Source organism: Eptesicus fuscus, chromosome 15, assembly GCF_027574615.1.
Source record: "Eptesicus fuscus isolate TK198812 chromosome 15, DD_ASM_mEF_20220401, whole genome shotgun sequence".
NCBI classification, from domain to species: domain Eukaryota; kingdom Metazoa; phylum Chordata; class Mammalia; order Chiroptera; family Vespertilionidae; genus Eptesicus; species Eptesicus fuscus.
Window position 1 is genome coordinate 5723875 of NC_072487.1, and position 57040 is coordinate 5780914.

General features: G+C 46.3%; 2 protein-coding genes across 3 annotated transcripts; one reads left to right on the forward strand and one right to left on the reverse strand.

Moving 5' to 3' along the window:
* The first annotated feature begins 9569 nt into the window (after positions 1-9569).
* LOC103297882 (procathepsin L) lies at positions 9570-12858 on the forward strand. The gene is made up of 7 exons (XM_054727190.1): positions 9570-9700; positions 9996-10118; positions 10221-10367; positions 10557-10781; positions 11197-11359; positions 12011-12128; positions 12615-12858. Exons 1-7 carry the CDS (start codon positions 9575-9577, stop codon positions 12712-12714), a joined length of 1002 nt encoding a protein of 333 aa, XP_054583165.1. The 5' UTR covers positions 9570-9574; the 3' UTR covers positions 12715-12858.
* An 8995-nt stretch (positions 12859-21853) lies between these two features.
* On the reverse strand, positions 21854-45652 carry FBP2 (fructose-bisphosphatase 2). Of its 2 annotated transcripts, none has more exons than XM_008154618.3 (7): positions 45407-45652; positions 40656-40818; positions 36655-36747; positions 33564-33704; positions 27704-27841; positions 25429-25548; positions 21854-22249 (listed from the first exon to the last, which is right to left on the reverse strand). In XM_008154618.3, the coding sequence occupies exons 1-7, from the start codon at positions 45574-45576 to the stop codon at positions 22055-22057; spliced, it is 1020 nt and encodes a 339-aa protein (XP_008152840.1). In that variant the 5' UTR covers positions 45577-45652; the 3' UTR covers positions 21854-22054. The 2 variants fall into 2 exon arrangements, with proteins under 2 accessions (XP_008152840.1, XP_054583123.1); XM_054727148.1 differs by having other exon boundaries at positions 22067-22249; positions 25523-25548.
* Positions 45653-57040: the final 11388 nt, after the last annotated feature.

Here is a 57040-nt window from a genome sequence, read left to right on the forward strand (position 1 = left end):
CATTGATGTTTCTATCTCACTCTCACTCTCCCTTCCTGTCTGAAATCAATAAAAATATATTTTAAAAAAGAGCGTAGGCCAGAAAATTATCAGCCTCTATCAGATATCTGATTTTATAAGATCTCATTAACAACTAAAAACTGCTTTTTAAAACTCCAAAAGTAGAAATGACCTCTCTTTTCATGCTGTCTCCCTTGTTTTCAGAGGCTCCAATAGGCAGAATTATAGCAAAAATCATCAACTATGAAAATTTTTATTGTTTTTCGTACTCAAGTCAATTGTAAACATTGCAGTGGTGAGAAGGCTAACCCCTATTTTGTAAAACTACTGTTTGAAATTCTCTGCTATTTAGACAGCCCCTTATTCTGAAAAATAACTTTGCTTTCTAGCCTGCTTGAATAATAAGGAAGATAAACTTAGCTGTCTGACCTTGTAGGCCAGGGACTGGACACTCCCATGCTCTCATGCCAGATGTATTTTTCAACTGAATAGAACTGTGTTGTTCTCAAGGCAACAAGCTTCCAGCAAGATAACTACTAAGCACACGTAGGGCTGGCTCTTTAATAAAAAGAAAACCTCTGCTTGTTGCTTTGCTCAGAATTTGAAAGACATTTTTTTCTCTGAGCCCGCTGGCATAATAATAATAAAGTGTAACTCCATTTCTCTAAGTGTTGCTTGGTTTTTCTTCGGTCTTTTGTAACAATGGACTTACCAGCAACAAAAAGCAAAGAGGTGTGCAACATTTGAGAGGTTTTGGGTTTTTATTTTTTAGCTTTACTGACCAGGAAATCATTTATGAAATTACAAGCATAAAATATTTTTTAAATATATTTTATTGATTTTTTTTTTTTTTACAGAAAGGAAGGGAGAGGGATAGAGAGTTAGAAACATCGATGAGAGAGAAACATCAATCAGCTGCCTCCTGCACACTCCCCACTGGGGATGTGCCCGAAACCAAGGTACATGCCCTTGACCAGAATCAAACCTGGGACCCTTCAGTCCGCAGGCCGATGCTCTATCCACTGAGCCAAACTGGTTAGGGCAGCATAAAATATTTTATATTAGTTTTTATTGTATATCCAGATGCAATAGCCATAAAATACAAAACACAAAGCCATTTTAAAAAAATCTCCTTTTATCCTCATTGTAAATTTACTTAAATCTCCAGAGGCAAATTTAGCATTTACAGGGTTAACAATTTCAGTTGCTGGGTAATGCCTAGGAATTGGGGGTGGGGTGGGGAGGTATTGAAGCAGGATCTGAAGTGGGATTTCTCCCTGCCCCCTTTTGGATTTCTCCCTTCCCCCCCTTTTTTTCCCCCCTGGTTTACCTGAGCTTTGTTTCAGCCCTGGAACCTGATTTAATTTTGAACCCTGTCCAGCACCACCAGGGGTATACCCGAGGGAGGAAGGATTAAAGAAAACAGACTAAGAGAATACAGTTGGGGCCAGGTGGATCACTGCCTGGATGAGGAAACAGTGACCCTTGTCTATAAGCAGGATCTTTATTTTATAGTCAGATCACAGAAAGCAAAACAAGGGGAGTGGTCAACATGTTTACAATGAGTTTCAAATCTATTTCGTTACTCAAGCCTTGTTTTGGCAGCACTTGTTGCACCTCCCACAGCCCATTAGCTACCTAGGAACAAGGGAGGACTATAAGGTCAAGCTTAATTTTGCTAGGAGGGCTCTGCCCTCCAAGCTGGGACTTGTATGTGGCTCTGCCACAGGTCAGTCCGAGGCTTGACCCTATAGCTGCTCCCTACAATTTTTTTTATAGGAGAAAGCAACACAAACTTCTAACAGTTTTGGCCCACTCAGAGCTCAACTTTGGGAATGTTTGGGCCCATCTCCTCCCACCTGGAGGAGAGAATAAAAAAACAAAGACAACACCAGGGCTATGTTTTTTATTTGTTTTGTTTTGTTCTTTAGGCCTGCTGAAAGTTTTACCAGTGTATCCTTGTACCAGCAGTACTTGAGAGAAATCAACCTTTTAGGCAAGCATTCCTTAAGAGGTTGTAGACAATACTGTGTGGACAGGAGCTTTTGACTCTACCCTGTGTAGTATTTTATATATTTTTAAACTATGGTAAAATATATATAACATAAAATTTGCCATTTAAAACATTTATAAGTGCATATAATTTAGTGTCATTAATTACATTCACAAGGTTGGGCAGACATCACCACTATTTTCAAAACTTTTTCATCATCCCAAATAGAAACTCTGTATCCAATAGGCAATAAGTCCCTGTTCTTTCTCGCCCTCAGTCCCTGGTAACCTCTGTTCTACTACTTTCTATCTCTGTGATGTATCCATTCTAGATATTTCATAGAAATAGGATTGTTGGCAGTGAGAATGACACCAGGTGTTAGACAGGTGGAGTCAGACCAGACTTTGGTTCAGCAACCTTGGTACTTGAGTTCTGGCTAAGAACAGTTCAGAGCCAAGACTCAAACCATAAGAGAAAGTTTATTTAGAAAGTCACAGAGGTAGAAGAAGTGAGCTGTAGAAGAAATGGGCTCAGGAAACAAGTTACAGAGACAAGAGAAGGGCCCTTGGACCTTAATGAAGAGAGAGCAAGGAAAATGCTCCCGGGGGAAGGAGGTTGGGAAAGTCGCAGGCATACTCCCTGAAGAGCCAACTGGGTCCTCTGTGTTGAGGGTATTTATCTGGGGGTCTCAGGAGAGGATCCCAATAGACTATTCATCAGCTTTCCAGATGTGTCTCCACAGCATCCTGGTCTCTACTGATTGGTTGGCACCAGGGCAGGACGTCATTTGTTAACGAGGCTGGTCCTGCTGTCAGTCATGGCATCACTTGTTGCTTTTTGCTGCTTTTGCTGCTTTTCCAGGCCTGGAGTTGAAACACAACTGAGACCTAGATGTTATCCCTAGGGGTTAATGCTTAAGGGAGTGGTCCTGCAAGCCACGAGGCCACTCTTTGGCCCCTTGTTCCTCCTCCAAGGGAGTCTATCACAGTACTAGTGACATGCCAGGGAAGGAAAAGTTTGAACCACATCACAAGCAATATGCACCGTCAAGAGGTCTAAGTCGCACGACCAGGGATGCTCGGGGAGGAAAGGTTACCCTGGGGGTGAGGTCCTTGTTTTCCCAGCTTTGGCCATTCCTAGGCACCCGGGGCTTTCCACCCTGGTGACCTTCTGTACCTGGCCCGTCGTTTGTCTAACTGCCTACCACAGAAACATAAAGCATGTGACCTTTTGTGTCTGGTTTAGCATAATGTTTTCAGGTTCACCCATGTTATAGGCCTTTTTAAGTGTGAAAAATAGTCCATTGTCTATATATATCACACATTTTGTTCGTCCATTCCTCTGTTGCTGGACACTCAGGTTGTTTCCACATTTTGTCTGTTGTGAATAATGGTACAATGAGCATTTCTATATAAATATTTGAGTTACTGTTTTCCCTTCTTTGGGGTATATAACTAAGAGTGTAATTCCTGGGTCTCCAACACTGTTCTCAGGTGCAAATGATTCCCTAGAAAGACTCCCAGGACCCAGAAGTTATTATATCCATGTTTATTCTTTATTAAAGCAAAATAATACAGATGAAAATTAGTAAAGGGGAAAGGCACATGGCAGGGATGGGGGTGTGGGGAGAGGGTGGGGAGGAAGAATCCAGCCACAAGCTTCCAAAAGTTGTCTAAGTGGAATTGCACAGGACATGCTCAATTCCTCCTGCACTGATGTGTGACAACACTGATACGTTGCCAACCAGGGAAGCTCATTAAGATTCAGTGTGTGCTATGGACTGAAAGTGTGTGTTCTCCCCACCCCCAAATCCATATGTAGGAACTCTAATCCCCAACATGATGGTTTTTGGAGATGGGGCCTTTGTGAGGTAAATAGATCTAGATGGGATTAGTGCCCATATAAGAAGAGACTTGAAAGAACTTGCTTCCACTCTCTGCTCTCTCCCATATTGGGATACAATGGGCAGACGGCCACCTCCACACAAGAGGCAGGAGCACACCAGACCCCACATCAGCTGGCTCCCTGATCTTGGCCTCCCCAGCCTCCAGAACTGTGAGAAATAGTGCTTGCTGTTAAAGCGACCCAATCTTTGTGGCTTTAGTTTGTGATAGCAATCCAAAATCACTAAGACGGTGCCCAAGATTTTTACTGGGGGCTGGTCACATAGGCACCCTCTGCCTAACATGTACCCAAATTCCAGACTCCCAAAAGGAAAGCAGGTAGGTGTTGAACATAGATCATAGATTGCACAAACAGCTTAGGCACACTAAACCACCCTTATTAATTAGGGAAATGGTGGGAACCCTTAACAGTCTCTTTGTAGATGGTAGCCATCGGACAATCTTGCAAGCAGACCTTTCTCAATATGGCTAGCTCAGGCTTGCTATGTTAACTCTTTTTTACACTGTCATCCTCCTAATAACATCCCGTGAATACTTATAGTAGAACTAAATAGCTTTTGATGGAACACATAGGTACAGGAGAACTCTGTCAAGAAAAATACTTGGGGATATTATACACACACACACACACACACACACACACACACACACACACACACAGTGAGGGAAATAAGCATAAAAATATTTTAGAAATTCATTCAGGTAATTTTGAGAGTACATTTATTAAAGCTGGGGTCAGTGAAACAAGGAAGGGCTTAGAACAAAAGAAACAACAGGAGAGAGCCTGGGTGGGGCAGCTTTGGCTCACAGGAAAGTCAGAGGAAAGGGGGCCTTGGAGACAGGTTCAGGGGGTTCGCCCAGATGAGCTGCTTCTGCCCGTTGCTCTTGTGGTTGTAAGTCTCATGGGGGTCCCTTAGAAGTCAGGAGATGCACATCTGAGATGGAAGAAGAAGGGAAAGGAAAGGGCATGCTCCCAGGAAGCTCATTATTTTGAGGGGTTTTAAAGGATGGAAATAAAGGGGAGGTCTTAGAGAAGGATCGCAATAGAATGCTCATCAGCTTTTTCAGGTGTCTCCTTTCAGGGTAGTGATCCTCACTGATTGGTCGGTGCCAGGGAGGGGATCATTAGTCACCAAAGTTGGTCCTGGCATTGCCCACCTAGTTTTGCTGCATTTCTGGGCCTGAAGCTGAAATACAATTGAGTCCTAGATGTTCTCTCTAGGGAGGAAAGGTCAGGGGGTCTAAGTTACCTGACCAATGACATGAAAGGTCAGAGATCTAAACTGCATGATCCCCGATATGCTAGGGGAGGAAAGGCCACCCGGGGGTGAGGTCTGGCACCAGTTTTACTCCTTGCTAGGCATCTGGGGCTTTCCACCAGTTTGCTCTGCCAGCTGGAAATACAACTAAATTGGAGAACATTCTTCTGGAATTTCCAACTACGGTCTAGTTGAGGAGGTGACTTATAACTAGGAAGAATAGAAGGCACCTGGAGACGGGTAGGAAGGGCGAGATCGTGAGGGAGGATTGCCCAGAGCATACACACCCACCTGGGGTCCGCAGTGACTGACCTTCGGTGCTTCCGGACCTGCGGCAGCCTGACCCACAGTGCCCATATCATCCAAGCAGCTATAAAAGGTCGCAAGACTGTCTAGACCCAGCAGACCAGAGCCAGTGGGGAAGAAAGTTGCATTTTTAAATTCTCTTTTTAAAATTTTTTATCTCTAAACCCAAAGCACAGGAGTTTTCATTTGCAACTATACACCCAAGGCATTGGTGCAGGAGGGAGGTGCGGACTTGAGGTGCCTGAGGTCAGGTGGGGGAGAGGAAGCAGTAGCCAGAAGTCCTGCATTGGATCCCTCAAATGCTTCCAAACCAAATGGCCATTTTCCCTGAGAGGAACTACCTCCTCCAAACACCCAGAGGGCAGCTGAAGGAAAAACCCTGCCCTAGGTGATACAGCCTGTCACACCCTGCATTTTGAGCTTTCTGAGGGAACGAAGGCAGAGGCAAAGCTTACAGTCTGAACAGTTTCAAGGAGCCCTCAATGACCGGAGTGGAGGTGTGGCCATCCGCTCTACTATTCTAGGAATCAGACTGATAGAAACTCCAGGGCTCCAGCTGACAAATGATGCTGGGAGAATGGGATATCCACATGCGAAAGAATGACATTGAACTTTTACCTTACACCATATGCAAATATTAACACAAAATGGACCAAAGACCAAACATAACAGCTAAAACTATAAAACTTTAGATGAAAACAAAAGAATAGTCTCATGATATTGATGTTAGTAACAAGTTTTTGGTTACTAACTTCAATAATAACCAAAGAAAAAAAAATAAATCAAACTTCATCAAAATTAAAAACTTTTGTGTATCAAAGGATGCTGTCAATTTAATGAAATACAATTCACAGGATTTGAAAAAATGTTTGCAAATCATATCAGGTTAGCACCCTCCATGTATAATTCTGGAAAATGTAAAATGTTGCAGCTACGGTGGAAAACAGAAAAAAATAAGCATAGAATTACCATACCCAGTAAATCCACTTTGGCTATATTCCCTAAGAAATGAAACCAGGAACTGAAATACTTATACAACTATGTGGACAGCTGCATTATTTAAAATAGGTAAATGAGTGAATAACCCAATTTGTCCATCTAGGGATGGCTGAAGAAACAAAAGGTGGTACAATCACACAGTGGAATATTACTCACCTTTCAAAAAGGGAAATTCTGACACATGCTACAACATGGATGAACCTTGAAGATATTGTTACGTGAAACTAGAGGCCCAGTGCACGAAATTCATGCATGAGGAGGTGTGTCCCTCAGCCCAGCCTGCACCCTCTCCAATCTGGGACCCCTAGAGGAATGTCCACACAACTGCCCATCGGACATCCCTCTCACAATCCAGGACTGCTGGCTCCCAACCGCTAGCCTGCCTGCCTTCCTGATTGCCCCTAACCGCTTCTGCCTGCCAGCCTGATCATCCCCTAACCACTCCCCTGCCAGCCTGATTGATGCCTAACTGCTCCCCTGCCAGCCTGATTGCCCCTAACTGCCCTCCCCTGTAGGCCTAGTCCCCCCCAATTGCTCTCCCCTGCAGGCCTGGGTTCCCCCCACCCCCCAAAATGCCCTTCCCTGCAGGCCCGGTCGCCCCCTACTTCCCTCCTCTGCTGGCCTGTTCACCCCTAACTGCCCTCCCCTGCTGGCCTGATCGCCCACAACTGCCCTCCCTTGCAGGCCTGCTCCCTCCCAACTGCCCTCCCATGCTGGACATCTTGTGGCGGCCATCTTGTATCCACATGGGGGCAGCCATCTTTGACCACATGGGGGAAGCCATTTGTGTGTTGGAGTGATGGTCAATTTGCATATTACTCTTTTATTAGATGGGATAACCAGGCACAAAAGGACAGACATCATGTGATTCCATTTATGTGAGTTTGCTAGTCAAATTCACAGATAGAGAAGATAGAATAGCCATTGCCAGGGACTTGAGGGAGGGAGAAATGCAGAGTTATTGTGTACTAGGTACCAAGTGTCAGTCTGGGAAGAATGAAAAATTTCAGAACATGGATGGTGGTGATGGTTACACAACAATGTGAATGGACTTAATGCCACTAACTGTACACTTAAAAATTGTTAAAAAGACTCGTTTTTGTTATATACGTATCACCACAGTAAAAATAAAAAGCACACAAAAAATACTATTCATCTGATAGTGCTTCTGGAAGGTTTATTAATTAGTCCTAAATAAGAATTAGTTTACAAGTCCACATAAACCTGGCACCATTTTTATCAAAAGATTTCAAAATATGCGTAGAAAATGGTGAAGTGGGAAGGGAAATGAGGTACTGATAATATTTTTTCTAGAAAATATATTCAGCAATGAATATTTTTTGTAATAAAATGAACAAACATATATTTCTGGTTTGTGTTCCTTAAAGTCTTAATGATATACATTAATATTTAACATGTAAATATATTTTCCCAAACTGTCATTTAAATCCTGACATTAAATGCGAATTAAAAATCATTGTCTGGCAGTGGGACTCAGTGGTTGAGCTTCGACTTATGAACCAGGAGGTCACGTTTCTATTCCAGGTCAGGGCACATGCCAGGGTTGCAGGCTCATCCCCAGAAGGGGTCATACAGGAGGCAGCCAATCAATGATTCTCTCTCATCATTGATGTTTCTATCTCTCTCTCTCGCTCTCCAAGATCAATAAAAAAATATATTTAAAAAAAATAATTGAAGTAAATGTCACTAAAGTAAATTTCTTAAATTAAACCTCAAGAAAAGCTCGTTGAGGAAGACATAACAATCCATAATGCAGAGAGTGGGGAGGTAAAAGCAGTTTCTATTTTCCTCCTTTATTAAACCACATTTTTCGGTAAACAACTCCTTTCTGTGGATTTTGAGAGAAGCCTGTGATGGAGAAAAGCCCTGCCCGGGGAAGACTGGACAGGAGCACTAGGAGACCCTGGAGACCCTCCCAGTCCGTCCCCTTTCCTCCCAAGGACATGGGCCTTGACCACCTGTCTGCGTTTTGGGCATTGTCATTCCGCTCCAGATTCTCCCCAAACCCAGCTGCGCCCATCGGTAACCAGTGAGCACACATCTGTCTGTGGGCTCCGCCTCCCAGCAGCCCGCCCCACGGTTTGCTGCGGGATAAGCAGGAACCACTGGGCTACATGTTACTGTTCCCAGCGCTCCCGAGAGTTTCACCAAGACTAGGACCAAAGGGCACTGGGGTTACACTGAAGTCCACTCGGGGCATCCCATATCTTTTTTTCGTAAACCACCCTCTGCGCACATAAATTCGGGGTATTTAGTTGATCCAGGTCCCCCGGGAGGCGCGGCACCCTCCTCATAGTTGTCCGGAGGCCCCCAGCTCGCCTCCCCCAGAGTCCACTGAGGCCTACGCTCGGTCCTGGGAAAAGCTGGGAGCCAGCGTCCTCCCGAGTGGAGACCCAGCACCCGAAGTCCCGCCCACAGCCGGTTCAGCCAATCCCGGTGCGAGCTGGCGGTGGGGGCGGGGGGGCGGGGAAGGGGCGGATCCCCGGGACCTTAAATGGGCGGCCCAGAGGCCCTAGCCTAGCCCCGCAGATTCCCGGACCTGCTCGTGCTGACTGCTGTTTGCACAGCTGCTCCCTCCACAGGTGAGCACATCCTCTCCCCCCACACCTACTCCCTTCAAGCTTGGACGTGGAGCGGCAGGGCCACCCCGAGAACTAGGGCCGCCGCCAGCCAGCCTTGGGGGTCGAGGGTTTGGGGGTCCCAGGCGTCGAGGTCCCCAGGTCTGACCGAGCCGACCGCTGGGTTGTGGGGGCCGCTGCTCCCTGCACCAAGTCAGCATCCTCTGGCAGCGGTTGTTGTGTGCGGAGGGCTGGGAACGGGCAGCATGCCTCTTGCAGGGTTGGTCTGCAGCACCTGTGTACCTGACCCTGAGCTGGTTCCCTGACCCCTGGGAGCCTTACCCTCTCTAGGCTTGGGAATGGGGGTCTCCGGGCTGTTTTTCTCCACCCACATCCTTAGCCTTCCTCCACAGTCCTTGTGTACTTACTTGGGAGGGTCAATTAAATGTTTTACTCCCGGTGGCTGTAAGGTCTCAGGGGAAGGATTGGTCTAATCAGAGACTCATTTCTTTTCCCTTCCTAGGTTTTTGAAACATGAATCCTTCACTCCTCCTGACTGCCCTTTGCTTGGGAATAGCCTCAGCTGCTCCAGAACTTGATCCCAGAGTAGACGCACAGTGGAACCAGTGGAAGGCAACACACGGGAAACTCTATAATGAGGTTGCTAACATCTGAAACGGTCCAGAGGGACCACCCAGAACATGGTTCTTGCTGTTGGGAGTTTATAGCGGAGAGTAGCTTCTGAGACTGGCCCTTAGCAGGCCATAACTTCATGGCCCCCATTACTGACACCAGGGGACACGCATCCCTGCTGCCAGGGTGCTGGAGAACAGCTCCCAGGGGTGTAAAGCCTCCCCTGACAGTGGTTTGTGTTCTTCTGTCTGCAATCCACTTGGTGAAGGTGAGTTGGGTTTTCAGTAGAAACGAAGATGACGTGGTCCATGCTTGCCTCTAGAATGAAGAGGGATGGAGGAGAGCCGTGTGGGAGAAGAATGTGAAAATCATCGAACTGCACAACCAGGAACACAGCCAAGGGAGACGTAACTTCACCATGGCAATGAATGCCTTTGGCGACATGGTGAGTGTGGCACCAGAGGCTTCGCTTTTTGTGCTTCCTCTCCTCAGTACTTTACCAAAATAATCTCTTCCTTTATAACATTCCGTGTCTTTTTCCTTGAAGACCAGTGAGGAATTCAGGCAGGCGGTGAATGGTTTTCAAAACCAGAAGCACAAGAAGGGGGAAATGTTCCAAGAACCTGCCTTAGCTGAGATCCCCCCATCTGTGGATTGGAGAGAGAACGGCTGGGTAACTCCTGTGAAGGACCAGGTATGACCGTGCCCAGCAGATCATCTGCTCTCCAAGAGCACAGCCGTAAAGGCATTGCTCTCCATGACGTGGGAGACCGTGGAACAGTGTGCAGTTGGCTATTTTTAAAAACAATTTCCGCATAGGTCGTCTGTTGTCAAAGTCTTGCTATTTGTTTTGTAGCTGAGAGCTTTTGGATTTTGTTTTCAGGGCCACTGTGGTTCTTGTTGGGCTTTTAGCGCCACTGGTGCCCTCGAAGGACAGATGTTCCGGAAAACTGGCAAACTTGTCTCGCTGAGTGAGCAGAACCTGGTGGACTGCTCGCGCGCTCAGGGCAATGAGGGCTGCAATGGTGGCCTAATGGATAAAGCCTTCCAGTATGTCAAGGACAACCAAGGCCTGGACACAGAGGAATCCTATCCATATTATGGAACGGTAAAACACGTGCCTTATCGTTCTAGCTCTGCTTTTGCGTGTTGAGCGCTTCAGAGAAAACACCATATTTAGAATTCACATTTTAGGCTGGAGAATCTGCATCTACAAACTGTCGGAGCTGCACAGTTCTCTGTTTAGATGGTCACTGTATAGCTGTTCCTGCTTCTGTGTTATGTGAGGTTTACATACCATTCTGTATATAGGAAAAGTTTCTCATGGCCGGGGAGACCGAGAATATCTCATTGAATATACATACCAGCTAGTTCTTCAATTTCAAAGCAACCAATAGCACTTCACATCCTGGGATGCTTTATAACAAACTTGATTTAGAAATCATTAACCTGCACCTTGTCTTGAACTCATGTTCCATGGGAGGTATGATATAGTCACGTCTCTTCCCTTTTACCTTTAAAAGGATGACACTTGCAAATACAAGCCTGAGTTTTCTGCTGCCAATGACACTGGTTTCGTGGACATCCATAGAAACGAGCGGTCCCTTATGAAAGCAGTGGCAAGTGTGGGGCCCATTTCTGTGGCTATAGATGCAGGCCTTGCGTCCTTCCAGTTCTATGAAAAAGGTGAGGATTTGTCTTTACATAAATTCAGGCAGAAATGTTATAAAACCACCCTGACACACAGCAAGACCGACTCTTTGGCATGTAGAATTCAGTGTAGAATTCCTGGATGTGTGGATTTAACATAGTTGTGCATTCTATACATGAAATATTTGTGCCAGATGTTGTCCATCTGACATGACTTAAACCATATCCCCATGATTTTAAGTGCTTCATAAATAGATCAAGTGCCTACATAATTTGGCTGATATAGCTTCATTTACTTTACTTTTAAAAAATTGTTAGACCTTTAAAATATTCCAAGAATTTTACTACTGAAATGGAAACTGGAAAAAAAACCTTGGCTCAAGTAATTTTATGTTTTGTTTGTTTTCTTAGGTTGACATCCTAAAAGTAGATTATTTTCAACCAGTGGTCTTTTATGCCTCTTGACAAGTTGTTTCTAAAAGTGCTAGTGGCAATTTGTATTTCTCTTAGTATTACAGGAGGGCCTAACTCCCAGCCTAGATTTTTAAAATCTTGCTTTTAAATCTTACCTGGATTTGTGTAATCTAACTGAATTTTGAGACGCCTCTCTTACTGTGGTTGGTAGGCAAACTACTGTCAGTTCTTACCTGGAGATCTTCACCCCAGCACTGACTTCTATTTTCCTAGGCATTTATTATGATCCAGACTGCAGCAGCAAGGACCTGGATCATGGTGTTCTGGTGGTTGGCTATGGCTTTGAAGGAGTAGAATCGGATAACAATAAATATTGGATTGTCAAGAACAGGTATAAAATGCCAGAAATACTTATATTTTATTTTGGAAAGGGAATCCTTTTCGAAATCAGTATTTGGATACATGTCCTCAAAACTTGGAGCACAATTCTGAAACCCCAGAAGTCTTTCTCCTACTAAGGGTGAACCTAGACATGAATGTTTGATTATAACATTAAGATACTGTCCCAAGCTTGCTAGGGCATTGATACCGTTTTGGTACCAATGCATTTCTAAATTTGAAAATGTTCTTAATTCTGAAACACACCTGGCCCCAAGAGTTCTCTTTTTCAATCTCTAAGTTTGCAGTTCTGTGAAAGGTTTGGGGATAGAATCGTGTGCAGGTTTGGAACCCAGCCATGAGCAAGCGTAGTGGCTCTCCTGCTTCTTTCTGAATCTGTCTGGGCCTCAGGTGCACCGTTTAAGCATCTGGTGTTATTGTCGATAAACATAAATGTGTTTGGTTACTTGTATGAAATGGAAACCCTCTCTTCTTTCAGCTGGGGTACAAAGTGGGGCATGGATGGCTACATAAAGATGGCCAAGGACCTGGATAACCACTGTGGGATCGCCTCCATGGCCAGCTATCCTACTGTGTGAGATGGTGGTGATTTGAGATGTGATTAAGAACAGAATAACCAGAGGATGAATATTATCTTAAAACTCATCAGAACCCTGGCCGATGTGGGTCAGTGGTTAGAGTGTCAGCCCAAGCACGCAAGAGTCTCGGGTTCAATTTCCAGTCAAGGGCATATACTTGGATTGCAGGTTTGATCCAGACCCCAGTGAGGGCCTGTGTGGGAGGCAACCAATCGATGTGTCGCTCTCACATCAATGTTTCTTTCTCTATTCTCTCTCTCTCCTGTCCATTCTCTCTCTAAAAATAAATAAATAAATAAATAAATAAATAAATAAATAAATGGAAAAAATCCTCAGGTGGGAATTATTAACAACAACAACAAAACAAACAAACAAAAAACCAAAACCCTGCTCAGACCTGTGGGATAAAACAGTTGAGTCATTGAATATCTAAGCTGTCATTTGAATTCTGCAACATTTTACACTGGTAAAATGTTCCACTTCTTTAATTATTGTGTTAACAGTTTGTATGATTGACTTGCCTAATAACTTTTGCATTTTTATGTTTTAAAATGATGTACACATTTTTATCTTTTAAAATAAAACTTAATTTCAAAATAGAGGTGGAGCTTCTATTTGTTTTTAAATCATAAACGTTTTGTATAGTGAAAAATGTGATTGGGCTTTAGAGGCGTAACAATGTGCTGGTGGCCCATTCGGAGAAGGGCCGGGCCTTCTGGCTGTCCTACTTATAGCCAGGCAGATCTGATGTTCATTGTCCATTGGCTGTGTCTGACTCAACCCTTAAATGGAGCACAATTTAACAAACAATCCATAAAGGACAAAAGTAAGTTATTTTAATAAATAAAAAATTCACATATTAAATAAGAGATTACACAAACATAGGATTTCCAGACTGGAAAGGTGCTTGAGAGGTCATGGCCATTTGCTCAAGATGGTTACAGTCCAGCTGAGTGACAGGACCAATGTCACAGGGCCAGTTTCTGAAGCATCATCTCCAACTGTTCGTAAGCCCATGTGGCTACTTTGCATTTGAGAAAGGACACAACATAGAGGATTGCCAAGAATGTTTGTCTTTGGGGCCACCAGGGGTGAAGAGTGAGCTCCTGGATTTGAGGCTGGGCTTCAGAATTAGTGCTGTGGCCTCAGAGGTGGGCGATAGGTGAGAGGGTCAAAAGTGATAGGCCTAATTTATACCTAGCTACCTTATCTCTGAATTTATTTCAAAACAAAACAAAAACAGCAACCTAATTCTACATTCTGCAGGCTAAAGAAGCACATAGTTCCATTGGCTGTCTGTTTCCACTTACGGAAATATAAAGAGCAGGCGGAAGTATTTAGTTAATAGACCCCGCAATTACTTATGAAGACATGAAGTGTAGGACAACTGGGGACTCCGCCCCAGGCCTCCAGCAGCCTCTGTTCAAGTCCATCTGTCCTGGACCATGTGCCCTGCGGGACCCTCATTGTGGCCTTCCCTTGCAGTCTTTGAGTTTACAACTCTGTGACCTAAAATGACGAATGTGTTTAGAGTGAAACCCTGTGGGTTCTGTGATCAGACTAACAAGTGTGTTCACAGGAAGATTTGGGAGGCTCTCAAACTGAACCCCTTTTGCTGCTTGGTACCTATATTGAAACATCTGGAATCGATGTGCCCCCACTGTGCCCCAGTCATCACCTGTGGGAGTGCCAAGCGGGAGCTGGTGCTTTAGGGAGAGGCAGGCCTGGGAACACCAGGAGGAGGAGGAATCTGACAGGAACCCAGGGGAGCCAGGCAATGAGGCAGGATAAAGGTGGTGTCTGAGCAGAGACTGGTGGTCAGCATCCCTGAGAAAAGAGAAACCACGTTTAGGGAAAGTGGGGAGAGAGTGAGCTGAGGTGTGGGAGATGAGGCCGGGTCCACACGTGGGCTTTACAGACACAGGGACCACTGGGAGTGCGGTGAAAAGACTGTTCTGGTTATCTGTTTCTGTAAAAATCTACCCCAAACATCGCAGCTTAACAGTAACCATCTTTCCCATTTCCCGTCTGGCTTAGCTGGGGGTTACCACTGGAAGTCTCTCCTGCGCCTGAATTGTCTGTAGGTCTGGCGGGGCTCACAGCCAAGCAGACTCACGTGACTTGTCCCGGATGCTGCTGACCAGAGCACGTGCACCGGCCACTGCATGGCGTGGGCTCCCACAGCACAGAGACTGCCTCTGAGAGGGCTGTCCCTGGAGGCAGGTGCCAGGACGCCCAGGGAGGACCTGCCAGGCTACTTAGGACCTTGTCTAGTCCTCAGTGGGGTCTCTGCTGCTGTATTGTATTAGAGGATGTCACAGAGAGAGTCCGGGTTCCAGGGAGGGGCCTGGGGCGAGGCCACTAGCAGAAGAGCATGTGACATGGAAGCTATGGTGGTGGCCATCTTTGGAAAATGCTAACTTGCACATTTCATCTTGAAAATCCACTGGAAAGGATGTCTTTGGGAATGTAATCTTGCTTCACCATAACAGGCCAGCTCAGGCTGCTGTCCCTGGAATTCCGGAAGTTCAGACCAAGATTCTGAGAAATGGCCCAGGTGCTGAAAGGAATGAAAGAGTGGGATCTCTCAGATGTCCAAATGATTAAACACATATTATAAGATTTTGTCATTTTTAAAGACATACATATTTAAACTTGGGGAAAGTTTCAAACTGAATGATGTCTAAATGATTAAACAGATATCAGAAGTTTCTGAAACTTTCAAAGACATATTAACTTGCACATAGCTATCATATTTTTAAAATAGGTCAATGAACATAGATTAAATAAAGCGGAAAACAAATTTCAATTACACAAAAGTCTTGTCTGAAACAGAAACTTACTATCAGAAGCTGGAAGAGGCAACAGAACTTTCAGCTTCTGCAACCTCAGAGGGAGTATTGCCCCGCAGACACTCTCGGTTGGAATTCCAGCCTCAAGATGGTGAGCATCAAGCCTGCAAGTGTGTGATCAATGGAATGTCAGCTGGGCACTGATGCTCCTGTGCACAGCAGGACTCGTGTTCTCCTCAGCAGCCCAGGGACACAGTTGGCCTCAGCTGGTCAGGACAAGCAGGACAAGTTAGACTTGCTGACCATCCAGGCAGGACAAGTAAAAAATCTATCCACTCTACATGGTTCTTAGCCATGCATTACGTGTATTTAGACCGAGTTATATTTGCACAAGTTTTCATCTAGTGTCTTAGGATTCCGCTGAGCTCAAACAATCTTACCGTCCACAGGGGAATCAAGTAAGACAGGAGACATTTAAGAAACCCAACACGATGTAGCATGGGTATCACGGGTAGCAGTGAATTTTAGGATCTGCCACACAGAAAAAAAGGCACAAGAAGGTTTGGGAATCTTTTGCCTCCTCACATATCCTCTCTCATCTAAATCCTGCACAGGCTGGGTTCCATGCCGGAGACCATGCATACCTTATCAAACAGCATTCTCACTCATCAAAATGCACGTAAGACACATGTTGCCTCTTTACTCTCTGGTCCAGCTTTCACTGGATGACATAAAATGTTTCCTGCTTTTCTTGGTGAGAGAGAAAAGATCATGAGAAATATATGAAAGATACAGGGGCAATGATGGAAATAGGACTTAATATTAGATATGCTCCTCAAAAAAGTAGTGGTGACCCAAGGTGGCCTACCTCAGCATGGGGACTGTAGCTGGTCTTTTTGGCACTGAAGTCCTGACTTTGACAGGAAGACTTCTTCTGAGACCACGGCTTCCGGGTCTGCCCCTCGAGCAGCTCTGGGGTTTTGGGAGCTCAACGGCATGGAGGTAGGACTCCTGGTTGGCACATCTGAGCTTACCACCATCATTCTCCCTCAAGTCTTGGGAGCCTTTGTCACATGATTGCCATGCTGTCCTGGGTGTCAGTCTCCCTTCCAAGAAGAAGACAGGTTCCTGGGATGAGCTGCATTTCCCAATGGAAAGCCCAGAAAACACAGCCTCCAGTAGAGTTAACCATTTCCCTGCTGAGAACCTTCATTTGTCTTCTTCCCACGCATCTTCCCAGATGTCAGATGTGGTTCAGGCCATTCCGAGAGGTAGTGAGATACCAGCAGGGAAGAAGGATGCCTAAAAACTCGAATGCAGTATTCTGGAATGTTGTGAAATATTCTTTTACTTTAATTGTCTTTGTTTTCTGTGCCCGTCCCTATCGGCTTTCCCCCAGGTGTGTACCAGGCTCCTCCCTTCCATCTGAAAGTGGCCGAACTGTCACCCTCCTCATGAAGCCTGTCACTGCCCAGAACTAAAATTAGAATAACCTTCCCTAGCATTGCTCTTCTCTTCCCTGATTTATTTTCCCCACAGTATTCATACCACCTCACACACACTTTCATTTTATTGATTGCTTTTGTTTATTGTGTCTCTGCACACATTAGCATTGAGTCTATATGGAGATCAAGGAGTTTTGCTCACCTCTTTATTCTCAGCACTAAGGACAGGACCTGGCACACAGTAGGCATACAAGAAAATCTGCTGCCAGGAGGAAATGACCTGCCTGAGTTATGTACGAGCACATTGTCAGGGTTTTAAAAGCCAAGCAGTGAAGTAAAGCTAAGTCCCCTTTTGGTACTCTCTCCTCCAACACACATCCCTCTTCCTCAGGGAATAGCCACAATTATTAATTCACTGATAGTAAGAGTCCTTTTTTCTTGGTCTTTACCCAAAAATACATGCAGTTTTGTTGTGTGCTTTTTAAAATTTTTACAAAAATGGCATTCTGTCATATCTATTTGCAAAATGCCCTTTTCACCTACCATTTATAGCTTAGTCATATGCCCTTGTTTGTATTTCAGACTGAGATGGTTAATTTTTTAAAATCCTCACTCAAGGATATGTTTATTGATTTTTTTTAGGGAGAGAGGAAGGTAGAGGGGAAGAGAGAAACACCCACCAGTTGCCTCTTGTACACACCCTGACCGGGGATCAAACCCGCAGCCTAGGTATGCACTCTGACCTGGAATCAAACCCAAAATGTTTTGGTGTATGGGATGACCCTCCAACCACCTGAGCCACCAGGTCAGGACACTGAAATGGTTAATTTTAAGTGTCAACTTGGCTAGAAAATGGTGCCCAGTTCTTTGGTCAAACTGTGAAGTTACTGTGTAGAAGTGATTAATATTTACAATCAGTTGAATTTAAGTAAAGAAAGGAACTGGACACCCAATGCAAAAGAATGAAACTCCACCACTCTCTTACACCATACACAAAAAATTAACTCAAATGGATTAAAGAGGCCTTTTCAGATGTTTATTGACTATTTGTGTTTACTCTTCTGAAAATTGCAGTTCTATATCTTTAGTTTATTTATTTATAGTTTATATTTTTCCTCTTAATATATATTATTCTTGATACTCATTTCTGTTATATGTTACAAATATTTTCTCTTAAGCTATCAGTTGTCGTTTTTTTTTTAAAGAGAATTGTATTTATTTTATTTTGTTTTTTTTTTATTGTCGTTTTTTTTTATTTATTTATTTTATTTTTTATTATTTTATACTAGAGGCCCATAGCACAAAATTCGAGCATGGCGGCGGGGGAGGGGGGGTTGTCCCTCAGCCTGGCCTGCACCCTCTCCAATCTGGGACCCCTCAGGGGATGTCCAACTGCTGGTTTAGGCCAGAGGGATCTGGGACCACTGGCTCCTAACTGCTCACCTGCCTGCCTGCCTGCCTGATTGCCCCTAACCGCTTCTGCCTGCCAGCCTGATCACCTCCTAACTGCTCCCCTGCTGGCCTGATCGCCTCCCAACTGCCCTCCCCTGTCGGCCCGATCACCCACAACTGCCCTCCCCTGCTGCAACCAGCCTCCTCTGCTGGGACCTGCCTCCTCCACACAAGACGGTGGAGACGCCAGGATCAGCCTCCTCCGTGCCACACGGAGCTGCAGGACCCCCAGGCCTCACCGCGTGGAGTGGCTGCCTGCCCCACCTCTGCTGTGTGTAAGGCCATCTTGTGGTGGCTGTCTTGTGGTGGCCATCTTGTGACAACGTTGTGTGAAGGGCATGAGGACCACCTAGGCTTTTATTAGTATAGATATTTTTATTGATTTTAGAGAGAAAGGGTGAGGGAGGGAGAGATAGAAACATCAATGAGAGAGAATCATTGATCGGCTGCCTCCTTCACGCCCCCTACTGGGGATTGAGCCTGCAACCTGGGCATGTGCCCTTAATCAGAATTGAACCTGGGACCCTTCAATCTGCAGGTCGACGCTCTATCTACTGAGCCAAACCGGCCAGGGCTATCAGTTGTCTTTTAACTTTGCGGTGTGTTGATTTTATTTTGATGTAATCAAATCTCTCTTTCCTTTATATCTTTTGCTTTGTGTCTTTTGGTCCCATTTAAGGTCATAAATATAGCACCATTGTCTTTTTGCAATACCTTTATATTTTTATTTTTTATATTTAATTCTGGATTTCATCTGCAATATGTTTTGGGGATCTAGTTTTACATTTTTTTTTCAAATGACTACCTAATTATTCAAACACCAGTCATTTCCCCCCAACTAATTTGAAAAAGTATGTTTTCTTCTTATTTTTAAAAAGCATCTATTAAAATGATGATATGACTTTTCTCCTTTCAATGTGTTAATTGGTGTGCCTCCAGTTGCTGAAGCCTGTCTCCCCAAAGTATAATGGAAACCAGTGAATGATCCCACCTTTCCCAAGTGGGGAATGCACACCTGTACAGTCCACTTTTGAGAAATGCTTGAAAATGGAAAGAAAAATGGGTTTCTCCCTGAGACAGACACAAACATCTACAATGGGAAGCCAATCTAGAGGAAATGAGAAACCAAGGGGGAAAGGGTTCTCAGCTCACTTGGGCCAGAGAGCCCCATCAGTGGTCTTCCTGGACCTCGGCTATGGAAGCACCAGTCGCCCAGGCACCATTGCCCCATTGTCCTGGCATCTTGGATATGTAACCTCTAAGAATGGAATGAGAGTCCCATACTCTTCCCTCCCACCTTTCTTGGGCTTGATGGGAAGAAGAATGCATATGACTGGTGAATGGACCTTCCCCTGAGCCACCACTGCCATTCATCAAAGCAAAGTACACTATGATTGAAAATGCTATCTCTCAGCTTTGTTTCCAAGAAAACCTTCTCTTCTTGGCTCTGTAGTCTTTACACTACATGCTGTAAACTCAGTAAGTCAAGGTATCCATGAGATTTTGAAATGAAGATTTCAGTGAAAGTTTGAGTTGTACACCCAGCCTCCCCAAAGGTCTAGATCTCTCTCAACAGGTTAGAAAATTAACCATTTGAGATATACATTTCAAATAGAGTGTCTAATAAAGTATTCATAGCCCACTGATTAGAATCAGGATTTTTTTGAAGAAAAGAAATTCTTTGTTCCTTTATAGAAAGATGAACATTTTTAAAATTTATGTATTAAAATTTGGCTGCCTCTGTTACTGAAGCCAAGCCACAGTGGACTGAAGAACAAGGTTGAGTCCTGAATTAGAGTCAAATGGAAATCTTCCTTTGGATTGAATGAACCACCCTGACCCAAGGAGAGCCTTGCTTCTTCCCATGGCTTCTCCTGGCCCCCAACTCCCCACCGCCACCTTTTGCCTTAACCTAATGCATCCATCACTTCAGTGGATTTTCTAATGTGAATCGTTCTTGATTTTCTGAGTTAAGCCCACTGCATCCTGGTGCATCTTTGCTTTAAATACTTCTGGATTTGATTTGTCCACATTTCATTAAGGATTCTTGGCACCCAACTTCATACACATAAATAGCAGTTCTTGTTAAAACCAGCTCAAATTTCTGATGCACATGCCACCCATCCCAATGTTGACATAATTGGACAAATGGAGAGTCATTTAACCAGTGCACTCTGGGGAAGCCCTGGGATTGATTACAATATTTCCCCCAAAAAACAAAAATGCAAAGTCAAGGGGTTGAGAAAAGTAGGTGTTAATTTTTAAATATTAGCTCCATTTAGTATGTTGCTTTTGCAATAGGTGACCTTATTTTTCCATTCATATTGTTACTAGTCATCCAACTTATTGCTCCCCAAAAAGGATCAATCTGATATTTTAGAATTTAATAACCATGAGTTTTCTAACTCAAAACTTATCTAAATAAGACAAAAAGTAAGTCAGCCATTATATATATATATATATATATATATATATATATATATATATATATATAAAATAGGGGCCCAGTGCATGAATTCATGCACTTTGAAAGGAACTGTGGGCCACGAGGCTGCAGTAGGTACAGGGGTGGGTCTCTGTGCCACCGCCCAGCCCCTCCCACCACGGCCCCCTGTCCCCTGTCTGTGAGCAGCTGGTCCCCTGTCTGCCGGCAGCCCTGCCCTGGCGCAGCCGCTCCCATGCACTGACAGCCACTGGTCATGCTCGCACCCACTGAAGGCACAGAGTGATTGGGGCGGTTGCCAGCACCAGGCGGGACCGGGCGTGCAGGAGCAAAGAATTTTCAGTAACCACCAGAGGCTCGCCCCGATGACAGCGACTGGTGCCCCGCCTTGGTCTGGCGCCCCGGCTCACCTGCTCCACCATCCCGCCACGGCCAATGCCCGCCATGTTCTGCACACGCCCTCTGGTGGTCAGTGCATGTCATAGTGACCGGTTGTTCAGTTGTTCCAGTTGTTCTGCCATTCGGTCTATTTGCATATTAGCCTTTTATTTATATAGATATATAATATATATATTTTTAAATATATTTTATTGATTTTTACAGGGAGGAAGGGAGAGGGATAGAGAGCTAGAAACGTCAATGAGAGAGAAACATCGATGCCTCCTGCACACCCCCCACTGGGGATGTGCCCACAACCAAGGTATATGCCCTTGACCGGATCGAACCTGGGACCCTCCAGTCCGCAGGCCGACGCTATCCACTGAGCCAAACCGGTTTCGGCTCAATATATTTTTTTATTTCATGAGAAATAAAATGAATCACTACAGGATAAGACACTAGGTTCAAGTATTAAGCCAACCAAGGTAAATCTTAACTGATCTCTGTACTTTTTGCCCCAGGCAGAGAGCTACCGATTACTTGAGCTGACAGACTTAGAATTACAATCCGTTTTTGCCACCGTTCATGACAAAAGACAAATCAAAGTTGTTCTTTTCACATGTGGATCTTTATTCTTAGCCATGTGCACTGAGGACAGAGTCTCCTCTGGCCTCTAGACCTGTCCTGAGCAGTTTGATGCTGCTCTTCTGTTTGTGGTTGGGTGGACTGGCCTGTTGTGACTCATCACCACTGTTTCTGCCTATCAGTCGTTTAGGGTTCTTCATACAGAGGACAAGACTCAAAGAAGAGGGCTTGCAGGGTCAAACTCACTACTTGCCTGCCTGGTTTCTCTGTACACAGGTGAGATATTCCTGCACATCATCCGGGGACCCCAGAATAAGGGGGACTCGTTGGTGAATGGCCTCGGGCTTCACGTCCAATACCGGCTGGGTGCCTGTGGTCGCCAAGCCCCCCGCCTGCTCAATGATGAAGGCCACAGGATTGCACTCGTACAGGAGCCGGAGCTGCAGAGAAAGGGTCAGGCAAGTTGCAAGTTGCCCCAAATCTCAAGCCCTGCCCCTGAAGCTGGACGCAGAATTCCTACCGCTGGACTTCCGCCTGGTCAGTGCAGTGGGCTCAAGCCCCTCCGCAGAGCGGGCTGCCCGAGATCTAGCGCCTCGGGAAGGCAGCTGGGCACATCAGCTGCTGAGCAGGGCATGGGCCTTTGCAGGCACCTCTGCTCGGCAGCTACCTGACTTGTGACCTAGGAGAGACCTGCCTCTTCACTCGGGCAGAGGAGATCTCGGTGCCCCTTTCTTGCCAGGTTCCTAAGGAGGGAAACTGAAGCTGCGGCCTGGTTAGAGGCTCTGTCGGTGAGAAATGAGACTTGGATGGGGTTGGAAGGTCACCTCAGAGTGACCCATGGACCCATGGACCCAGGATAACCAGTGTCCCGGGGAGTGGCAAGGAACTCCACTTCTCAAGTGTCCACTTGGCTGAACAGTGTGCTGGTATTAAATTGCCTTTTCTGTCCCTTAAACTAAATTAACTCCCGTTGCTTACAGTACACAGCATCCTGCATGTCCCTCTCATAGTCTGGCAGTGAGGTTTGCTTGCCACCTGTCTCTCCTGTGTCACCGCCCTGAGGGCAGGCACAGCATCTATCTGGGTCACTGTGGCATCTCCAGGCCCTGTGCTGTCTGACACAAAGAAAGTGTCCAAACAAGGATACCGCAGACCTTGCCCAAGGGCTCCCAGCAGAAGGCAAAAAATGGGGGCGCGGGTAAAAGTGGCCCATGCCCTGTTTGCCAAGCTGTACCCATGGACCCAGGGCTGAGACTTTTCCGAACAAGGAATACCTTTTGTAAAAGGCTTGATGGAAATTAGCAGGTGACCTCCCGTGTCAATAATTCATGATGAGTTGAACTGAAATGGGCTGAAATGAATGTCCTTTTTGGGTCTATTTATGTAATTATATTGTGACTCCCTTCCCAGACTACCCCCCATCTCTCTCTCTCTCTCTCTCTCTCTCTCTCTCTCTCTCTCTCTCACACACACACACACACACACACACACACACACACACACACCATTAGATTCAAGGTGACATTCTAGCTAATTTTTCTGACTTGGTACCATTCTATCTTCTCCTTCCTTCCCCCATAGATGCAAAATCTATAACTTTTTAAGTCCCTTTTCTATAATCAGCTTAGGAAGTGGTTGACCCAGCACTATACAGCCTTTTCCTTTCTTTCCTTCACATCCATTTTGAAGACATGTTGAAACTACTTGGAGAAACAGCCATATATGGTGCTAATTTTTGTTTTGTTTTGTTATTGCATGGAGAGGAATAAAGTGTGTCTGGTCTGGGTTGGACAGTCAGGCACTCAGGAGAGAGTATGTTAAGACTCGGGGCATTTACTTGCCATCTTGGTAAAACAGAGTACGATGCCCTCACCTAGACCTCCTGCCCTTAGAGTCGTGGGCAGCCTGGCGGGGCACAGCAGAGCCCCAGAGCATGTGGACACCTTGAGTCGCTAGTTTTGTCCCTGATCATCCACAGGAGGACACTGGAGGTCATGCTGTCCTGGACAGGGCACCAGGGAGACTCTGGCTGGCAATTTGCAGAGCTTGGCTCTTTCCTCCCCTCTCCCTGGCCCTAGGGGTGAGGGCAGGGCTTTTGGGTGTCAGACACGAAAGTCCCAGGTTGTAACCAACTGACCTTTGTTTGTATCTTGTTGATTCAGACACTTCAAAATCAAACAAACAAAGCACAGCATTCTCACATAGTTTGTTCTGGAGCCAAGGTTTGCTCTGACCTTAAGATCCCAGGGGTGTCATAAACTCCTCTGAAACAGTGCCCAGGGCTTCATGGTGCCTTGGCCTGTGGACCTTACATCTACTTTTTTTTCTGCGGCTAAAATCTACACGGCTCTACAGAGGCAAGCAAACAGAGGAGAGTTATCATCCTCCCCCCACATACACACACACAGATGCGGCCACAGAGTCCATGAGAGCCAAAACATGGAGGTCAGGAGCCAATGGTACTCTAAACATGGGTGGTGGCTATGGTGCTGTGCACATCAGTCTATGTAGGGAATTATGGCAATGTTTATATAATTATATATGTGCATTTTTGACAAATTTGAAATCATTATAATAATTAGTCTTAATGTTCTCCCTATTGGAACTGAGTAGGTGGCAAGAATGGTTGTATTTAAGAGTTTCCTCATCTTTTTGCTTGATCTCCTTTAATTCTCCGTAACACTTCTTTGTGCCCGCACCTCTCACACAGACTTTTCTGTGATTCCTAGTACAACAGGTTCATATGCATGAGCTCAACACTCACATGAGGAGAAATGCCCGATACACCAATATGCATATTCAAAATCTCCTCCCTGGTCTCATGTGCTGTTAGATTTTGGTCATGGCTTTGAACCTGCCATTCCAATAACTCAAATCGCCCATCTGGGAGACGTGTGTACGTGTGGCCAGTTGTTAGTGTGTCTGAGAATACGGCAGTTCTTTGTTTTGACTTGCCTACTTAGCTATGATTTCTGAGACTGGCTAAACATCAGACACCTTTCCATGAAAGGGTTTATTCAGGATCGATGCCTTTGGATCATAGGATTCCTGCTCGATAATGCCAGCATTTTCAGTTTTGTGTCATAAACGTGCTTAAGATCTTCCATGTGCTACCTTTCCAGAAATACTGAATGAGGTCAGAGCAGAAATTCTTATTTTGGAGTTTGGAAACTTTCTGGGGATCGTGGATGAACTTCAGGTCACCTGTGAACCCCCTGACCATGTATGTAAAGTGCATGTTTACATGCATTTCTTTCTAGGAAGTGGGGTCATAAGTTTATTAGATTCTCAAAGGGGTCTATGATCCAAAATGAGTTGGTGGTGCAGCTGAAAGTCAGACAGAACATGTGTAAAGTGGGAGATAAACACACTGACTGGTGGTGAGTGAAGGGCGGGAGGCCAGAGGAAGGGAAGGCCAGAAAAATCACCACTCGCAGCTTCAGCCTTCTCCTCCAGACCCACAACAGCCCCAATTCACTCACACACCTCATTGATTTTCTACCTGCCCACTCACAGGCAGCATGCCCAGGTCAGGCAGCAGCCGAAAAGCAGGTGTGAAGAGAAAGGGAACTCCACTGGCTCCCTGATGGGGTCCAGCCCATGGACAAGGGAGAATTACCTTGCCCTTGGGATTTTTCTGGTTCGCTGGGTATAGGAAGATCCCTCCATAGACCAGGGTGCGGTGCACATCGGCCACCATGGAACCCACATACCTGGCCCCATAGGGAGGCCCGCTGTCCTAGAAAGCAGAGAGGGAAGAGACAAGATGCCATGAGTTCAGCAATTGGCTACACCCGCTCCCAGTCACACGTCCCGTTGGTGTGGCCTCTGCATTCCAGGTTCTTCATCCTGCACCCACGAGCGGAGGAATTGGAAAACATTATATAATTAAGCATTTCTTTCATTAGGAGCCCCCATAGCTTGACCAGTGATTGAACTCATTAAATGAGGACTACTTAAATTAAGACACTATACCCTGAGACAACCTTAAGAGAACAGCTATTTTTTAAAAAGGAAGTATATATTGCAGAAAAGCAGATATGCCACCCCAAAATATGTCACATGGGCATATGGACTATTTTCAATTAAAGTCCATTAAGGCATAGCCCTGACCTGCTTTGTCCCCCGAAAGCAGGAAATAACTCTCCCTGCGAAAGGTACCCTCCTTGTCCCATGAGGGAGCGCCATCCTTACAGAGGCAGGGAATACTCAGCAGAGTGTTTAGGGCTGAGAAGGCTGTATCGACAAGGCTGGTTACGTCCTCACTAATTTACTACCCTACACCCCCCTTCTCTGTCCTCTCAATTCTTCACCCATTTATTGTTTCCTTGTCTAAAAGAAGCTTTGGTCGTTTCACTCAAGTTTCACATTTCCATGGGGCTCCCATAAGAGCAAAAATTAAATTAGTTTTCTCCTGTTAATCTGTCTTATGTCAATTTAATTGTGAGACCAGCCGGAGAACCTAGAAGGGACGGAGAGAAAGGTTTTCCTCCCTTGTGACTCACACAGTTGCTTGGCAGCCCCTTGAAACTCCCTGGCGCGCCACGCCTCAGAGCTCTCTTTACTTCCTGAGAGCCAGGCCCCTTGAACAATGACAACGTTTGCACTTACTCCAAGCAAGCTTACCACTGGCAAACTTCTAAGCAGCTTTAGAAACCATTTCTCACTTAAAATAGTGCATCGAAATTGTTATCATGTCAATGTGTGACCCCCAGAGAACAGAACCCAATTGGTATTTACATTCCCCTCTTCCACTAAGCGTTCCAAGTCCGGCGTGTGTCTCACAGACATCTCCCATCAGGCTCGGCACCGGTCAAGTGTTCCATAGCCTCACGTGGCTGCTGTGCTGTTAGTGCAGATTTCTATCTCAAAAATGGTTAAAATGCAGAATATTCTGTATGTCCTTTTGGGAGGGGGAGGTATTTTTATTTTTTTAATTGAATTTATTGGGAAGCAACCAATCGATGCGTCTCTCTCACATCAATGTTTTCCTCTCCCCGCCCCCACCCTTCCTCTCTCTCTAAAAATCAACTGAAAAAATATCCTTGGGAGAAGATTAAAAAAAAAAAAAAAACAACAGGCACAAGAGAGAGAGAGAGAGAGAGAGAGAAACTCTTCAAAGCTTCAATTTAAGGTTGAGGCAGCAAAGTCAGGTCCCAGCATCCTGTTGACCCAGTGCCACCTGGTCCCATGGCATCCCACGAGGAGCTTCCAGGTCGGCTTCCCACACCAACGCTTTCCCACTGTGTGAAAAGGGCCCCCTCCCCCCCCCAGGATTTAGTGAGAAAGGGTCCCACTTGTAAACAAGCTTTTGTTTGACTCCCTATTTAGGCCAGACTTTACACTTGACCTGGAAATTCTTGAACTATGTGTCCATTTCTGCCTTAGAAGCTCTCCCCGGATGGCGGGCACGCTTAATGGATGGCTTGGGCTGTATGAACAGCCACATAAAGTCTGGAACCGGGTGATCACATTGAGAGTCAAAGGGCTCCCTAAAGCGCGGCATAAACACAAGGCCCAATATCAGAGCATATGAATGGGACTTTCAAATATAACCCTTCCATCCAAAAGCAAATATAACTGAGTGCCAGAATCTATGAAGCCCAGAAAACAAATGACTAGAGAGAGGTTCTGACCTGCAACGCTGAGTTTCAAAAATATGGGCTCATGAAAAACAATTGCTCCTGGAAAAACTCAACTGGGGAGTGGTGTCATCTTTAGTAAGCAAACTTTAGCTGTAGAAGGTACTGATTGCTTATGAAGGCAGTTTGCCACTCCATACTGATCAGAGCCATGAACAATGGCACCAAACCTACTCTGGCCAGGCCCTCAGAGCCACCATTGAAACAGGAACCCACTGAGATGGCATTCTGCCTTAGGCTTTCTTCACTCACCTCAGGAAATTTCTTTTTCTGCACATATTCCGTGGTGGCAGCGTCAAAATACTTGGCGTAGCCCTCATTGAGGCTGTAAATATTTCCTTTCTTTTTGATTTTGACCTCTTTTTCTACCAGAACAAATTCACCAAGAGCCTAGAAAGTTGAAGATAAATACCAGTCAGAAGAGAGATACAGGAAACAGAAGGCAGCAGCACACGCCCCGACAATCCCAGAACATGAGAAGATGGGGGCCTCCTGTAAGGGACCTGGGGGTTGCCACGTCCTTCAGCAGCCTGCCCAGTGATATTTGCATGAGACCTATAAAGAACAGTGACAATATTGAGTCTGCACAGGAAGTATAAGCAGCAATATAACAGGAGATAACATAATTCAAGAAAAGAGGGCAAGTTTCCTTTGTAACGTTCATGGTCAGCTAGATTACTCATTACAAGGACCCTAGCTGTGTTTATCCCCCAACTCACCACCCTCAGCTAATTCCTAATGTTTCAGGAAGGCTTGAGCCATTACCAGTGAGAGGAACAAGTTACACAAACGGGGATTTGTCATAAAGGTGGGGAAGGCAGTTCTAACACTAACTTGTGGTCCAGTTATTTTATTTTAATAATTCAGTCTTGGAAACCATTAAAAGCTCCTGGTATCCCAATTCTTGTATGGGGTAAAGGAGAAATCCCTTCAATCAGAAACTGTATGCACTTGGCATAAGGAATAGCTGATAAAAATTAAAGAAATCCTCAGAATTATTAATAACATTGTGCCCAGCCCCCCATGGTCACTATCTGTAGGACACCCTCAGGTACCCTGGTACTGAGTGCGGTGACATCAGTCCCTGTGGATATGATTAGCCAGCTGCACATTTCACCTTGAAAGGCTGGATGTCTCCCTAAGTCACGGGAAGGGAAGTCAGGTCCTGGAAATCCAATCAGTTCTGATAAACCCTAAGATGACAACTCACAATGGGCAGCTAGACTAGGAGGTTCCTGATGAACATAAACAACATTTCCAGAATATAAAGAGACACGGCCATGCCTACTATGTAAGAAATAAGACAGTGACAAGGATACTCAGCTCCTGTGGAATGTGAGTGATGACTGCTTCCCTACCAGTGAGTCCCTGCCCCCACTTTAATCTTCCCACCTCCTAGAGAAAAATTACTGAGATATATGATCATTAAGTGTACCCACTTCTTGACAACACACAATCTAGATTGGACTTTTTTCAAATCCTCCTTAGAATCATCAAGCAAAATACATGTTATCATAGCCAGTCCCATGGTTCCTCTATCGTGCATTCTCTGTTGCTCAGTAAACCTAACTTATTTTTACTATAGGTATGTTCTTGATGGTCTCTGGTTCATGAGCTTTTTTTAATTTATTTTTTAAAATATATTTTACAGAGAGGAAGGGAGAGGGATAGAGAGTTAGAAACATCAATGAGAGAGAAACATCGATCAGCTGCCTGGGGATGTGCCCGCAACCATGGTACATGCCCTTGACCGGAATCAAACCTGGGACCATTCGGTCCGCAGGCCGACACTCTATCCACTGAGCCAAACCGGTTAGGGCTGGTTCAGGAGCTTTATTTATTTATTTTTAAAATATATTTTATTGATTTTTTACAGAGAGAAAGGGAGAGGGATCGAGAGCTAGAAACATCGATGAGATAGGAATATCGACCAGCTGCCTCCTGCACACCCCCCACTGGGGATGTGCCCGCAACCAATGTATATGCCCTTGACCGGAATCGAACCTGGGACCTTTCAGTCCGCAGACCGACGCTCTATCCACTGAGCCAAACTGGTTAGGGCTGGTTCATGAGCTTTAATATCCTATGTGCACATTTGTTGCTTTGGAGCAGCCTAGCACAGAGTTCTACTTCCTAAAAGCACCTTAACTTCCTTTGGTGAGTGATTTCTTCCCATTGGATGCCAGTCTAGGAAGACACTAAGCTGGGCCTGCCCTAGCACAAGGTCAGGCACTTGACTTAGCGTGGCAAATTAGATACTCCCCCCTATCATCTGAATGAGAGACAGAATCCGCAGTGGTGTCCAAACCAGACTTGTGGTGCTGCCAGTCCATTCCTGTGCGTCTTATTGCCTGGTCCTCTAGACCCGCCCATTTCTAGCCTGAGTCTTCAGCTTTCCCTTGAATGCCGTAGCATCCTTTACTTAATTGCGCCAGAATCCCTTTCTCTCCTGCTTAGCAGTACGAGTGAGACATACACAACTGTTGTCTAACTAATGTCATTCACTTGTTTATCCATCCCTGGGCCTGGGGTGGGGGTACTCAGGCCCCTAGAGAGTTGTTCCCTATTGTGGGAAGGAGATAGTTGTGGAGCCTTACCCTAACCTGGAAAATATGTTCCTTTGTTTTGACTCTGTGATCACTAACAACCACTGATTATTAAAAAGCTTCCCATGCTTTGAGAAGGTACCTCATTATTAGGCACCATATCTTTGTCATTCAGAAACACCTCTGCCATTTGTAAATGGATGCCTTGACATTGTGGTTTATAGCACATTTGAGTTTGGTTAACACAAGGTGGTCCCTCTGTGACTGCACACGAAGTGTTCTCTAACAAAATCAAATGATCAGGCCTGCAAACTCAGAAGTCAGACAGGCTCTGGTTGACCATTTCACCTTGAAAGCCTCTGGCCTGTGAGTCCCTGCCTAAGTAATCTGCTGGCACCTCCATGATTTCTCTATCTGTGACTTGGACAATGGCCATAAGCTACTTCAACTTGAAGTCAACCTCCCAAACAAGCCCTAAACTTCCCACACTGGGTCTTTGCTGAAAGGCGATTTCAGGCTAGTGAAGAAGGATCAGCAGAGATTATACAGTGTGTCTCTTTTTTCTGATGTGCAATCAAGCTCTCAGCTACCTATGTCCAGACTGAGCCCTCTGTTGTGACTGAAGATGGGAAACATGGGTTGTGTCTCTAGAACCTTTAAGTTGGACCCCTAAACCAAATGCACCTACCTATTGCCTTTACAACCATTTCCGAATGTTCTTGGAAATATTTTGCTTGCAATCAAGAGCAGTTTACTCAAAATTGATATAATAGTTAAGCACAAGATTGCCTGTAAATAGGTGTCTGGGACCAATTCGTGTGTGTGTGTGTGTGTGTGTGTGTGTGTGTGTGTGTGTGTGTGTTTTGGGCACACCATCGGGGTGGCTGAGAATTCGAGTTCATTCAACTGAACTCTGACACTATCTCCCTGGAGATAGCCTGAGATTCCAAGGCCCTCCAGTTCAGATACCAACTGGCTATAAACCAGAGGGTTGTTTTTTTAAAAAATATATTTTTATTGATTTCAGAGAGGAAGGAAGAGATAGAGAGAGAGAGAGAGAGAGAGAGAGATATCAATGATGAGAGAGAATCATTGATTGGCTGCCTCCTGCATGCCCCCCACTGGGGATCCAGCCCGAAACCCAGGCATGTGCCCTTGACTGGAATGGAACCCGGGACCCTTCCGTCTGCAGGCCGACACTCTATCCACTGAGCCAAATCAGCTATGGCTAAACCAGAGTTTTATAGAAGACTCATTACCTCCTCCTCAGATTAATTTGCTAGAGTGGCTCAGAACTCAGACAAATATTTTATTTATAGATTACCAATTTATTAGAAAAGAATATAACTCAGGAATAGCCAGATGGAAGAGACATGTAGGGTAAGGTATGGGCAAACAGCTCAGAGCTCCCATGCCTTCTGTAGGCATGCTACTCGCCCCAATCTCCATGGGTTCACCAACCAGAAAGGTTGGGGGCGTTTACGGAGGCTTCATTACATAGGCCTGATTGATTAAACCACTGGCATTTGTTGACTGAGTCAACCGCCAGCCCCTCTCCTCTCCGTGGAGATCAGAGGGTGGGATTGAAGGCTCTGACCCTTTGGTCGTATAGTTGCTCCATTGGTAACAAGCCCCCATCCTCAGGTGCTTTCTGAAAGTCACCTTAATAACATAAGGTACCTTTATCATTGCCAACACCTAGGAAATTTCAAGAGTTTTGGGAACTGTGAGCCAGGAACTGTGCATGAAGATCAAATGTATATGAGAAATACATTTTGGTCCTCTGAATGACCTAATATATATTTTTCTTATAAATCACAATATTGAAGCCTGAGTGTGACGCCTGGCTCCAGGTCACTAGCATGACCTTGAGCAAGTTACTTACCTTCTCTGTGCCTCACTTTCCTCATTTGAAAATGGGAATAATAGTAGGACCTACCTCAGAGGACTGCTATGAGGTTTTAACGCATTCATACATGTAAATTGCTTGGAACAGAGACCTATCCCCACTTAACAGGCGCTGTATAACTGTTAGCTATTATTCCAGAACAATTTTAGAAAGGTCGTTTTATGGTCTGAGAGTAATATTTGTGAACTACAGAATTTCTCCAGTTTTGCCTGCTTCTTTGAACATAAGGAGAATTTACAGTATCAGCAAACTGAGACATCAGTGGGTTTTTATCTAATGAGTTTATATGTGAAAAGTCTATATTTAAAGAGATACTGGGTTTCCCTACGATAAAGGATGTTTTAACTGTTTTGAAAATTTGTAGCCTCCTCCCCTCCACACACGCACCAACATGTGAACTCCACCAGGGCTGGATTGTCTGTCTGCTTGATCAGTACTATGTCTCCACCTAGAACGCTGCTTTGGGACATACTAGATGCCCAATAAACATTTGTAAAGTCAAATGCAATTGGAACTACTGAACAAGTGCTTTCGACTTACTGAATACTAGAAACTTTGAAATGACCTTCGGTCTAAATTCTTTTAATGGTCACAGGACCTGACTATATTTGGCAAAGTAGTTCACAAATGATAGGCAACGCATCCAGATTTTAAAGAAAAATTCTGTAAGTTACAAATATTTCCCAAAATTTCTGCTGAACATTTTCAATGTACACTTGCCATGAAAGCCCAGCCTTCCTTTTTGAACTCTTGCGTCTTTATCTAATTATTTCTTCCTTTAGTCAGCATCAGGCTATCAGGTTTTCAGCTACCCTGAGGCTGTGCATGTTCTCAGTGGGAGAAGTGGGAGCATAACACAGAACCTGATAAAGCAGTTTCCACCATCGCGCCTCCTATGGGGAAGGACATGTAGATTAGGGGAAGTCCTCCAAACCCAGGCTGTCCAATCGGGTAGCCAGCAGCCACAGGTGGCTGTTTAAGTTAATGAAAATGAAGTAACGTTTTCAAACCCGGCTCCTCGGTCACACTGGCCTCATTGCAGGTGTTCACCAGGCACATGAGGCTAGTGGCTCCCGTGTTAGACAGCACGCATCACAAAGCATACCAACACCAAGGACGTGCTAGTGCGTGGTGCTGCTCCAAAGAACTCATGTTTCTGTCTGGAACTCGGCAGCCCTGGGATTCTTAAACCACTGTATTCCCGTAAACCAAAGAGGAATACACTCTTTAAGGGACTGGCCTGAGTTGAGAGGACTGAACCTGCAGAACCCCTCACATTCCCTCACTTGGACAGAGGTCCTTAAAGTTTTTTGATGACACTGTTGGTGCCCCAAACTAGACTCTGGCTCCAGAAGCAAGTATTAATAATGACCAGGGCCCTGACTGGGTGGCTCGGTTGATTAGAGAGTCATCCCAATACCCTGAAGTTGTGGGTTCCATCCCCAGTCAGGGCACATACCAATGAATGCATAAATAAGTGGAACAACAAATCTCCTTCTCTCTCAAATAAATAAATAAATACATTAATTAATTAAATAAGTAAAATAAAATAAAAGAAATTATTTCAGAATGACCAGGAAATTATACCAGGCGACTAGAATGGAAGTACAGAGCCCCATGGAGTCCCAAGTGCTGATGCTGCCATATTGGTACTTACTGGGTCAAGCATGAAGAGGTCCACTCCTTGCCCGGTGGAAAGAGCCACCAGGGTGGCACTGCCGTAGAGGGCATAGCCCGCGGCCACGATATTGCGGCCTGGCTGCAGGGCATCCTTCTCCGAAGGCTCCTCCTCTGAGGTCTGAAGAAGAGAGGAAGAAGCAGTGCATTGTCTCTGGAGAGCCTTTGCCACGGTGTGAGCTTCTTAACTCTCCTGAGGAATAACTTTTAAGAGTGAAATAAAAAGTTGTATTGATAGGAAACTCTGTATCTTTCAAAATACTTTCACAGTATGTTTTTGTGAAACAGTGGAGAGGCTCTACAACCGTCGTGTGAAAGAGAAGGGTCCGAGGTCAGAAAGGTACTCACATAACCTCTTGAAACAGTGATCGATAAGGCTGGGGCTGGACCCATGTCTCCCGTAGCTAAGCCAGCATCATTCTAAACAACTAACAAAATATGGGGCCAGCTTGCCCTCTGCTAGTAACAGCCTAACAACTTTATTTTAAAAGCAAGTCTCATCTTCTTTAAGGGTTTCTTTAAAATGTCACTTTCCCTTTAATATTTCTCTATGGCTACAAGTTAATTTAATTAAAAATGGCACATTCCTCTTAGTATTTTTCCTTACTTTTACAATCTTGCATTCTTTCTAACACATATTTTACAAACAATTAGGTCTTCATTTGACTTGTGTGTATGTGCTTAATAACTTGGCTTTATTTGCAGATTCCCAGGCCACACCCAGATTCTGAGAAGCAGGCCCCAGAGCCATGGAAGCAGCATGAGCATCACTTGGGATCTCGTTGGACATGCATGTCCCCGGCCTCCAGAGTCAGAAATGCCGGGCCCTCAGCATCAGCCCTCCAGGTAATTCCAGAACCACAGCTCCAGAGCGTGGTCTCCTCAGAGACGTAGATGGAAAGGTGGTATTAGGTTTTTAAATTCAAAATCTTTAGTCATCCCCATTGGAGCTTTTGAAATACCTTTGCTCATCCATCAAAAGGATCACATTTTCTTCATATGAAACCAGAGTTCTCCCAGAGCAGAGATTTTCCTTTCTCTGAACTGTGAGCCCGCGGCCTACGCAGGGCATCACACTCTCTCCTTGGTCCTTGGAAGCTTGCACTGTGGCTTACAGAAAATCCCTCCTCTCCAACTGGCTCCACTGGCCTTCAATTACTTGTAGAATCCCTGGCCTTGAAAAAAATAACAAGAAATACTTTCTAGATCACAAGACTTCCCTCCTATTGCCCTGTCTCTGTCTTCATCTATATCCTGGAGACCAGGACGTCTGTCTACACTGCCTTCCTTCTCCTGTCCCCACAGCAGGCTGGCCCTACCTACTAAACCTGATGCATATTTTCCAGTCTTCCTCTTACCTGTACTTCAATTTGTTCACCAGTTTTTAAAAACTGGCAGAAGTATGTGTGCCTCCCCCGGGGCTGAGGTGCGGACTGACCCGGATCCCTGTGCTGCAGGAGGGAGAGCAGAGGCTGACTCCTGCTCTTTCTCAGAATCTCATAAATATCACACCAGCGATCTCTATTTTTATCTGTAAGCTGTACCTCCAAGGGGGAAATGAAGCTCCTTCACTCACCTAACTCGTTTCTGCTTAAACTTGAAACAGCATCTTAGTCTTTAACTTTCTCAGATACCAGAGAAGTGTCTTGAGTCCTTCTCTCCTCCCTCATGAACGTCTCCTTGTCTCTCCTCAATGCAAAAGGAGACACTCCGACCCCGATGAGGTGTCCTCTCGCCCACGCAGGCGTGGCTTCCATTCTGTTCTCCCAGGCAGGAGGCAGAGGCCACTGGTCTGCGCCTTGCTTTTCTTCTCAGAGAGAAAGGTTAGGCTAATTCATATATTCTGCCAAGGTTAGTTTTCTGCTAAGCTTTTGCCCTGAAAATCAAATTTTTGCCCCTTTTTTGGGACAACCATCAGCCAGGCATCATCCATGTGTGCAGACAGCACCTTGGCTGGGCCTGCGTTGGTCTGATCGCAGGGAGCTGAGAGGAAAGAGTGGTACCGGGCAGCCGGAGAGCGGGGCCGCAGAAACCAGTCCAAGGGCAAGTTACCCAACTGAACAGCCTTGAGACCCTCAAGTGCCTCCTTCTGCCCCGAAGCCATCCTGACTGGAGCAAGGACCGACTCTTAGGTCGAGGAGGCGTGTGGAGTACCTGGTTGTCATGCAGTTTCTGGTGGCCACAGACGAACCCAGCTGGTCTCACTGTGGTTAGGTATGTGGAGCAGATGGAACAGCCCGAAGATACCCTGCTTCCCAGAGCCTGGGGCTATGCTGTGCTACAAAAGGGACCTTGCAGATGGAATCCGCTTTACCCATTTAAACAGCAGCTTACCCGGGACTCTCTGGTGAACCCAAATCTGATCGGATGAACTGTTGAAAGCAAAGACATGTCTGTGGCTGGGGGCAGGGCAATGGGGCAAAGTGAAGGTGTCACAGAGACCAGAGGCGTGAGAAAGGCTGGTCCCGCCTTGGCTGGCTCTGCGGACATAGGAGCCACAAGCCAGGCAGTGCAGGAAGCCTCCAGAAACTGAGAAGGAGCCCGGGCACCGCCCAGCCAAGACGCCAGGACCTCCCACAACGCCCACACAGCCCCGCCCCTCGACCCGGTCCGAGGCCAGGCTGGCACCGGTTCGGCCTGGGGAGACGCTGAGCAGAGAACCCAGCCACACCTGCCAGGCTTCCGGCCACGGAACCGGGAGCTCGCCGGGGCGGGTTTGAGCGCTAACGTGGTGAGCTGTCCCGGCAGCGATAGGAGGGATGCGGTCCGATGGGAGACATAAAGGAGAAGCACGCCCCGGAGCCCGCTCCGTGCCTGACGTCTGTGTCCCTTTCGGGTTTGAACAAGGCCCGTCTGTGCCCTCCCGTTGCCGGCCGCGAACGCAGTGCCCAGGAGGGGGGCACGGTCCTCCGGTTCCCCCAGCGGCGCCGGGGCGGAGCGGGCTTCCTGACGCGCCCACGGGCCTCTCTGCTTCGTGGGGGACAGATTAGACCTGCAGACTCGGGCTCCCAGGCCAGGAGCCTCCCGGAAACCTCCAGGGGAAAGGCCCTGAGGTCAGACGGGCTACTCACCTTTCTGTAGATGGCGAAGATGGTCCCAATGGAGGCCAGGCAGTCGATGTTGGACGAGCCATCCAGGGGGTCAAAGCAGACCACATACTTGCCCTAAACCACGGGGGGAAGAACCACCTCCGGTCAGCACCGGCTGTGCGGGAGGCTGTGCGGGCAGGCAACGCGGCACCGGAAAGTGATTGCGAGCAAAGGGATATTTTATCCAAAAAATGCAGTTACTTAAGAAAGCAGAGTGTCCCTGCGTATGTGAACTGTGCCGCTCAGCGCCTGCCTGCCCACCGCAAAGCATTAAGGCCACACAGAGCCACGGAGGTCCCTCCACCTCCAAAAAGCGTTCCCCCCGCCACCCCCCCCCCCCCCCCCCCCGCCGCCTCCGGGCCCTCCTAGCTGGGCCCCGTGCTGAGGCCGGGAGAGGAAGGTCTGAGATGGGCATCTTGCAGGGAAGAGGCGGGGAAGCTGAAGATGAACTTGGACTCACTCCACCCACATCCACAGTAGGGCCAGTTAGAGATTTTTATTTTTAGTTATAGATTTATTGATAATGCTTTCGGACTCTGTCCCCAGATTTTTTCTTCTTCTTCATTTTGGAGCACTTTTGCCAAAAATAAAAAAATCAGAAAGTCTCAGAGCAATGCCCAGGCCCTGTGGGTCTTATTAAGATAGCTGGTATGCATAGATACCTCAGAGGAATAAAAACACTCCTCTGGCCCTAACTGGTTTGGCTCTGGATAAAGCATTGGCCTTCAGACTGAAAGGTTCCAGGTCAAGGGCATATACCTTGGTTGCAGGCACATCCCCAGTAGGAGGTATGTAGGAGGCAGCTGATCGATGTTTCTCTCTCATCAATGTTTCTAACTCTCTACCCCTCTCCCTTCCTCTCTGTAAATATCAATAAAATATATATTTTTTAAAAACAACACTCCTCTGCATCCAGCCCCTGCGGATGTGAAGGCCAGAAGACAGAACCGGGGGGTGAGGGGGGGGGGGTGTCTATGATACCATGCTCCTCACGCCCACCCACACTGCTCTTGCAAGCAGTCCAGCCAGCATTGCACGAGGAGAAGTCACCAGATACTTCTTACAGGCCTCCTTTGTGCAGGGCCTATGCAAGCCTGAGAGAGGAGGACTGGAGTCTCCTGGCTGATTAAACACGGTAATAAAATGTGAGCCTTGCCCTGGCCCAGTGGTCAGCAAACTCATTAGTCAACAGAGCCAAATATTACAGTACAATGATTGAAATTTCTTTTGAGAGCCGAAAATCGACTTCTGCACATGGGCCATGAAGTTTCAATCGCACTGTACCTGCGCCCGCACGTGGTATTTTGTGGAAGAGCCACACTCAAGGGGCCAAAGAGCCACATGTGGCTCACGAGCCAACCACTGCCCTGGCCGGTTTGCTCAGTGGACCAAAGTGATGAAGGTTCAATTCCCGGTCAATGGCACATATTTCAGTTGGGAGTTCAATCTCTAGCCCTGTCAGAGCACGTGAGGGAAAGCAACTAATTGATGTGTCTCTCTCACGTGAATGTTTCTCTCTTTCTTTCTCTCTACCCTCCTTCTCCCTCCCTTCCACTCGGACTAAAAATCAATGGAGGAAATATCTTCACGTGAGGAGTAAAAAACCCCCACAAAACGTGAGCCCTGGCTGGGTAGCTCAGTTGGTTATAGTATCATCCTGATACGCCAGGATGTGGGTATCATCCCTGGTCAGGGCACATACAAGAACCAATGAATGCACAATAAGTGGGACAACAAATCGATGTTGCTCTCTCTCCCCACCCCCACCCCTTTACTCTCTCTCTCTCTCTCTCTCTCTCTCTCTCTCTCTCTCAAATCAACAAATAAAAATTTTAAAAAAATAATATGCATTCATTTTAAAAAAACTTGAAGTAAAATGGGAATCATTTCTACTGCCACTAAAATTACTTTCCCATGACTTTCCAATGGGTAATGCCCTACCTTAAGTTGAGCTTTATTTCCTTTTCCCCCTTGCTCAACAGGGGGAAAGGGCACCACAAAGTGGAGTAATTCATAAACTTGGAAATTTCCCATTCTCCCTGAGAATAACCCAGCTTAGCCCATTCATTAATTCATGGATTCAATCAATACTTGTTGGGCATCTATCATATGTTGGAAAGTATTTAAGGAACTTATATGGAAAGAGGCATGGAGTATTCAAGAACTAGCATGAAGACATGTGTAACTCAGGCCCGCTGGGAAAGAAAACAGTAGACAGACTGGAGAGAGAATTGAGTGTCACATCAGTGGAAACTGAAAGTTGAAAATTATCTGACAAGAAGAGTAAAGTGTTTTTCATAGTCCCTGGCACACAGTAGGCACTTAATAAGTTTGGCTTTACCTTTTCTGTCCTACCAGCTAATCATAAAGAAATGGCACGTTGTCCCTAACACCCAACGTATAAACCAAGGGCCAATAGTCCCAGCATGTATTTTGTATTTCTGCATCACAGCTGGACATAGTTGAATTTTTTGGCCACCGGCACACCTCTCTCTTTAGTAAACTGTCCATGAAACCAGAGTGAAAATGGGCCCTCCCAGCCATGCCCTGCACGAACCAAGCTGACCATTATATTAATGCAAGAGCAAGAGAGCCACCGTCTTTACGACTTCTGTATTAGTCTGACCGTGTGTCAGGAATGAAGAAACCTCTATTGAAATCATAACCCCCTTGAGGAAGTGGGGGGTGGGGGGGGGGAGAAAGGGGTATAGAAATGGGGAGGGGAAATGTAAGAAGCTCTATAGTAAGGCTCTTCCCAGGAACTCTACTCTTTACTGAACTTGATGATTTCCAATTCCCCCCAAAATGCCAGTACTAGTCACCGATGGGTACGTTAAATGAAAATCCATGAACCCCACTGCACAGATACTATATGTCTCCAGCAGTAAGGGCGTCTGGGAAATGCTGGGCCCTCTGTTTAACCCTCTCTGACTGTTCAACTCTCTGCAGCCTCAGGTTTGGCTGACTACCCAGAAAGCCGGAATGCCGCCCTGAGGTAAACGCCAGGCGCAGGAAGGAGGTTTATGAATGTGTAGAGTGTGGATAACTGCCTGATGTTACCTGCTAACTCAGCAATGCCTGTTCTTTCTGGTGGTCTGTGTGACTACCCACCACACGGTTTTACTATTAACCCTCGTGAGAAAGAGACCCTATCCTGGGAGGGTGTCTTTGGAGTCAGATGGGATCAGGCAGTTTAGGGCAAGCGCCGTGGGGAGGGAAGATGGTAGTTAAGGAAGGAACGAGCCATATGGTCAGGATGTGAGCAAGATAGGCGGAATGTACCAGTCAACCATAGAGGGCCCTCCCTCCGGAACCCAAGAGTGGGAAATGAGGGCAAAAAGAGATTGGCTGGTGTTTTTTTGAAAGAGCCAATAGAGGGCAAGAGAGGAAAATATAAACCTCAAGACTAGTGAGCTTCCGCGGGAACCCTTTTCAGGACCCCTCTCCCATGCTGAGAGCTTTGTTACTTTTGCTGTAATAAACGTTGTTTCCCTTTGCCTACCCCTGCCTTGGCTGTGAATTCTTTCATCAGCTTCTGGAGACAAGTCCAACAGCTCAGACTCGAGTCCCACAGCCACTGGGAACAGCTGCTTTGCCCTTGTGTGTGAGTTTCTCCCATGAAAGCTCTTATGAACTTGGATGAGGTTACGTGTCAGTTCTTCAGAATCGATCCTGAATTTAGGCTTTTGGGGCTTTCCCCGGACATGCACCCCTTGAGGAATCTCGGTAAACCAATCTGAGTTATATTCTGAATGAGTCACTGTCCTGCTATGGAGTTTTGTTTTGTTTTTGTTTTTTTGTTTTTTTGCAAGATAGCATAAGACTTCCAACTAAAGAAGTATGCAGTAGTTTACGGAAAACAAAGTAAGCTAAGCAATAGAGGAAAATCCCAGAAACAAGAAATGCAAGGCAACAATCTTCTCAACTCAGCATCACCACCTAGTGGTGATGAGCAGAACTGCATCCCCCCTTTCCGCACGCACCCTCTTGTCCTTGGCGGTGATTATGGCCTCTTTATTCTCTTCTGAGACCAGTACACAGGTGCTGTAGGAGGACTGGAGCATGTTGATCACCAGGGAGTTGGACAACACATCCAGTTTCTTCACCTCATCCCCTGTCACGTTCACACTTCCCGCAATCCCATACCTAAGAAGACAAAAAAAAAAAAAAAAAAAAAAGTTGATTGACATCACTGAAGGATCCTGAACTCCAACAAACAAGTCCAGACACCAACACACCACCAGTCTGTCTATATTTCCCTTCATGGCCCCAGGGTCTCCAAATGATAAACACAGCCCCAATATGTCATGTCCTCCAACACGGATTCTCAGCTTGCTTCCTGTATACCTCCAGGGCATATTGTCCTGGTCCCCTGTTCTCCCGACATGCTAACCAGAATTCAGTGTTACTAACTTACAACCCTGCCCTGGGCTCCAGCTGCTGCAGAGTTAGAGCTCTAAAGTCAGACAGCCCTCTAATTAATGATCCAAAAAGTAAAGAACCGTGACTTTCCAGCCCTGGAGTTTCAATATTTGTTATTTATCTCAAATAGTGGCCTGCTGGGCTGAATTAAAAATCACCCTGCTATCGAATGGTTTTACTTGAATAAGAAGGAAATTTGGAGGCAGACTTAACTAGTTTAATATGATTTTTCACTATCTCTTTTCAAACAATATCAGAAAAACCACGACTATATACTCCTATCTAGGGTATTAATACTCTAAAACACAAAAACCTTCCACCCTTATGGGAGGGATCCTTCTAATATTTGAGTCACATCACTGGTCCACCCAGAGTTCCCAAGTCCCCACCAGGGAAGGGGAACCCATCAGGCCCCACCGGCAATGCCTGTTCCCACACTGACACTGTCCTGTGCCTCTCAGCCGCGTGTGGCCAGTCTCAGCCTCCAGACCACTGGACTCACACCTGCCTTATGACCAAACCCTAGGTTTGCTGCCCCGCCCCCATGCTCTTCCCTCCAAGAGCCACAGGGCTACCACCCCACTCACGCCTTTTGCATTCCAGCAGCTGCACAGGTCCTGTGGCCCCCAGTGCCCGGCAAGCTTTCCTCTCATTCTCACCTTCACTCACGTTCCCTACCGACCTCCTGACCTGCTCTGGAAGCTTCCCAGGCCCCCTTCATGTTCCCACCACACGCCAGGCACACCCTGCCATCCCGTCCACAGCGGCTCACCATCTACTCATGGGAATGTCTTTCCCGCTAGGTCACCTGCCCACTGAAACTCTGTTTACTTCCTCCGTATTCAGAGTCATAGGAGATGCTCGATACCTACTCACTGAATGGTGAATAAAGGATGCAGAACAGTAATTTCCCTTCCTCTCCCTTTTAAACACCATTTATTTGTTGAAAAAAATCCCCAGGTGGATTAACAGGCAGCCTGGGGTAAGAAACTTGGATTTAGCCACAGTGGGGACAAGTCCTTCCCCACCCTCTTCCCTGACGGATAGATCCCCCTCCCCCATCATTCGCTGTCTGCTGTGATGTCAGGTGCTGAGCCACTGCCTTGGAAAACAATACCGATAACCGGGTTCAAAATAAAAGTAAATAAACAAATAACAGCAATAGCGAAGCTGGGTTATTGTGCATCGGAGTTTAATGTGGATTCTTGAGGCAGATGCTGCCGGGGAATGAAGAGCGGGGGTTCCCCAGGTCTCTGGTGGGCAGAGATGAACAACATGTCCTCTGCCCTGTGCTTGCAAGCCCTCTCCCCAACACCCCACAGAACACACCCTTACCCACCCCTCAACAGGCCCCTCCCCCCCAGGCACTGGGCGCCCTGCACCCACACCCCAGCTTCCAGAGGGATGGAGGCTCATGCACAATGAGGACTAATTGCCCAACAACCCCTCCGAGTGAGAGCCTGGGTGAGGGGGTGCTTCATCGCCCCCAGGACACTCTAACCACTGAGCAGCCCTGAAACTTTCCTGACCATGTTTAAGTGGGATGTGCCATCATTTGACAAGGAAAGCCATGGAGAGGTTTTCAGGGGAGGCCTTCTAGCATTCCCTTCTTCCTACGGCAAGGAGTGGAGAAAAAAGAAGGAAAAAGAGAATGTCTGACCACTTTTAAGTTGTATGAATGGAGCCTGTGCTTAGAAAAGTCTTCCCAAAAAGAGGAAGCGAGGATGAGGGGCTGGAGGCCCCTGCAGGAAGTGGCAGGAGCCTGTGGAGAGTCCCCCTCTCCTGAGCAGAATTCCTCTGGGACAGAGTGCAACCCGTTCGCTCTCTGAGAAGCAATCCCAGGGGCCTCTTCAAATCATCTCAGCATCTTGCTAGATAGAAGGAATTTCCAGCCAATGGGCTGCTCCCACTGCACTCTGGGTGCTTTCACAGAGGAGAGGGGAAGGCTGCGGTCTGCATGGGCAGAAAGTGGAGTCCTCGCGCCAGACCGAGGAAAACTCAGCCCCCTAGCAAATGTGGGAGTCTGACGTCTCGTTTCCACGGGCTGCGCCTGCCACCTAGTGGTCAGTCTGCAGCATCGACCAACCCGTTGGCAAATTTCCCCAGGTCTGGGCTGTGAACTATGGTAATAAAGAGTATTTAGTGAGCATTGAGGGTTGGCACTGTCGACATCATCATCACATGGACTTACCCTTACAACAGCCCCACAAGTTAGGGGCTATCAATATCCTCTCCATTTTACAAACGGGGAAACTGAGGTCCCAGTGAGAATAGGTGAGTGCCCACGAACTCATGGAAGGAAAAGCCAGGTCAGATGAGCACCTTAATTATCCAACTCCTGAGTCCACTTTATCTGGACATTCAATGGCCAGAGAGTCAGTTCTGCAGCCGATTGATCCAACCCTACCACAGCAGCCGCTGCCCAGCGCACGTCCTGCCGAAGCAGGAGCCCAGTGGACTTGGGTGAATAACCCTTAGATGCCAGCGGGAGAGGGCACCAAGCAAAGCGGGCCCACATACAGGGCGAGGCAAGTCACTCAGCAGGCCCCCTCACCTGGCAGGTGCAGGGCAGAGGCAAATGGCTGCACTCACATTCATGAGGGTCCTTGAGTGTAGAGCTTAGCATTGTCTCCAAATGACAGTAATGCAGAGTGGGGAAAAGCTGGCCATAAGGCGTCTTTACCTGGATCCCGTTAATGGGTCACAAAACCTTGTGTAAGTAATTACGTAATTATCTTGTGGTAATTATATCTTGTCATATAATACTATCACATTTTTGTGTTAAAAGCACTACATTGTCTTGCTTTTTTTTTTTTTTTTTTTGTCTTGTTTTGTTAATCCTCATCCAAGGATATTTTTCCCCCCATTGATTTTTAGAGAGAGTGGAAGGGAGGGGGAGTGACTGAGAGAGAAACATCGATGTGAGATAGACACATTGAATGGTTGCCTCCCACATGCTCCCTGACTGGGGCTAGGGATTGAACCTGCAACCGAGGTACGTGCCCTTGAGCAGAATCAAACCCCTGACCCGACCCTTCAGTCCACAGGCCGACACTCTAACCACTGAGCATACCGGCCAGGGCTATTTTATTTTTCTCATTTAGTTTATCATTATTGTTGAAAGTATTACAGATGCCCCTTAAAAAAATAAATTGTTAATAATAAAATTTTAAATATGGGACTTGGTTATTTCTTCATTTTAGAGTAATAATAATCCTATATAATAAAAGGCTAATATGCAATTCAACCGAACAGCGGAACGACTGGTCGCTATGATGTGCACTGACCACCTGGGGCAGATGCTCAATGCAGGAGCTGCTCCCTGGTGGTCAGTGCGCTCCCACAGGGTGAGCGCCGCTCAGCCAGAAGCTGGGCTCACAGCTGGTGAGCGCAGTGGCGGTGGCGGGAGCCTCTTCCTTCTCCACAGCAGCACTAAGGATGTCTGACTGATGGCTTAGGCCCACTGGCCCGCTCCTCCCTGCCCCCACCCCCGCCCCCGCACCATCAGTCAGACATCCCCTGAGGGCTCCTGGACTGCAAAAGGGCACAGGCCTGGCTGAGGGACCCTCCCTCCCCCGAGTGCACGAATGTCGTGCACCAGGCCTCTAGTAATAAATAATAGCCCCCTTCAGCTCTGGGAAGACCTCACTGGAATGACTACAGTGAAAAGGGAAGTCCAAAGAAGACTGCTTCTTTTTATCACAAACTTACACTGAACACTGGCTGTGTTGGTCAGTGCCCATGGCCTGAACTTGGCCTCATTCTGTGCTTGAATAAAGCACCAACGAGAACAACGTGTAGAATGCTGTACCCTAAAAAGTTGTTTTAAAGACAAAAGGCTCCTTTCGGTGTAAGAAAGGAGATGTAGCTGGGGCCTGAGAAGTTATTTTGTAAATGATTCCTAGCTGGCCAAGGTCAGGACAATAAAACGTTCCCATCTGCAAAGGGCATAGTCTCCTGGCTGTTTCTTTGTGCCAGTGAGAATGCAAAGACAAAAGTCACAATAGTTCAACATGTTTTAATGTAACAGGTCACTGAGCTTGCTCTCATTATAATGGCACCTGGAAAAATTATATACATATATATTTTTTTCTCCATAGCATGTCTCCAAGTATTTTGTTCCCTTCTTGAAAAATAGTCTAAGTCCCCTTTGATAAAAGGGACAGAAACTTTAAGGCAACTTCCATGCAGGGCTCATAGGCAAAGCGCTTTGGCCAGATTTCCTGCCAAGTGCCTGCCGCTTGCCCACACCCCACCTGGGCCCTGTCCCCAGTCCGTGGCTCTGCGCACCCGCACCTGCTCCCGGACTCACAGGTTGGCCAGGCCGGCCTTGCGCACGGCCGAGGAGATGGCCTTGATGGCCGTCAGCATGGAGTTCAGCAGCTGCGTGAGCTCCCCTGTCCCTTTCGCCTGACGCCCCTTTTCCATCACATAGCGGGTGAGGGTGAGCATGTCCGTTTCGAAGGGGCTTCTGTCCGTCATTGTGGCTGGTCCTTTTCCAAATCCCCCTCTTCTTCCTGCAGAAACCCTCGCTGGTCTCTAAGAGCTGTTGCTCCGTGGCAGCAGAGCTGGCCAGGACCTTTAAGGAACAGTGTCCCAGCCCACGTGGTTGAGATCACTGGGCAAGCCCTCCAGGATCTCTCTCGGGCGTGGCTACTCTGCAGGCTGCCAAGGCCCACAGCAAGCTGGAAATAGAACCGGGAACCCGGAGACACAGACCTACTTTCTCTTGTGAGCTGCTCTCTTTAAAGACCCAAGAAGCACCATTTAGTAATAGGTGGGAGAGGAGAAATCCAGCCACTAACCAGATCCACAGAGCCCCTTTATTTGAGGACCGCACAGTCTGATACAGAGTCCAGGTCCCCTGGTTACAGAGGGCACATGGGCAGATACCTCACCTGGGGTCCAGGTGACATAATAACGTGATGGCAATCCTGGGACCTCTTAGCCAGGGTTCTTTCCTGTAAGTTTGAAGGATGCTTTTTATTTCCAAAAAAACATGAATGACTAGATGGATAGCCCTAAGAGATATTGAAATCTGGAAGACATAGATTATATTCCTAGCACAGTGCCTAGCACCAGGGTTCTTTTATCAATTTCTCTAGATTTGTACTTTTATAACAAAAACGAGAGGCCTGGTGCACAGATTAGTGCACTGGTGGGGTCCCTCGGCCTGGCCTGCGGGGATTGGGCAGAAACTGGCTCTCCAACATCCCCCGAGGGGTCCCGGATTATGAGAGGGCAGTTCGTGGGTGATGCACCCCGGAATCAGGCTCCCTCCTCTCTGGTTCTGGGCACGTCACCAGAGAACCGCCGCTGCCAAGTGACCACAGCTCGGCAGCTCCTGCACTGAGCGTCTGCCCCCTGGTGGTCAGTGCATGTCATAGCTACTGGCTGGTAGGCCAGTCAGTGGGTTGGCCGGTCGGCTGGTTGGCTGGTTGCTAAGGCTTTTATATATAGATACTTCCTTATTGAAAAGTAAACACTGCAGAAATATATAAAGAAAAAGTCCTCACCACCAGCCCATCCCCCAACCCACTCCCTAGACATAACTGCCATGACAGCTGGTGGGAGTCTGTACTGGTAACAGGCCCGGGCGGGTCTGCATAGGGAGGTCACTGGGCAAGCTTTCCCTATGGATGGACAGACCTGGCTCTGAGTTCCCCCTAGTGTTGTGCTAGTTGTATAGAGCCTCAGTTTCCCCACTTGTAAATCTGCTTATAGAGTGGTTTGAGGATTAAAGTGGTAAGATGTGCCTGGCACACAATAGGTGCTCAATACTTGTTAGCTGTCATTACTCTTCCAGTTTTTTTATGTATATACTAGAGGCCCAGTGCACAAAATTCATGCACGGAGGGGGGTTGTCCCTCAGCCCAGCCTGCACCCTCTTCAATCTGGGACCCCTTAAGGGATGTCCGACTGCCCGTTTAGGCCCGATCCCGGAGGGATCGGGCCTAAATGGGCAATCGGACATCCCTCTCATAATCCAGGACTGCTGGCTCCCAACTGCTTGCCTGCCTGCCTTCCTGATTGCCCCTAACTGCTTCTGCCTGCCAGCCTGATCACCCCCTAACCACTCTGCTGCCAGCCTGTTTGCCCCCAACTTCCCTCCTCTGCCGGCCTGGTCACCCCTAACTGCCCTCTCCTGCAGGGTTGATCACCTCCAACTGCCCTCCCTTGCAGGCCTGGTCCTTCTCAACTGCCCTCCCTTGCAGGCCAGATGCCTCCCAACTGCCCTCTCCTGCTGGCCATCTTGTGGTGGCCATCTTGTGTCCAAATGGGGGCAGGATCTTTGACCACATGGGGGCAGCTATACTGTGTGTTGCAATCTGTATATTACTCTTTTATTAGATAGGATAGAGGCCAGCTGGTTTGCCCTGAAGGGTGTCCCGGATCAGGTGGGGGTTTCCTTGGGGTGTGGGGTGGCCTGAGCGAGGGGCCTGTGGTGGATTGCAGGCCAGCCACGCCCCCTGGCAACCCAAGCGGAGACCCTGGTATCTGGAATTTATTTTCCTTCTACAATTGAAACTTTGTAGCCTGGAGTGGAGCCAAGCCTGGGGCTCCCTCTGCGTCGGCAGCCATTTCTGTTGGGGTTATAATTGAAACTTTGTTGCCTTAAGTGGGTGGGCCCGGCCAGGGTGTGCGGAAAGCTTTGCTTCCCCTGTTGCCGGAGGCAACCCTGGCCTGCTCTCTCAAGCTCCATTCTGCCGCCATTTCTGTTTGAATTTGTTTACCTTCTGTAATTGAAACTTTGTAGCTTGAGTGGAGGCTTAGGCCTAGCAAGAGCAGGCGGAAAGCTTGGCTTCCTCTGTTACCTAGGAAACCTTGCTCTCTGTGGCTGTAGACATCTTGGTTTGAGTTAATTTGCATGCTCGCTCTGATTGGATGGTGGGTGTGGCTTGTGGGCGTGTTGGAGGTATGGTCAATTTGCATATTTTTCTATTATTAGGTAGGATAGCTATTATTTATGTATATATAATTTAATTTTACAATTGAGAATATGCACATTGCTCTGCAATTTGATTGTTTTCCTTTGAGAGTTATTTCCATCGGAATGTGTGTAGCTACAAGTAATGGAAAGCTCAGAGATTTAAATATGAGGGGTTTTATTTTTCTCCTGTTTTCTCACGTGCACTCAGAGGTGGCTGCTGGCCTTCCTTCAGCCGTTCAGGTTCCATTAGGGACCTCTGTCTCTTCTCTGTGATCCTTGGTGCTGGCTTTTGCCCCAGGTTTGTCACTTCAGAGGCATGAAATGGCCACCACAGCTCTGAACATGGAGCCCATAGGGAGGAGAGAAAGGGCAGCTCCAGCTACACCAGTTCCCTTTTATTAGAAAAGAAAAATTTCCCCAGAACACACCCTCGCCCCCACCCCAGTAGACTCCCACTTACCCAGGATTGGCTGGGTGCGTGTCCCATGGTGATCCCTTGCTGCAAGGGTTGCATCAACATCACGTGCCTCTGCTCACCGTGGGCCAGAGCCGTGCTGCAGCCAGCTTCCTCCTCTGTGGGCCTGGACTGTGCAAGGGCTTCCCTCTGTCCCGCTCTGGAAGAGGGACCGCTCTGTCAGAACATGTTCATGTTCACATCACCAGGACCTAAACCAGAAAACTCTCTCTCCCTGCAGCTTCTGGAAATGGTGAGGACTGTAGAATGGAATATTCTGTGGTCCCGATGAGTCCTGTTACCACTAACAAATAACTAAGGTTTGTCCTATGATTCTTCAGACATAATCATAGAACGAGCTGGCTCATACCAGTGAATGGCTGCCAGGGGAAGAGAGAGGCCGGGCTCACAGTGTCCAGGTTTCCTTTGAACTCTCACCTTGTCATCTGACGAAGGATTTCCCACATGATTGGTGCAAAGCAGTCACGCAGGGTGGACGTCACGTCTTCCTTACGGAAATGAAGATGTAGGTTCACACAAAAACCCATCCACACATATTTATAGCAGTTCTATTTATAATTGTCAGAAACTGCAAGCACACAAATGCTCTCCAAGGGTGAATGGAAAACCTATAGTAGATGGAGACAATGGAATAGTATTCAGCAACAAAAGGGAACAAGCTGTTGTTACATGATTAAACCGCAAAGGCAGTGTGCTGGTGAAAGAAGCCAGTCTCAAAAGACTCTCTGCTCTATGATTCCATTTGTGCCATATTCTCAACCAGACAAAATCACAGGGTTAGAGAACAAGTCCGTGGCTGCCAGGGGCTGGAAGGGAGAGGAAGAGACAGAAAACAGGAGTGTTTTGCCTGATGGGACTGTCTATACCCTGATGGGGGTGGTGACAACTTGAATCTGTGTGTTACAATTCCTGCAGCTGTACATTTTTTAAAAAATCACTTTACTGCAAAGCAAAATACAAGTGGATCATGGACAGTGTGCAAACTGCACTGGTCCGTGAGCAGATAGGTAGGAAAGTTGAGAGTATTTATAGCCCTTTTCAAATGTTATGCTTGTTCTGTTCATATTTATTAAAATGTAATTTAAATTCAACAATAAAATGTAATTTAATTTTAAATGAAATTGCCACCTAACACTAAACAATCAGAGCCTATATTTTATAACTATTTTTAAATTTCACTATTTCCAGTAATTTGTTTCCATTTTAACTATTTTTTAAGTGTGTAATTCATTGGCATTAAGTTCACTCGCATTATTTTGCAACCACCATTCATCTCCAGAACTTTTTCATCTTCTCAGTGAAACTCTGTGCCCAGTAAACAGTAATTCCCACTCAGTCCCCAAGCCCTGGTGATCCCCATGCTACTTTCTGTCTCTGTGAATTTAACTATTCTAGGTACTTTATATAAGTAGAATCACGCAATATTTGTCCTTTTGTGCCTGCCTTATTCACTCAGCATAATGTCCGTCCACATTGTAGCATTTGTCTGAGTTTCCCTCCTTTTTAATTAAGTCTGAGCACTAGTCCATCGTCTGGATACACCACGTTTTGTTCATCCATCCATTTTCCAGTGGACACTTGCCTTGCTCCTACCTTTTGGCTGTTGTGAATAATGCTGCCATGAATGTGGACATCTCTTTGAGTCCCTGCTTTCAGTTTTTTAGGATGCGTACCCAGAAGTAGAATTGCTAGCTCATAGGTTAATTCTATATGGGAAACTACCATAACTCTTTCCACGCGGCTACACCATTTTACATTCCCACCAGCGGTACACAAGGATTCCAGTACCTCCACATCCTTGCCATCTATTGCTGTTTTCGGTTGTGTGGTTGTGTGTGTGTGTGTGTGTGTGTGTGTGTTTTTATTTTTTTTTTTTATAATAGCCATTCTGATGAGTTCAGTGAAATATCTAATTTGTGGCTTTGGTTGGCATTTCCCTAATAATCGGTGATGTTGAGCATCTTTTCATGTGTTTATTGACCTTTCCAGTAACTCTTTTTATTATGCTTTATAAAGTCTTTTTCACATGAGATTGGAAGTGAAACAAACCAACCCCTGCTTTAAAACAACTATGGGAGAAGCAGGGGTGCCCGGCAGCTGTGGATGTGCAGAGTGAGGGAAAGACTGGGTACACAGAGGTCGGGGTGGGGAGGGAGAGGTATTGGTGAGTGTCCTTTATCAGCCTCAACTACTTTCCCATAAAAGGACCCGCGGGAGGCTCTGCTGCCTCTGGCCACCACCTAGGCCCGGCTGACAGCTGAGTGCAGCAATCACAGTCCCTGCAGCTGCGCTTCAGTGTTAGACGTTCGAGTTACCCAATGATCTAAAATTGCAGCCGATGACCTTTCAGCAAATGCCAAAGTTCTCTCGGGGCACACAGGGCAGAAACCACAGAGCAGCTGCAGCGGAAAGCCCGGAAGGGAGCGGCGCTCCCAGCTCACATTTCTCTCCTTTCCAGGGCTGCTCTGGCTGCGAGGAGCTGCCTGCCTCTATGTCCTGAGGACAAGCAGGCCCTCCCGACAGAGGAGGCAATCTGGCACGTGGGCCATCTTCGTTAGCAATTCTGCTCACAGGCCTTGCGTACACTCTCTCATGCTTTTTAAGAAAAGTTTTCAATCAGAAGGTTTTATTGTAAGAAACAATGCCATCTGGTAAAAAATGCAAAAAAAAGTTACATAATTATATCAAAAATTTTTTAAAAATCTGCACATTGGTCCCATTGGACTACAGACTTACTACCTACTCGAGGGGTGACACTGACTGCCATTTTACTCTGCTGCCCAAGGGGAATCTGGTTCCTGGCAGATTGCACCCACTTTTTCTCAGGCACCAATGAAATCAGCTTGATGCTTAAGCATCAACTTTGTAGGATAACAGGAAAGAAAGCTAGTTACACCAAGTCCAGTTTTCAATGGGTAAAAATTATATAAGAAAGTGCTGCAATCATTCTTCAAATGCAAAACAAAGTTAAAGTGGGACTGGCATATGTTAAGCCTGTGTCTTAATTTTGTAGTATCCATTGTGTCTTCTACTTATATTCTCATCATACTCTGCTTTTTTCTTTTTAATTTTTAAATAGCATTTTAGGTTTACAACAAAATTGAAAGGAGGTATAGAGACTTCCCATTTCCTCTGCACCCACACATGCATATCCCCCCACTATCAACATCACCCACCAAAATGAATAGATTTACCAAGGATGAACCTACATTAAAACATTATCTGCCCTAGCCAGTTTGGCTCATTGGATAGAGGGGCGGACTGTGGACGGAAGGGTCCTCGGTTCGATTCTGGTCAGAAACTTGCTGGAGCTGACCGGTAGACCTTGAGAGATGGATGAATTATTACTCTGACACATGTTTCTATGAAAGAGAGGGCTAAGGGACTGCTTGGCTATAGAGACCAAATAGCCTCGTTCATCTGCCTCCTTAGGCTTTTATTGTAACAACAGCTTGAACTAAAATTGACTGTTAGATACTATCAGCAGGGTAAGCATCCTTGAGAAGACACATGTGTCTGTAGTGTCTTTTAAGCAAGGACGTTTTGAAGTCTAACTATAAAGATTCCAGTAAAACACCCGGGGGCTCAGACTTGGTTGGAAAAGTCAAGGCAGGGGCTGCTGCCTTTGGCAAACTCCTCCCAGGAGACCCCCGACCTTTCAGAGAACCCTCCTTACAGACTTTCCAACCAAGTCCCATGCTTACCCACAGAAACTTATTATTTTATTGATCTTTTTAAAGAACCAGCTTTGGTTTTATTGATTTTCTTTGTTGATTTTTTTGTTTTCAATTTCATTGATTTCAGCTCTAATTCTTATTATTTCTCATCCTATGCTTACTTTGGTCTTAATTTGCTCTCTTTTTTTTTCTAGTTTCTTACAATGTTTAACCTCTCTTTTTTTTTCTAGTTTCTTACAATGGTTAATTTTTTTCTAATATATACATTCTATGCTATAAATTTCCCTTTAAGCACTGTTTTCACTGCATCCCACAAAGTTTGACAAGCTGTGTTTTTATTTTTTAATTAGCTCAAAATATTTTTAAATTATTCTTGAGATTCTTCTTTCATCCACATATTATTTAGAAGTATGTTGTTAACTCTCCATGTATTTTGGTGTGTTCCAGTTAGTTTTCTGTTATTAGTTTCTAATTTATTTCCATTGTGGTCTGAGTGCAGATATTGTATGATTTCTAGTCTCATAAATTTGTTAAGGTATGTTTTATGGTCACAAATGAGGTATATCTGGGTGTGTGTCTGCTGTTGTTGAATGAAGTAGTCCACCGATGCTGCTTATATCTTTTTTCATTTAATAAAGTTTTATTTTTCAAAATGTACAGCTGGTGGTATCTGTTGCTCATGCATCTTCCCAGCAGCCAGAGCCTCCCACCTTGGGTGTTTCTGGTAAATTACTTGAGCTCCATGCTTTGGAACTAGCTTAATAGATGATTTACTAAGGAGCTCCTGAAGGGCTGCCCTGGCCAAGGAGCCTTGGATTCCAGTCTCTGAGACAATAGCTGGGTTATAAGCTGACAGTAGGGAACTTCCTTACAGAGTTTGTCATACGTCGCTTTGTCAGACAAGACTAGGTTATTGAGCTTGTCTGAAATTTGCCTTCGCATGACTTCTTCTTTTTTGGGCTTGCCCCACAATTTGTTCACTGGGTCTTTGTCTTTTTTGGCTATCTTTCTGGCACCTTCTTCTTGTTGTCCTTAGGTGGCATAATGAACTCGAAGAGCAGCTGCTACCACTGCAACATCAATCAGATGTCGGACTAATGAAAGCCCAGTTTTATCTTATTGATTGACTAGTGGCCCGGTGCATGAAATTCGTGCACGGAGGGGGGGAGAGTCCCTCAGCCAAGCCTGCACCCTCTCCAATTGGGAACCCCTTGGGGGATGTCCGACTGCTGGTTTAGGCCCGATCCCACTCACAATCTGGGACTGCTGGCTCCTAACCGCTCACCTGCCTGCCTGCCTGATCACCCCTAACTGCCCTCCCCTGCCAGCCAATTTGGTTCTGATTGGTCAGTTTCTATACCAATTCGCATCAAAAGCTCTGCCTCCTAGGCAGCCATTGGCTCCTCACAGTTGAACCAGATTTGGTTCTGATTGGTCAGTTTCTATACCAGTCCACATCAAAAGCTCCACCTCCTAGACAGCCATTGGCTCCTCACACTTCACTCAGATTTGGTTCTGATTGGTCAGTTTCTATGCAGTCAGCATCTCTGGGCCTATCAACGGGGCCTGATCAGAAAGGTGGAGCTGATCAGCAGCCCCGGTGGAGGCCTGGAAAGAAATGGAGGCCCGGCTGCTGGCCAGACTGGGAGAGAAAGAGAGAAGCGAGTGCTGATCAAAAGCTGCCACAGAGGCAACAGATCAGTCCCTGCTTCTCTCTTCAGGCCTCTCTCTGGCCCTGATTCACAGCCCCCTCAGCAGTCAGTGCTGGGGCACTGAGCCTGCAGTGGAAGCAGTCAGCATTGGGTTGCAGGACTGACTTCTGGTTGGTCAAACCTCGGTGGTTACTGGTCATTACAACCCAGGGTTTTTATATATTAGGATGGTATTAAGTTCAGCTGTGTCCTCACTGATTTCCGGCCTGCTGTATCTGTCCATTTCTCCAACTATTACAATGGTTTCATCTATTTCTTCTTGCAATTCCATCAGTTTGGACTAAAGTAGTTTGACTCTCTGTTGTTAGGAGCATACATGTTAAGGATTTTTATATCTACGTGGAGATACAGTCATAGGCAGACATAACCAAATACAGTTTGCTATTATTACTTTGAACAAACTGTTATACACTAGCACAGTGGTTCTCAACCTTTTTAATGCCATGACCCTTTAATACAGTTCCTCAAGTTGTGGTGACCCCCCAACCATAAAATTATTTTCGTTGCTACTTCATAACTGTAATTGCTACTGTTAATGAATCGTAATGTAAATATCTGTGTAAATAATTTTATGGTTGGGGGGTCACCACAACTTGAGGAACTGTATTAACGGGTCGAGGCATTAAAAAGGTTGAGAACCACTGTGCTAGCAGCTCTTAAGAGTAAGAAAAGTAAAAGTTTTTATTTTACCTTCAGTGTTTTCCCTTTTTCTATGTAGATCTAAGTTTCTGGTCTATATTATTTTTTCTTCTCTCTAAATAACCTCTTTTAACATTTCTTGAAAGGTCAGTCTAATTTTTTTTGGTCTGAAAATGTCTTTATTTCTTCTTCACTCTTTTCCTATGTTTATTTCCTCTGGCTTCTTTCAGGATTATTTAATTTATCTTTGTGGAGGTTTATGTTCATTTGTTTTTGTAGTTTGAAGATGTAGGGTTTCTTTTGCATTTGTTTTGCTTGGTGTTCCCTGAGCTTCCTGGATTTGTAGTGTGGTGTCTGACATAAATTGGAGGGATATTCTCAGTCATTATTGATTCAAATATTTTTTTGTTCCTTTCTCTCTTTTTTTTCTGGTATTCCTATTTCATATATGGTATATCTTTTGTAGTTGTCCTACAGTCCTTGGATATTCTGGCTTTGTTTTCTCAGTTTCTGTTTTAAAATTTCAGGGATTCTATTGATATATTCCCTGGCCCAGAGCCATGTCCACCCCATCAAAGGCATTCTTCATTTCTGTAACAGTAGTTTTTAATCTCCAGTATTTCTTTTCTTTCTCTCTCTCTCCCTTTTCTTTCTTTCCTTCCTTCCTTCCTTCCTTCCTTCCTTCCTTCCTTCCTTCCTTCCTTCCTTCCTTTCTCTTTTACTTTTTTTAGGATATCCATCTCTCTGCTTACATTGTCCATCTGTTCTTGAATGTTGTCTACATTATCCATTAGAGCCCTTAGCATATTAATCATGATTGTTTTAAATTCCTGGTTTGATAATTCCAACATCCCTGCCTTGTCTTGCTCTGGTGCTTGCTCTGCCACTTCGCAATGTGTGTCTTGCCTTTGGTATGCTTTGCAACTCTGTTGATAGGTGTGCTGATGTACTGGGTAAAAGGAACTACTGTAAATGGCTTTTTGTAATGTGATGGTGAGAGGGAGGGAAGGGTTCTACAGTCCTGTGATTAGGTCTCAGTCGTTTAGTGAGCTTATGCCTCTGGACTGTGAACTTCACAGTGTTTCTCAGTTTGCCCACCCCTCCTTAGGTGAGTGGGCTGGAATTAGGCATCTCCCCTCCCCAGGTCCGTCAGGCTCTGGTAAGACCAGGTGAGGCGCTGGCTAACTCGTTTTCCCTGAGGGCTGGCCTTGTGAAGAGCAGAGTGTTCTGCTATTTTTCAAACGGTCCCTTTTCCCTTCCACCCTGCCAGAAGCCCCAGGGCATTTTCCTCGGATATTTTCTATGGCAATAGGGCCAGGCTTCAGAGGCAAACCTCACCACCGTGTACCTCCCCCGACCATGACTGGAATGTTTAACTCACAGACCCGCCCACACTGAGCCTACAGCAACTTGTCAATTACAGTTCGGTTCTCTTAACGCGAAGGTCCCCCTTGCGAGTCTCTCCTCTGGAAACCCAGGATCCCTGTGTTCAACTCTTGGTCTCTCTAATCTCAGGGGCAGCGGTTTGCCTGTGTCTTACTGTAGCATCGGGATCCGAGAGGAATTGTTGTTCTTCAGTCTGTTAGGCGTTTTGTTTGTTAGGATGGAGTGTCATCAGGGTGGTACTGTTGGATAAACCTAGTCGGGAATAACAGGAAAGGAGCAGAGGGAAGGCCAGATGACACAGGCGCGCCATTTGCGCAGCTTTGCCAGGAAGCTGCAGTGGAACACTCTCCAGAAAGCCACCGGGTGTCCCAGCGGGACTGGGCAGGGAGAATAGACACATTCTCATGCAGTGAGGACTGGATGACATGGGAAGGTACTTTCCTGTCAGTCACACCTGGGAACAGGTCATTGGCCAGAGCAGGTGTGGCCCCTGCAAGTGCGGGAAGATTTGAGATACTTACTCCCCTGAACGGAGGAGTTCACACTCTTGGTTCTCCTACACGCTTGGCTCTTGTGTTTTGGGGGCTCCTGGGACTCTTGTTGCAGGGGGTGTGCTCTCTTGGCTCCCCTGCATTTGCCCACAGGACTCACAGCTGCGTGGACTTCACACACAACGGGCTGTAACTGGTGTGGGGCCGTGCCAGACCCAATGCCACCACGGAAAGAAAAGTTTGGATACCGGCTTTGCTTCTAGCTCAACTGAATCCCCGGTTGTACATCTTCTAGGACCGGATTAAGGGAAGCAGGCCTTTGGAAACCCAAGGATGTAATTGTACAAAAATAAAGCTTTCTACCACATCTCATCTTCCCATGGGGGCCTCTGGAATGCTCATTCCAGCAGTGCCCCAGGAACCCCACTCCCACTAGCAATGGAGAAAGACCATCCACTCATTCCACTGAAAGCAATGGCACTGGTGTGGGGGCGTATCATTTCCATCCGGCTCCCAGACCGACACATCTCCCTCGGTGCTTGGAGAAACTGAAGGTATAAGAACTGACAAATTGGTTAAAAACCAAAAGGTGCTTTGTGAGTGAGAGGACTTTTCTTCAAGACCGGCCTCAGTGG

Bases quoted from the DNA above. Each gene is read 5' to 3' on its own strand.
- LOC103297882 (XM_054727190.1), top strand. From the start codon at position 9,575: ATGAATCCTTCACTCCTCCTGACTGCCCTTTGCTTGGGAATAGCCTCA. The intron at 10,368-10,556 runs GTATGACCGTGC...TTTTGTTTTCAG, and splicing joins TAACTCCTGTGAAGGACCAG to GGCCACTGTGGTTCTTGTTG. The intron at 12,129-12,614 runs GTATAAAATGCC...CTCTTCTTTCAG, and splicing joins TATTGGATTGTCAAGAACAG to CTGGGGTACAAAGTGGGGCA.
- FBP2 (XM_008154618.3), bottom strand. From the start codon at position 45,576: ATGACGGACAGAAGCCCCTTCGAAACGGACATGCTCACCCTCACCCGC. The intron at 36,748-40,655 runs GTGCGTGCGGAA...CCCGTGGTTTAG, and splicing joins TCACCGCCAAGGACAAGAGG to GGCAAGTATGTGGTCTGCTT. The intron at 33,705-36,654 runs GTGAGTAGCCCG...TCTCTTCTTCAG, and splicing joins TCTTCGCCATCTACAGAAAG to ACCTCAGAGGAGGAGCCTTC.